At 46.2% G+C, this 50850-nt stretch overlaps 1 long non-coding RNA gene across 1 annotated transcript; it reads right to left on the reverse strand.

Moving 5' to 3' along the window:
- Nucleotides 1-567: 567 nt before the first annotated feature.
- On the reverse strand, nucleotides 568-45272 carry LOC141993489 (uncharacterized). The gene is made up of 3 exons (XR_012640872.1): nucleotides 45241-45272; nucleotides 2093-2169; nucleotides 568-690 (listed from the first exon to the last, which is right to left on the reverse strand). It is a non-coding gene; the product is annotated as an uncharacterized LOC141993489 (long non-coding RNA).
- Between the last annotated feature and the right edge of the window lie 5578 nt (nucleotides 45273-50850).

Below are 50850 nucleotides of genomic sequence, written 5' to 3' on the forward strand. Positions count from 1 at the left end.
GTGGTTTGTTTATATAATCAGCTGATCTGAGAGGACACGTTCATCACGGTCTAATCTTGTGCCATCAGAACCGATATATTTTTATTAATATTTATGAACATTTTTAACTCTTTAATATGACAACATCTATATCAGTTAACAAAAAAAAATATGTCTTTTACCAAATCACATTTCTTATTAGCTTAAATTTGCAGCTCTAAGCTGAGAGTGTGTCACATTTTGGTCCAATAGGGATGCTCATAAAAACAAGTTGCGAAACTTATCAAATGCCAAAAAATTAACAAGTGTCTAAATTTGAGGCCCCCTTTGAGCTTGAGGCCCAGGCCAAATGGCCCTCCTGGCCCCGTCTCTGATTGGCCCTGGAACTTCAGAAGGACCTAACAAAGCTTGGTGAAGGGACAACATGATGGCAGATGAAATTCAACATAAAAAAATGTATGATATGCTCAGTACTGCCAATCCAAAGCCCTCAAAAAGGATGAGTTGGGCCTCAAGAAATCATGAGATTGGCTTAAAAACTCATGAGAGTTTTAAAATAAAATAATAATAATAAACAATTTGGGGTTCTTTTTGGTCTTCTGGTTTCTCAGTCTGTAGGACACACTCAGGTCACATTTTCAGTCTCTTCTCCTCAACCATGAGAACTGGAATGGAAGCTGAGGGTCTCAGATAATCACATGACTCCAGGAGCTGGGGGGTTAAGATAAACAGCAAGTATCACAAAATTTGCAATACAATAGTGAGGGTTGACAACACTGTAAATTAAAAGGAACAATTTGAAATATTCATACACTTTGATAGGTTCTCAGTCAACTCAAACTATCTGTAACCATTTGGGAAAAAAGACCTAAACGTGAGTGTGAGCAATTTAATGAAGAAAAGCAAACAAAAACATATTAAGGGTTTAGAGAATCATACTGAAAATATGCCGTGCTCCATATTGCTGGTACCTCACTCTGAGTACTGAGTTCAGTTAATCTTAAAATTATCTAAATAGAAATAATGCAAAGTCCAGGGCGAAAAAAATCCAGCAGAAATGATCAGAGGCTTGAAGAGATTTCACCAGCTCAGAAATTCACAGTTGTCTCCCAGGTGGTGGCTCTAATATTTTGCATGGTTCATAGGCTAATGTTGTATTGATGCAATGAAGATGGGCCTTACTGCTTTTGCAGTCAAAGTGATGATGTCACGGCTGTATGAAGCTTCATAGCCCTTCTTGGTTGCTGAGGGAGCTGCAATGGGGCCTCCAGGCCATGAGATGGCAGCAGCAGCCACTGGAGGACCAGAGCCGTCTCAGAGCTACTTCTTTAGTAGGGAAAATGGATAGAGCTACTTTCAAGTACTCTCTCTCTCTCTCCCTGCATCACTGTAGCACCTTCCCCTGTCCCCTCCTCCGCCATGCTGCTCTGGATTTAAAGAGACAGTACACATATGATCATCCATGGATGGCCATCCAATGCTGCCCATTCCCCAGACTTTAAATAGTGCATAGCCCGTTCAATCTCTACGAGAAGCACTGGCTCCTCTAATCTAATTGCATCTTCCTCTGATAGAATTAGCATCTTTCCTTGCTTTAAAAGCCATTGTATCTACTCTGGAGGATTTGCGTAGAGTTATGTCTATATATTGGTACATAAACCCTGTAAATCAGATTGAATAGATGTAGGAACCCTGATCTAGAGCTGCTGGAAAGTTTTGGTTGAAATGTTTTTACAACAAAAAATGTACTTTTTCGTCAAAATGGTGATTTCTGAGAGAAAAACATTTTTTACTAATATTTTGGGGCTTCTGTAAAAAAAAATGAAAACCTGAAAAAACATTGGATTTGGGTTGTTTCTGGAGGGAAGAGAGGGGAAAGGAAAGTATGAAAACCAAAACAACTTCTGAAGAAAATTTTCAGTGAAAACAATGAAAACTTTTTTGTTTTCATCAAAATTTGTAATGGGAACTAAAAACATTTCTCAAACAACTCTACCCTTAATAGCCCCTTTCAGTTTTACTTTACATACAGTAAAAGGGACTGAGCTCCTTCTAATCTAGGAAGATAAGCCAGGGTATTATGGGTTTTGTTGCCCTCTTTACACATCTTCACCTTCATTTCCCACGCACATGTGCTGCCCTCCACAGTTATTCCTGATGCCATGTTTTCCATTCTGAAGTGCTGATGCCCTGTGAAAACAGTCATATATATTAGAATATACCACATTGCTGAGGAGCTCCAGTGATGGACTAGGACCCCATTGCACTAGGTACTGTGCAAACATAGAACAAAAGGTCAGTCCCTGTCCAAAAAGCTTTACAACCTAAGTACAAGACAAGTGACAACAGATGCATACAGACAAGACGGGGGAGTACAAGGAAACAATGACACATTCATCATCATGATAGGCAGTTGTCTCGGCACATCAGCATCTTCACCACTGCCAAGTTTTTTGGAGGCATCATGGCACAGCAGAGTTTTGATAGAGGATAACAAGGAAGCTTTGCATATGTTTCTGGGGAGTGCCTCCTGTGTGTGAGGGGCAGAGGGGAGAAAGCAGAAAGGAACTAGTTTGAAAATGTAACAAGTGAGCGATGGAGGTTGGCATCATGGACCAACTGGGAGTCGTTATCTTGATAGTGAATGAACGATGATAGGTGGGGTGAAGATAGTCCATGAAGGGCCTTGAAAGTGACAATAAGTGGTTTGTGTTTGACATGCAGGATGTAGGATGGAATTGGAGGAGAGGAACTTCAGACAGCGGTTGTAAACAGTATAATCAAAGAACCTAGAGATGAAAGAGAAGATGGGGAAATAGTTGGAGAGGTGAGTGGGGTTGAAGGGGTTTTGGGGGGTTTTTCAGATGGGAGAGACTGAAGTATGTTTGTACTGTGAGGGGAAAGAGCCAGAGGGGAGTGAGAGGTTAAGGAGAAGAGTAAGAGAGGGTTCAAGGGAAATCAGGAGATCCATGGGGGTCACCAGGGCAAGTGGAGAGATTAGAGGAGGAGCGCAGATGAGACTATAGAGGTGCTAACTCTAGCTAGAAGGAGAAGAGGAAGGGAAGTCAGAGAGGAAGTCAGACAAGAGATATATTAAATAGAAGGGAACCCAACAGTGGAAAGGAAGGTAGAGCCCTCATAAAAGGTAAAATATATGGGGGGTAGTGATGGAGTCCACAACAAGATGGTTGGCTGGTTAAAGGACTATGCTAGGCTGCAGAGGAGCAGGCTCAATTGCCAATTCCACTAAAGAACTGCTGTGAGTCTGTGGCCAACTCACATCATCTATAAATTGGGATGCTGCTTCCTTCCCCTACCTTGTCTGTCTTGTTCATTTAGACTGCAAGAAATTTGGAGCAGTGAGTGTCTCTCACGATAAGTTTGTACAGCACCTAGAACAATCAGATCCTGATCTCAGCTGGGCCCCCAGGTGCCACTAGAACAGGGATCTCAAACACACAGCCCAACATAGGTGCCAACTCCCCCCCAGCTGTTTGGCGGTGCTTAGGACTTTCCAGGAGGGAGCGGGGAGGAGCAGGGATGCGGCACACTCAGGGGAGGAGGCGGAGAAGAGGCAGGGATGGGGCAGGAATTCGGGGAAGAGGTTGGAATGGGGGTAGGGAAAGGGGTGGGGCTAGTACTGAAGTGTTGCTAGAGGCGAAGAAATCAGAGGGCAAGACAAGCCCAGGCTTCCCTCCCCCTCAGTCCCGGGGGCTTCCTCCTCTCCCTGCCCAGCTCCAGGCTGCCAACTCATGCCAAGCTGTGCAAGTGGAGTGGCGGGAGCATGGGGCAGCACGAGGCTGCTCCCCCCCCAGCCACACACAAACGCACGTGGGCTGCGGCGGGGTTAAGCGGACCACAGCGCTGTAGATCCACAAGCAGCAGAGGGGAGGGAGAGCAACAGGCTGGGCAAGGGACCCGCGGGGGCCGCTGAAGCTGTATTACCACGCTGGGCTGATGGGGTGGGGGTTGTGTTTTTTCTCAGCCAGCCCCTCGCTAGTTTCTCAGGACATCATAGAGTTTTCACAGTTGAAAAAGCCCCCAACTTCTCACTCCTCCCCTGGAAACAAGCATGATTTGCAAACCGGGCGGGGGTGTTTCCAAGCCACGCGCTTCCCTGCCCCTCTGCTTCCTTCTGCTCCCTCGTTACACAAGCCCTGTGCAGCTAGATACCTCTTGTGGCTATGGTACCTCTTATACCTCTTCGCGTGAACCGGTTGTTAAATTTTGAAGCCAGTTTAGAACCGGTTGTTAAAGGGGTTCAACAAATTCCGGCCATCGGGCCACATGCGACCCACGGGACCGTCCTGTCCATCCCGCCTAAGCTCTCGGCTGGGGAGGCTCCCCTGAGAATTTCTACTCACCCGGCGGCCCTGCAGTCCTTCGGCAGCACTTCGGCGACAGGTCCTTCAGTTGCTCCGGGTCTTCGGCGGCACTTCGGCAGCGGGCCCTTCAGTGACGCCAAAGACCCGGAGCGACTGAAGGACGTGCCGCTGAAGTGCCACCAAAGACCCAGAGAGACTGAAGGAACCGGTTCTTCAGCTTCTGGCAGCTCATCACTGGGTAACACCCCTCTTTTCATTAGGTGCCAACAATGTGCTTGGTAAGACCTCAAACAGCTTACAGTCTAGCAGAGATACACAGGAGCCAGGATGCACAGGAAGACCCAGATGGGGGATTAACTTGGAGCAGTCTGGGAGAGGGGGTTGTTTATCTGGGCATCTGTAGCATGATTTGAATCATCCCTGTCATTCCCCTTGACTTCAGGGCTTTGTTGCAATGCACGTGCTATCAGAGCCTGTTCTGAAAGGTGCTAAGCACCCTGAGATCCCGCTGGTCTCAGTGGGAGCAGAAGGCACCTCAGCTCTGCACAAAGAAAGTTCTAAGAGAGAGATGACCCAAGTGGGGGGATTCAAACCTGCGTCCCAGCCCCTTGCTGTTCTGGGCTGTGACCTAAGGCTGAAAGGTGCTGCCAGCTGCTTCGATGAGGTTCAGCACATGCTCATGGCCAATGGCTCTTAGCCCATGATTTTTGTATCGTTGTATGAAAAGGTTTCAGTGATGTGGCCCTCAGGCCAATGTGCTAGTCCTCATGTGGCTCTTGTGGTGATTTGAGTTTGAGATCCCTGCACTAGAAGAAGAATGTCTAAAAAGGCTCTATAAAGTGAGGATATGTGTAAGTTGAGTATATTTACATCCTAATCCTAGTTTTCTCTATTTCTCTCATTTTTCTTTTAATTGGTCCCATTCCCCCTCTCATAACTTTATCCTCATCCCAGCAAAGCAGGGCTATTGTGTAAATAAAACATGTAAAACACATTTTAATATGGAAACTATCTGTATTGGAATCAACATTTGCATTTTACAGCCCTTTAAATAACCACCACAAGGGAACAGCAAAGAGATACAACAGCTTTCAGGAGTTCAGCTCTGATTCTCTCATCTGCTTTTCCTTTGCCACAGACATCTACTGGGCGCACACAGCAGTTGATTTTCCAAGAGATCCAGGAATGACATTGCTTCCTCTAGATTATGGAAGAATTTAATTAGTCTTCTGTAAAGGACTTTGACTCTTACAGGAGATTATATTTTCCTTCAAATCTTCCCTTTTATAAACAACATTCTTCTTCTCTGAGTAGCTACACATGCATCAGAGAAGAACATTCTCCTTTTCACTTTGTTTCTTATTGAGTCCACTTCCCAGGCTAATATTAAGGCCTTTTCTTTGGGAATTTTAGAATCTCATTATCAATGCCCTTGATGGTTTATTAGCAAAAAGTTTTGGGAGAGAGCTATGAATCAAGTTTCAATTCCTCTATTGTGAAGATCTACTTTTGTCTGAAAGCATATCACGACTCTGCACTTAGCTTTATTCTTGCTCTGTCCTCCATATACTTCTATTTTTGCTGTTTCTGAGCAATCTCCTCTTGAGGTTTACTGATTTGAGTTTGAGTTGCAGACTCTCTGGCCCGATATACAGCTGGTGTAGGTTCCTGTTCCTCTACTGAAATGAATGAGGCTCCACTCAATTACGCCAATGGCAGATCTGACCATCAGTCTTTACTGTCCCCAGTCTAGCACTCTGCTTCTGAAATCCTCACTTGAAGCCCTCCACCTCAGTTCTGATCCCATTGGCTGATTTATACACAGAAGTCATTTGCAAGGAGAATTGTGCTTTTCTACGTAGCTTTTAGAATTTTTTCTCTTGCATCTTCCAGGTTTCCTGTGCAGACCTCTCCTCTCTCTGACTCTGACTTGAGGCAGATTACAAGAGACCAATTCCACAACCAAACAGTTGCTGAATCCTGATCAAAGTAATTCATTTGGCCTCGGTTTTTCCTTCAAGTTTGTTTGCCTAGGGCAGGAATCGGCAACCTTTGGCAGCGCCCCATCAGGGAAATCTGCTGGTGGGCCAGGACGGTTTGTTTACCTGCAGTGTCCACAGGTTCAGCCGATCGCAGCTCCCACTGGCTGCGGTTTGCCATTCCAGGCAAATAGGGGCTGCGGGAAGCAGCAGCCAGCACATCCCTCAGCCCACGCCGCTTCCCACAGCCCCCATTGGCCTGGAACAGCGAACCGCAGCCAGTAGGAGCTGCGATCAGCCAAACCTGAGGATGCTGCAGGTAAACAAACGGTCCTGGCCCACCAGCGGATTTCCCTGACGGGCTGCGTGCCAAATGTTGCTGATCCCTGACCTAGGGGATCCAGGACTGAATGGGATTTGGACCTCCCAACTCCTATTAGCACCTTTGAAAATCTCACCTTAAATCAATCTTGGCCACAGATTTCTGGTCCCAGCAAGCTGAGTTTGCTGCCGTTTTTGGGTCACATGACCTCAGCTAAAGTGCATTAATTGTGATTTGTAACACTGGATGCAGGACTTATCTCAGTTCTGGATCTATTCCAGCCATGCCAAGTTGTGTGGCTCTCTATAGTGAACAAATTTGGAGGAGACCACCAAACTAATTTCACAGGTGACATGCTCAGCATTAATTGAACCCAAACTACTGGCCGCAAAAAGCTCACTTATCCACTCTACACCCTAACACTCACACAAGAATTATGTCAAGATACAGGTGGGCTTCTCATGCTACACCGCTGAGGTTTACAATGGTGGGGGGCCTTCTGCAGGAACAGATAGGTGTCTCTCTTCCCCTGGGACAATTAGATCTTCGAGTTCTTCAGTGCAGCATCTTTCAAAAATGCTGCAAACCATGTGCTTTATGATTGCTCTCTCTTTACTTATGTGTTTGGTTGCTCAGTCTTGTACCAGTCCACAGGGGCCCCTTGTACTAACCCTCTTTGCTTGTTTAAAACACAGCAGCTTGAACTCAACCACACTTTGCCACCAGAGACCTGGAGTCCATGACTCATTAAAAAGCTCGATGCAATTAGAGCTAGCACGGACTGCCTCCCACCCTCCCATTCAGTGCCCATGTCTGAAGCGCTCTTTCCTTTGTGAGCTCTAATGCATGTTTAATGTGCATCTTAATTATTTGATTACAATGGCATAATTATATAATTGCAATGTATTGTGCAGGCTGGCTGGAAAGAGACTGGAGATGCTCACTGAGTGACGTTGGGTAAACGGAACAACAACCTCAAGAAAGAGAATAAATATAATGAGATGATAATTTGGGAATGTTTAAGGAAATGGGCACTTTGGAAAATGAAACTGGCTGGGTTCCCCCCACCCCCACCCCCTTTCTTACCATCAGTGTGAATTTTTCTCTTGTTGCCAGAATGAGAGAGAGGCTATCCTGTGCTAGATCATTTTGAGTAAAGATGGGTGACATGCAACCATTCTGGCACCTCAAACAGCATAACCAGGGTATGTGTTGGTAACAATACCTTCCATGTGCCTCAGTGCACTGACTATTGTCTCTGGAATTTAGACAAAGTACAGACTAATATGTTAGGATAAGTCATGAGGGACGAATGTCAGAGGTTAGTAGGGTGACCAGACAGCAAATGTGAAAAATCGGGACAGGGGGTGGGGGCCTATATAGGAAAAAGACCCAAAAATCAGGACTGTCCCTATAAAGTCGGGACATCTGGTCACCCTAGAGGTTAGTCACATTGCTTAATGCACGACCAGAAGGTGTTTAGATACTACAGTGATGAAGGCAGTATAAGAACCTATATAGGCTAGAATACCCAATGAAGTCAATGGAAGTCTGTGACTGAGAGAACCCCTGTATTCACACCCTACACGTTATTGTAATAATCTTTGTGCAAATGATGCCTTATGAGGTATCATTTAAAAACCAACGACATGCTGATCATCAATGTTCTTGTGTAAAGTATATATGAAATGCGTATTAAGCATTATGAACATAAGCTGAAATTACGACTACAATGTGTTTATCAGAAAAGTCTGAGGAATGGGTGAACCAGTTTCTTAAAGTCAAAGGTCAAGTGGACGCCTCTAGCCAGGTGTCATAGAAGTTGATGGGCAATCACCTGGCAAGTGGTCCTTCTTTGGCACCAAAGGGGGCAGGAACAGATCGAGCTGCACTTTAGCAAACAACAGCATGGAATCTCTTTCACCACAAGATGTCCTCACAGCTTGAAGGAACTTTATCTAAGGATAATCCTCAAAAATGCATTGTAAATGGTGATGGGACTGCAAAAGTGAGGGGCAAAAACACCCCAGGCTCTCTCTCCCTCTCTCTCTCTCTTTCACCTAAGAATAGAAAGGAAGCAGCCCATTGATTTTTTTTTTTGGCGGGGGGGACCCTGACCTGAGAGTTTGGTCAGCAATGTTGCTGAGAACCTGTGATGAGGATTTTACCTTGAACCAAGTCTAGCTTATTTCGTTTTAGCTACTAGAAGGCATTTTATCTTTATTTCTCTTGTAACCATTTCTGACTTTAATACTTGTACTCACTTAAAATCTCTCTCTTTGTAGTTAAATAAACTTGTTTTATTTTTAATCAAAACTAATCCAGTGCTGTGATTAAACTCAACTGTTTGGGTAACTCCAGTTAAAGTAGCAAACTGTTGCATATTGACCCCTTACAGGGGCAACAGACCTCTAATACCTGAACTGCCCAGGAGAGGGCTGGACAGGTCAGGACACAAATTTTGGGGGAAATTTGGGACTGGGAGTGTGCTACACTCTGCAGGTAGTAACCAAGGCCAGTGAAAGCCAAAGTGTGATTGGTGTGTTGCTGACTGGTGTGACTGGCATTGGCGCTGTCAGATCAGGGCTGTAGCTATACACTGACACTCAGGGTGAGACCTGCATGTTGTTTGGCTGTTTGTGAGCGGTCCAGTAAAGTATTGTGAGGCACCCAGTATTATGGGGCAAGTGGCGACACAATCTCTCACTGCTCTGGATCACACCCCGGAATGTGATAGTCTCTCTAACTTACTTCAAAGGGGTATGGATCAAATCAATAGCATCCAAAATAGGGATACACTCTTTCTGAGATTTAGCACCGGAGAAAAGGAGTTTGTATGCTAGACAAATGCAGGCTCTAATGCAACAGTAGCATGTAAATTCCCATAAGTGTGTGAAGTATTTATAAATTACACCTTTATACATAACTGTGGTGAACTTTCTGGCTTTTGTTTTCTTGAATTCTTCCTAAACTACTTTAGAAAATATTTGCTGAATTTTGCAGAAGTCTCAGTGAGAGTGTCTGACCCATTTTAATAGAGCCATGTAAACCCCCGATCTTTCAAAATATGAATGTCACAGCTGCTAATACTGTAGCTCCTCTAACACTAATAAACGGCACAAATGTAATTAAAAACTACTACATATCTGTCAACTACACTAATACAATTAGTCAAGGCGCAAGCTTGTAATGTGAAAGTGGACTCTTGGCTACAGAGCACCAGTAAAATCAGCCTTTCACAGCTCTGTTGCCCAAGCACAGTTCAGGCACTGTGCCTTGTTACGTTCATGTAAAAACTTGGTTTATCAATATTTGCATTCTCTCCAAACTGTAGCTCTGACCTGATTCTGACCTTAGGCGCCTGGTGCTGAATGCCCTGTGCTGTCTGTGGACATTTACATCAGCCTAGGTAACCTGTTTGGAAAAGTGAATTTTTGTCCCTCGGGAAATTCTGACACTTTGCAATTAGTTTCTATTCTGAACTGAAATGAAAAGTCAAAATATCAAAAAAATTTCATGGAATGAAAAATCCAAAGAGTTTCAGACTGGAAGTGATGCAATGAAATCTTCCAACATTTTCAGCTAGAAGGCAAAATCAGTGCAATGAATCCACATTTCCAAATCAAATGTTGTTTTTGTGTTGAAAAATGGCATCTTAAATCACAACGAAATGAAAACAGTCATTACATTTCTAAATGTCAATTCAAAATGAAAAATTGCTGCAGCAGACTTTGCTTGTCCAGTAGCACCATCTATGTCCAGGTGTGGACTGTAGGGGGCTCTTTCTCTCAGTTTTCCTAATGTGCCATCAACAATTTCAAACTTCAAGCAGGGGGTTGGACTAGATGACCTTCTGGGGTCCCTTCCAACCCTGATATTCTATGATTCTATGATTCTATGATTTCAACAAGGCTTTATGTACCCCACCATCCCTTCTAAGGGGTCTAGTTTATTAACCAAAGACCCAATGGGACTAAAGCAAGCCTTTACCCCAATGTCTTCGCTGGGAGACAGAGTCAGTCTTAGTTCCTCTGTTCCCACCTGCTTCCACTTCTCCCCTCCATCCAGATCCTTTACCAATAGGGTTCTTTTGACTTGGGTGCCTTCCCTGGAGTCTGGGGAGAAGTCTTCCCCAGCACCAAGAGTTCTCAAAGATCAGTCACTGGCAGTTCTTCTCCAGGGCAGTACATAGTTCCTGGCCAGCCAGGCTTCCTGCCACTGTTTGGAGAATCCCTGTGCTGGGACCAGGCCTTCCTGGAGGCCTGCCAACTGCAGCTCTCCCCTTAAGAATTGCTCCTTCCTAGAAGCACACATTCCAGGCTGCTTACTCTGATGAGCTCCCCTGTAGCCTGAGGGTATGTCTGCACTACAGTGTAAGTGCAAGTTTAATGGGACTCAAGTTTGAAACTCCAATGCTTGAGCATTGACACTCATTGGTGACCTTACGTTAAGAATGTCTGAGCCCAGGCCCCACACTGGGGCCCCAGTGCCCACAATAAAGTTTGCAAACCCCAGTCCAACCCACCCATATCCCAGACTTCCTTGCTCCTTCCCTCCAAGCCCTTTGTGTGGGAAGACTTGCCTGTCCGTTCTGCACGTTACAGGGAGTTGTCCCAGCCTGCCAATAAATCCTGCTTAGCCGTCATTTGAGAGTGCACACTACCAGCAACAGGAACCAGCAACATAGAGGAGTCACCATTTGAAGAACTTCTCTTGCTTGGGCTTTCGATCATGTTTCAGGAAATGGGCAGAGCTTCCGTGAGATGCTGGTGGACATTCTGTCAACATTTTTTGACCTACCAAAGGCACCGGATGGAGCTAATGACTGAGGAGGAGGAGGATGACGATACAGATGTAAAACACTCAAACTGGGTAGTGTTGCTTATGACTTTTGGTATAGCTGCCAATGCCCCCTACATAGACCAGCATTTCTGGAGCAGGGCCACAGGCACAGACTGGTGGGATCACATCATGATGGGGACCTGGGATGTCCAGCAATGGGTCTAGAACTTTTGCATGTAGAAAGCTACATTTCTGGAGCTTTGTGAGCAGCTTGCCCTGACCCTCCAGTGTCACGATACATGCATGAGGGTGGCCGTATCCATCTAGAACTGGGTTGCTATAACCATTTTGAAACTGGCTACCCCAGACTGCTAAAGGTCCATTGCTAACCAGTTTGGTGTTGGAAAGTCAACTATGGTAAAGTGGTGGTGGAGGTTTCTCAGGTGATAGGCATGTAATTTACTCAGAGGTGGTGGGAATAAACAATATTCCTGAAGTCACTGCTGGGTTTGAGAGAATGGAGTTTCCAAATTGTGCCAGGGCCATTGATGGGACTCATGTGCCCCTAGTTTTTCCTCCTCAGGGAGCAAAAGAGGACATAAACCACAAAGGGCACTACTCAATTATTATGTGGCCCTTTGTGGACCACGGGCTGCATTGGAAAGGTTCATGACGCAAGGTTTTTCTGCCAGTTGGGAATCTACTTTCATGGACAGACTGGAACACTATTCCCACCAAATGACACTGGAGTCACTCTCCCCTCTATTATCCTGGGGGATCCTGCCTTGGCTTATGAAACCAAATCCTGATCTCAGTGGGCAAGGCAAAAGAAGATTTAATTACACTTTCAGCAGGTGTCAAATGGTGGCTGAACGTGTGTTTGGCAGATTGAAATCCTGGCGCTGTCAACAGACCTGTTTGGATTCCCGTGTTGTCCATGTTGTCCAGATTATTGTGGCTTGCTGTATTCTTCATGGTCGTTGTGAAGCCAAAGCTAACCCATTTGCCCCTGAATGGACTTATAACAGTAAAGGATTGCAGAACCAGTACACTGAACCAAAAACTGCTTTGAAAGTTTTTGTACAGCAAGGTTTACAGTAAATGAGGTACTGTCCCGCCATGCAATGAAATGGGGGCAGGGGTACTGTCACTATACACAATGGCAGGTATCAAATGTCAGGAATTTTATTATGGATGACATGAGTGTTAATGTAATGGGCGGGAGGCAGGGAGACTGTGCATTTACATTATTGACTGGTGTACACAGATGTATTTGAGAAATTGTGTTTGGACACACTTTGCCCTTTGTGCCTTAACCTGTGTTTATTATTCAAAACACACATTATAAGATGTGATGCAGGGATATTAACAGACTTTCTTAATAAAATAAAAGCTTTTATTTGTATTGCAAAAATAACAATATTAAAGCATTGCCAGGGAGGCCAGCTGCCATTAGAATATGGAAGCAAGAATACATCAGCATCACAACCAGTAATAAAACTAAGTGCATAAACCAAACACTGAACAGTGCAAACACTGCCATAAAAAAAAATCCCCTAATTTTGCATCTCCCCTGGCACATTCTCCTTTCTCTTTCTTGTGTGCATTTAGCATGCACTTGTCACTACTGCATAGGTGTTGAGGGGGGAAACGGACTGCAAAGGGGAAGGGGTCTGTATGGAGATGGGTGCATGCAGTGGGGAAGGGATCAGCAAAGTGGGGAAGTATGCTGGGGGAAGGGGTCAGAGTGGAATGGAAGTGCACTTGGGGTAGATTTGCCCTGTCCAGCTGCAGTTAATCCTGGTGGCATGGACCACCCAAACATGGAATCATCCAAAGTGTTCCTGGTTTGCAGCACATGGTACCATACAGGGGACTAGGGCCATGGTGCAGGCACTCTCATGGCCATTAGTGAAAGCAGCCACTCAAGGAGGTCTTTCTGTCAGGCTCTTTCCTCCTCCCTCACTAGATATTCCTGTTCCAGGAACTGCAATGCAAGTGTCTGCTCCCACGCTGCAATTTTGGCCTCAAGCACTGCAGCCCACCCATGCCTTTCTGCGTACTTCTGCACTTGTTATGAATCCTTTGGTATTGGTATTGCACCTACCCGGAACATCAGCCAAAAGTTCACCATGGAAACGCTTCCTCTTGGACCAGTCTGTAAAAGTATGGAGACCCAGACTTCTGCTAGGGTGTGCGTGAGCTACAACGGCCAGCAGAGGTAGAAGCAGAGGCGATACGTGGGTGGGATATGTGAGTCACGTGCCCCCCCAGATTTTCTGCTTGGCTTGAACTGAGCATGCTCAGATGCTCAGTAAGATGCTCACATGGACTGAGCATGCTCAGTAAGACTGCTGAAGCCAGCTGCCCTTACTCTGCCTCCCCACTATCGGCAGGCACAGGTCATCTCCGGAGAGATGCCTGCAAGCAGCCATAAAACAGAACGGGATTGTCTCAATGACTCATAACTGGGTCAATGCATGAGCACAAAAAAAAATCCTTGTGGAATCTCAAGGACAAAAAAAATGATACTTTGTAAAACTGAACTACCATATATTGTGTAAGAAAGGCTACAGATCCCAGAAGTTCCGTGGACACAACCAGGTTAATTGCAGGATTCGTCTTTCGTATGGCAAAATAGGGGAATGGTGAAAGCAATGGTGTGCTTACATTTGGATCTGAAGGTCTCTTATCCAGTGCAGAGCAAAGGGGGTAGCCATGTGAATGGATGTGACACCCCCAAGATGAGCATGGATTGGGCAATCGTCCGTGATGTGTCCAACAGTTTGCACCACGCCACAGTCACAGTTCAGGGATTCCCTCAATTTCCATCTGTGGAGTAAATATGTGCATCTTCCCACCTCGGTGGAACTTTGGAATAGCCTTCCAAAGAAAGCAGTGGGGGCAAAAGACCTATCTGGCTTGAAGATTAAACTCAATAAGTTTATGGAGGAGATGGTATGATGGGATAACATGATTTTCGCAATTAATTGATCTTTAAATATTCATGGTAAATAGACCCAATGGCCTGTGATGGGATGTTAGATGGGGTGGGATCTGAGTTACTACAGAAAATTCTTTCCTGGGTATCTGGCTGGTGAATCTTGCCCATATGCTCAGGGTTTAGCTGATCGCCATATTTGGGGTCGGGAAGGAATTTTCCTCCAGAGCAGATTGGAAGAGGCCCTGGAGGTTTTTCGCCTTCCTCTGTAGCATGGGGCACGGATCACTTGCTGGAGGATTCTCTGCTCCTTGAAGTCTTTAAACCACGATTTGAGCACTTCAGTAGCTCAGCAATAGGTGAGAGGTTTTTCGCAGGAGTGGGTGTGTGAGATTCTGTTGCCTGCATTGTGCAGGAGGTCGGACTAGATGATCATAATGGTCCCTTCTGACCTAAATATCTATGAATCTATTAATCTGTGAACTTTCGGGAAGCAGTATGATCAAAATATATCACAGACAGAGAAATCTATGAAGTGGATCTCTCTGACCCCTGCCAAATATCATCACTTCATTAGCCTCCTAACACCAGCTGCCAAAACCAATATTCCCAGGGGATACTGAAAGTCTTTCACCCCTTGCTGGAGAGCGAAGAACTCCTTCAGCAGTATAAGGCAAATGGACAACTGGATATGGCAAAAGCCTTGCTCCATTCAATGGACTTGGTAAAAAGGCAAAGATGACATGACACTGTGGAGGCCCTTGATTTCACAAAGTCAAGCTGAAAGGCCTGGCGTCTCCTCCGTGCCGTTGGTGGAGCAGCGCCTGCAGCCTGCATTTGCAGGTGAGCCAAGATGCCATAGCTAGGCAACTAATTGCCAACTCAAAACTCCCAGTCAACAAAGTACCAGGTGCAAAGTCCATAAAGAACTCTATAATGCCCTCAACTATGCCAACCATTTTCCCAATTTTCTGTACCTACTCAGTGGAGTAGGTGGACAGAGGCATCACCTAAATACAACCTCAAAAAGTAGCAGGTCTTGATGGTGTATTCCCTGAGTTCCTAAAGCATTTGGGCCCAAGACAAAGAAAATGGCTAGCTGCTCTTTTTACCAACATCACCTCCTCAGGGAGAATACCAAAAGAACAGAAAGCAGCAAAAACGAAAGCCAATCTCAAACCAGGAAAAGAGGCAACCAACGTGAAAAGCTATCAACCTACAGTGCTTCCTAGTGGCTGCCATAAGCTATTGGGGTGGCTTCTACTTTACAGAATGATACCATTGCTGGAGGAACTGGTCCCCAAAGAACAAGCTGGCTTCAGAATAGGCAGAAACTGTTGTGATCTAGTCTTTGCATTGAATTTAAAATAGCAACAGCGTTTATCAATCTTAGTTGCGCATACGATACAGTGTGGCAGAAAGGACTTCTACTGAAACTTGCAATAGCCATGCCCTGTTGCCCTACACTTAGGCTCCTTGCTGAAATGCTGAGCAACCACAGAGTCACAACTAATTGCAGTGAAAAGAGTGCAAGGAGAGTGGTAATTAAAAAATCACAATTTTGTTTAAAAATTGCAGCCCACCTTGGGCTTTGGGGGAAGGGAGGTGGCTGTAGTGTACTGCATATGCATTCTCTGTCATTGTAGGCACTCCACATTTTGTAGGACATAAAAATTCTTGTAGTTTCTGAATGGCAAAGCAATTTTAATTCCAAGCTTCTGGTGGCAAGCCAGCCATGTGTGCCACTGAAGTATTCAAACTGATGGTGAATGAAGAGCATATCTGCAAGTGGAGTGGGCTAGTCCACTACCAAGGTGGCCCTGAAAAATACACCCTTCCTCTTAATGTGACTACCTATCCAGGAAAAATTTGCAGCTATCAGCACCTGGGATTGGGACCAAATTCATGGGTGTGCGGGAAATCAACAGAATGCTGTGTTCGTGTCCGCATGGATTACTGCCTCCCCACAGCTTCCGATCCAGCCTTTTACAACTGCATGCAAATGTACACATGCTGATACAGATTTGCAAAGTATTCCACAGCCACACCACAACTCCTGGCACATTTCTGGACTGCACACAAACCCCAAGCCGTATGTCGGACAAATGATTTTGTTATCCATGGATTACATTTGTAAATGGACTACATTTTAACCTTCCTCCCCAGACGGTTGACCGCTTACAGGCAGCTTGTTGCAGTGTTGGATTGGTGCGGCACAGCGTACCGATAGGAAAATATAACGTTCTTATTTTTAACACCCTGGCACATCTTAGCAAGAATGTGAAGGATTCTAGTAAAACTTCATTTTTAAATGCTGGTTTCACTGTTTGTGTTTCCTGGTCTCCATTTTGAATTCCATGGGATGTGTGTGTGCTGGAGCGGAAAGGATTGGGGGAGGCTGAGGTGCTGGTGTGTGGATACTCACTGCTGCCCACAGCTCATAACAACTTTTGCATTGGCTCATAATCCTTCCCGTTCCTATATTAATTAAAACAAACATGGAGCCAGAAACTTACTAGGCTCCAGGGCAAGTTCTGTCTCTTTTGTTTCTGCTGCCAGTTCTGTGGCAGGCTGCTCTTTGGGGGATGAGGGGAGAGGGAGACGGCATCAAAAAGCTTCTCTGACCAAGGACCCAGGATGTGCCACAGCTGTTTTGGTGGCAAAGCCTCCCTGGGGAGCAGTGGCAGCACCACAGTCATTTTGCTAGCTTGATCTGTCATCTACGGGGTCCCCTGCAGGCCTACACGGGATTCGGGGTCAGGAGGTCACAATTCCAGCTGACCAGGCCACTGTGACGCGCTAGTGGCTCCATGCTTGGTGCAGTACCCAGCACCCACTTAAACTCCTCGTAACAGGGCAGGATGACAGTAAATTCCCAGAGATGTGGTTCTCATCTCTGACTTTCCAGTTGTCAGTCTTGAGCCACTTAATCCACTTCTTGCCCTGGTCACCAGTCTGGTGAATCCCCAGGGCTGCCAGTTTCTTCGCTATCTCCTGGTACATGTGGTCATTCCTGGTTCTGACACTGAAATTGAACTTTTTGCTCACCTCAAAGAACAGATTTATCAAAATCTGGCTGTGCTTCTGAGACCAGGAAGCAGCCCTCATGGCAACAGACTACCACTGGCCAGTGGCCATCCAGAGAAATGCAAGAGAAGGTTCACTATGTTTGCAGCTCAGCACCCAGAATAAAATGAAAGGGTCCAATGCCAAGCTGCTGTATTTGAACAAGGAGGATGTTGCTTCCATTTCCTGGGAATCAATTGGATGCTCTTGGGATAGAGAGGACAAAGAATACCAGCCCATGGGATTGTGGGATAGTGGTGGCAAACTTTCATTGCCCAAGTCTAGGGGGCCCAGGCCCAAATTGCAAAATGATGGAGTTTGGGCCCAAGTCCCAGCAGGACCCGGGTGAGTAGATGGAAGACGGGTTTGCGTGCAAGCCTGAGTTTGAGCCTGGATTTCCACTGTAGTGCATACATATCCTGAAAGAGAACACCACCACCACCCACTGTAGCCTACACAGCTTCTACTCCCCTCTCACTCAGCTTCCTCTTCCTGTTTATGTAGCTCTTTGATTACACCCCAAGTTGCCCCAGCCATAGGCACCAGCCTGTACCTTAAAGGGGTAGTACACTCCTTCACAATTTCATGTTGACTTTTCCTGCTGGAAAAGCAAATTCTTCACCAGAATTGACATTTTCCCACCAAAATCTGTGGGTTTGATTAAAGTATTTTTCAGCAGGAAAACTTGCCACACTACAAATGCAACCCAGTTGTAATGACTGTGCAAAGGGCAATGCAGCTGCTCCCAGATTAATACAGACTCCCAAACATTTAACAAATGCATCTGAAGCACTAGCAGCAGCCGCCGCTCAAAAATATGTCTTATGCTGCTGCTGTCCTAACGGCACGCTAGTGAGACCATACGAATGTTATTTATTTGGAACTGGATGGCCTCAGCCCTATGCTCCCAGCAGCCCTTCTCCAGCACCCATGGGTACCACTTCTAATTTTATTTGTGTCTCAGCTATTAGCATGCAGATGTATTTGTGTTTGGGAGTTGTTTAGGACATTGTGCATAGGCTTTTCTAATTCTTCAGGGAGGCAGAGCAGATATGTACAGTCAATAGACATGCCATAAAAACAATGTAATGCCTTTTGCTCCCCTGTGACTGCACCACTTCTTGCTTGCCGAAGAGCAATATATTTTAATAATGTAAAAGTGACAATTTTGATTGTGATCAGATTCGCTGAGCTGTGGAGCGTGACATTCATTTCACCCCCATGTACCCCACACCACCACACTTTATGAGGGTGATGTACAGACGGATACAGGGAAGAAATCCAGCATCCCCAACCAAGTGGAAATGTGTTTCAGCTGCCCTGAAGTACTGTGCCAGGATGGAAGGGTGGTTGCTGTGGGGAAGCTGCACTGCTGGGTCTAAACATTACGGAGAGCCTTCCATACACTTTCCATGCGCAAATAATTTCACTCAGGAGATATTACCAGCAGTTGGCCAGGCCTCTGCAGCAAAACACAGCCATCTGCTGGCAAAGTTTGGAAGACGTTCTCCTATGGGTAACGCATCAGGAGAATCATCACTATGGCCTCAGAGGCTCAGCAGAGCTATGCTATCTTGTGTTCGACTGTGACAGATTTAGATTTAAAACCACATCACCATTACAGCATATAAACCTGGCCTGCTAACTGACTGGACCATTCTGTGAGTCAGACTGTCCTGGTAGGCACAGATATTTTCCCCCTCTAAATATAACCTTGCTAAGCAATCCTGAAGAATTGCTTGTCACTGGGAGAAGGGGAGTTCTCAGAGTCCATTTGCAGGGCTGCAGTAAGACAATTACTATAATCAAATCTCATGCTTCAAGGCTTTCAGGAGGGGTCACGAAATATTTTTTCACACCCCTGAGCCATGTAGCTAGGTCAATCTACATTTTAAGTTTCAGAGTAACAGCCATGTTAGTCTGTATTTGCAAAAAGAAAAGAAGTACTTGTGGCACCTTAGAGACTAACCAATTTATTTGAGCATAAGCTTTCGTGAGCTACAGCTCACTTCATCGGATGCATACTGTGGAAAGTATAGAGATCTTTTTATACACACAAAGCATGAAAAAATGGGTGTTTACCACTCAAAGCACCCATTTTTTCATGTTTTGTGTGTATAAAAAGATCTTCTATACTTTCCACAGTATGCATCCGATGAAGTGAGCTGTAGCTCACGAAAGCTTATGCTCAAATAAATTGGTTAGTCTCTAAGGTGCCACAAGTATTCCTTTTATTTTTACATTTTAAGTGTAGACCAAACCTTAGAAGAAAAACAGGAAAAACTCGAGACTGCAGGAAGCTTTTCCAAGAGAGGATAAAACCTGTATCAGCGGAACTTGGTTTGCCATCTCCTACAATGAACACCATGCTGTAGTCTCAATTATCCCAACCAACCTTTTCAGGCACCCTTCCCCTCGTTTGTATGGTAGGCCTTACTCTGTTAGAGGCCTGATACAAAGCCCATTGAATTCAACAGAAAGACTCCCACTGAGTTTAATGGCTTTAGATCAGGCACTAAAGGTTTTAAATATATGAGCTCCAGGAACTTGGTCAAGGGAGAATTAGACTGAAATCCTTCCCAACCAGGGGGGCAAAGAGGAGAGGCCCTGCTCCCTCTCTTCCACACCCTGCAATCAAGGGCAGGATTTGACGTATTCTGTCCCTTTAAATTAACTGCATTAGTTTGCAGCTCCTCTCCTGAATAGAAAGCTCTGACTGTAGGAAAACAGTAGCATTAGTTACATGGGAAGGTAAGCAGGAGGCTCTCTCTTCTACGAGATTCAAGGGTACAAGTGTTGTTGGGCCGGAGTGTTGTTTATGGGTGTGTGAGTAAGGTGGTGAAGTATGAAGGCTGAGATTTGATACGTTGGCCTTTAGCTTCACCCCATTTGTGCCTGGGGCTCTCAATATTCCACCTCTGAGAAGATTCTACATCACAGCCATCCAGTCTCTTAGGACAGTCACTTCTGTTCACCTCAGTCCTGAAACATGGACCAAGGGTAATTGATAAATGGATTTTAAGGCCAGAAAGGATCATTATGATCATCTAGCCTGACGTCCAGCATAACCTAGATCAGAGATCCTCACTCAGTAATTGCTGCATCAAGCCCATAACTTCTGGTTGAGTTCCAGCATCTCTTTCAGAAAGCCATCCAATTCTGATTTGAAGACTTCAAGTGCCGGAGAACTTATCACATCCCTTGGTAAGTTGTTCCCTCCTTACTGTTAAAAATATGCACATTATTTCCAGTTTGAAATTGCTTAACTTCTCCTTCCAGCCATTGCATCTTTGTCATGCCTTTATCTACTTGATCAGTGGTTTTCAACTTTTTTTCATTTGCAGCCCCCTAAAAAAATTTCGAATGGAGGTGTAGACCCCTCTGGAAATCTTAGACCTTGTGGTCTGCGGAACACAGGGTGAAAACCAGTGTTCTATGGTAACGGCAACCTTTTGCGGACCACTTAGACATAGTCTATGGACCCCCAGTGGAAAACCACAGTGCTAGATTAAAGAGCCCTGTCCTATCAGAAATCATCTCCCTATTTATGTGCCATGTTCAAGCCATCCCTTAACCATCTCCTGGATACAACTAATAGATGGATCTTCTTAAGAGACTTTCTTGGTAACAAACAGTCCACGCTTTGATCATTATCTCTCTCTTACCTATTGCCTCTGCCTCCTCTCGCTTTAATTGCAAGATGAATCTCTTAGCATCTGAAACCCAGTCAACCTACAGGTGAATAATTGAAAAAAAATCAATTTCCTATAGATGACTAGCTTTCCATGAAAGCATTAAATATCAATTATACGAGAAGCCACGTAGTGTTTTAATTATAGCCATGAAAAATTACCTCATAAATCAAGTTTCTAATCAGCTTTTTCCTTGTAATAAGGAGGTAACTGTTATTTTATTGATTAACTCTTAGCAAGCCACTGAGCTAAATCAATCTTATATTTTTCTGCATAATCATATTTTACAATGGAAGATTTTTCTCTAAGAAGACTCGCCTGATTGTGAAATCATTATCCCACTGTTGTTTTCTAACAATGATGCTGCTTCCTTTTTGGGCTTAATCATAGATACCTGAAAATGGGCATCCTCCCTTAAGTCACATGATCCCAAACTTAGGGTCTTGGCAAGAGGCCATTCCATTTTTCAAAGCAATGGTTTAGGATATCAGACCAGTTTCAGAGGGAGTTTTCTAGGATCCTCATCCTGGATACCTATGAAGCCAGTTATTTAGTTGTTGTTATCTCTAACTTCCTCCCCTAGTTCACCAGGACTCCACAAAAAAAAGGCATAATTAATGTTTCTACTTTTAATGTAACACCATGAAAAGCCTTACAATATTCTCAAGATAGGATTACAGAATGTACTTGGACCTGGATCCAAAACTGAAGGGCAGGTTTAGGGATCAGGAGTAAACATCTCACTCGAAGGAATGTGCAAGGGTCTTAGATGTTACGGTTTAGATTTTGCCCTCCTCTAATCTGAGCAAGCAGAACCTTTGTCAAAGAAGCCCAGGCCAGAATCAGAGCTACAACTTTACTAATAACTGCTAGGAGTTCCAGTTTGTGGTGTGTGATTATTATTATTAATTGTATAAATATAAAATTATTATTCTTAGTAATAGCCACAATTTTAACAATTCCTAAATCCATATTTGGGTGTATAATAAGCAGCCTGATTTCCAGCTCCTCACCCACCAGCAGCTCCCATTGAAGTCAAGTCCACCATGGCTTCTGAACCCCAACTTTATGTGCACCAGGGCCCTGACCTACAGCTGCTGTGACAAGTCATTCTGTCGTGAATCCAGCAGAGCAGGCCCCTCTCTTCCCTCTACTGTTGTGAGGGGTGAGTGTATGAGCACCCTGCTGCCTGGCTCGCATTGCACCATGTGGACCGTGTTGCCTCAGTTGTGAGTAGAACTGGATGGGAATTTTTCAACAAAATATTTTTTCATCAGAAAATGCCAATTTGTCATAAATTCCAAGGCCGGAAGAGACCACTGTGATCATCTAGTCTGACCTCTGTGTAATGCAGGCCAAAAATGTTTCAGAAAAACATCCAATCCTGATTTGAAAATGGTCAGAGATGGAGACTCCACTGTGACCCTTGGTAAATTGTTCCAATGGTTCATTACACTCACTGTTAATAAATTATGCCTTATTCTCAGTCTGAATTTGTCCAGCTTCAACTTCCAGCTATTGGTTCATGTTCTACCTTTCTCTGCTAGACTGAAGAGCCCATTATTAAATATTTGTTCCCCACACAGGTACTTATAAACTGCGATCCCTTAACCTTCTCTTTGTGACGCTAAATAGATTGAGCTCCTTGAGTCTATCACTATAAGGCAGGTTTCGTAATCATTTAATCATTCTCAGGGCTCTTCTCTGAGCCCTCTCCAATTTACCAATATGCTTCTTCAATTGTTGATACCCAGAACTGGACACACCATTCCAGCAGCAGTTACACCAATGCCAAATACAAAGGTAAAATAACCTGTCTACTCCTACTTGAGATTACCCTGTTTATGCCTCCCAGGATCACATTAGCCCTTTTGGCCACGGCGTCACACAGGGAGCTCATGTTTGACTGATTATCCACAATGACTTCCAAATCTTTTTAAGAGCCACTGCTTTCCAGGGTAAAGTTCCCCACCCATAAGTATGTCATACATTCTTTGTTCCTAGATGTACACATTTACATTTAGCTATATTAGAACACATATTGTTTGCTTGTGCCTAGTTTACCAAGCAATCCAGATCACTCTGTGTCAGTGACCTATCCTCCTCATTAACTTTTATCTCAATTGTTGTGTCATCTGCAAATTTTATCAGTGACAATTTTATGTTTTCTTCTAGGTCAATCCAGGGTTCTCATGTCAGGATGGAATTTATGGTCAAAACAAGAAAAGCCAATTATCCAGTGGGTAATAACTTGGAGTAAGGACTTGAACCCAGGTTGCCCATGACTCAGAGGAGTGGCCTAACCACCAGACTATGGGCTAATCAGGGATGGGTTACTCTCTCCTTCTCTCTTTTTCCTGGGTGGGTCCTGCAAGGGATCAGGAAGGCATTCCCCCCACACAATGTATTCTGGGATGGGGATTTTTATCTCCTTCTTCTGAAGCGTCTGGGATGGTCACAGCTGGAGATGGGACATAGGATGGGATGAGGCAGGGCTCTGAGATGGCACTGAGCATTTCTCTGTCTCTCAGGTGCTTGGCTGACTGGTTCTTGCTCAGATGCTCAGGGTCTAACTAATGGTCATATGTGGGGTCAGAAAGGAATTTTTCCCCAGGTCAGACTGGCAGGGACCTTGCGGGGCAGGGGGTTGCCTTCCTCTGCAGCATCTAAGTGTGGGTCATTTGCCAGGACTATCAAGGTCTCTCTCATTTAATCATTTGCCTGCCATTGCAGGAGCCTTCAGCACTGGTGAGCCTCGGTCCCTCCTATTCTCTGCCTTGGTACATAACAATCTACTCTCCTAGGAGCTGTGATATTTTGGTTTCATTTCGGTTATTGATAGAGGAGGCTCAGACCAGATGATCTGGTGGTCCCTTCTGATCTTAAATGCTATGGCTCATGGCACATGCAGGCATGATATTGCTAGAGGTGCCATCTTCCAGCTGAGATGTAGAACCGAGGTCCTGACCTCTCACTGTTAAAAATCCACTGACACTTTTTGGAAGAGCAGGATGTTAAATAGACTGGTTTCTGCAAACTTCCTACTGAGGTTGAGCTGGATAAACCTCACTGAACATTACTAATTAATTATGTGTACAGCAGCACGTAAATGTCCCACTCAGGGACCAGGGCTCCATCGCACTAGGCACAAGACATACCAAGACCTCAACCTTCTACCTCAAAGACCTGCCAGTCTACCTTTGGAATTGTCAACACTAGAAAATGTGGTTGCTTTAACTCGGAAAAAACCACAGGGTGGACACAATTGTTATGGTATAGTTAAAGCAACCAAACTTTCTAGTGTTAACATGCCCAAAGGTACACTGGAAGGTCTTTGAGGCAGATTCCTCTGGTTTGGGAAATGAATAAGGTATACTGGGATAAGGCACCTTTATATATAACATTAGTAAGAAATTACCCCCTTAGCTGGCATAGTTGCAAAGGAATATCTTTTCCAGCGTATACCAACCTTTGAGTTCATAATGAAGGAAGGAAGGTGGTGTGTTCCAATGATAGCAAAATGTTCAAAACCACATATTTACAGTTCCCCTCTGGATCATTTTACAGGTCAACTGTGTCAAGCCTTGTCACCTTTCTGGCAAAGTGGCCCACTTCCGTTTTGCATCAACACTCCTAAAAATGCAAATGGGAGCTTCAGCCACATGAAATTTGGAAGTCTGAAATTTGCAAAAAATGTACACTTTCACTTCAGAATCAAGTGGGTTCCCCTTGTCACTTACACACAGTTCTGGTTTTGAGCCAGAACCCACAAAATGCCACATTCATTTGAATGTCATTTGAAATAAAACATGACAATCTCACATAGCAAGGGTTCCAAATAATGTTGCAAATATTTGACATGGCCCTAAAAGTGGATTTTATCTGCCCCCCACTCTCCAGAATTGCTGTCCAGCCCCTGGCTGATGCTTACAAACATTCTTTACATGTGAGGCCTGGATCCTGGCTCAGGGGAGAGAATTAAGCGAAAATAAAGACTATAGCCGTGAGCTAAGGAGAAGAATGGTGGGGGGTAGGGTGGGGAGGGAAACACACACTGTAGTTGCAAACTCTGCCAAGCATCAATCAGAGCTGGATAAAGGGAAAGTAACAAGCTCACTTAAAGTGTCAGCTCAGTGAGAGCCAGTTGATTGATTCTCCACAAAGGCAATTATTTATTCATAAATTAAAAAAAAAGTGTGATTTTTCAAAGGTGTGTTGTGTGCAGAGAGAATAGTAGCAAGGAGCCCTCCCAGGAGGGCTGTCTGACACTCCCCCCTCATCGGCTCTTTTTTTCCCCCATAACCTCTAATTTAATTATTTTAAATGGGAAAAAAGGCAGCAGGAAGAGCAGAGCCTTTGTATTTTTGGTAGAAGGCCTTTTCTTGAGTTCAAGCAGCAATCCCAGACGCACCAACACCCACACACCCCCACACATAACCAAAAAAATGCATCCTCCATATCCAGGATGCACAGTCTCCGAAACTGGAATGGCCTGACATACTGTCTACAGTACATATTATAGTAGGAAGACGGCCTGAAACATAAGTCCTTGTATCAGAGGCCTGGTCTGAGGCCTGAGGCCTGGGCTAAAGTAGTGGTCAAAGCTTGGCTGACATAAAGCAAAGATGTTTTGATCGAATGAACAGGCAGTGGTGGATTAAAGATTCTGCCACCCCTAGGCCCTGAAATAACTGCCCCACCCCACCACCCCAGCTCACCTCCGCTCCACCTCCTCCCCTGAGCGCGCTACTGGGTCCTGCTTCTCCCTGCCAGTGTTTGTGCGCGAAACAGCTTCGCGAAGGAGGGGGGAAGAGGAGGGAACGCGGCGCGCTCAGGAGAGGAGGCAGGGCCGGGGTGGGGATTTGGGGAAGGGGACCAATAGGGACAGGGCGGGGAATGAGGGCGGGGAAGGGGTGGAGTTGGGGCGGGGCTGGGGGCGGAGGGCGCGAACCGGCGCCGGGAGAAGCAGCCTCTGGCTGCTATTATAAATTTGCCGCCCTTGCAAATTTGCCACCCTAGGCCGAGGCCTTGTCGGCCTAGGTGTTAATATGCTGCTGCCAACACGTACAAAGTAATGGGTGATAACTAGGGTTGCCAAGCCTCCAGGATTGGCCTGGATTCTCCAGGAATAAAAGATTAATCTTTAATTAAAGATGATGTCATGTGATGAAATCTCCAGGAATACATCCAACCAAAATTGGCAACCCTAGTGAGGGTGGCACCTAACCACATCAGAAGGTTCATACGTAATTTGTTTGTATTGGCGTATAAAGAGGTATCTCTAAGGGGGTGTCGGGGTCTGGCTGAGAGGATAGTGGAAAGTCCCACCATTAACTGAGCTGGTCCACTGTCATGAACATACATGTATTAGTGTACCTGTAACCATTGAGCCATTAGCACTGTGCTTCGTCAAAAATAAACTTGACCAAATTCCTTAGCTGAAAACCATGTCTGTAGATTTACTGGTCAGTATGATCAGCACCTGTGCAATCCCTCCCCTCATATGTGCTGGGTTAGCATGGGTGTATTTCAAATGGAGAATACCTAAAATACTAGAATAAAAGAGCACAATTAAAACAAACCACTAGCAAAGATTCAGATCAACTCCATTGAGAAATACATTCAGTCCCAGCCTTTGGAGGCCACAGAAGCAGCCTGCACAAGCCATGAAAAACTGAGGACAGATGTTCTGTATTGCTGACCCCAGGCAGTCAGAAATCATGAGTGAGACCCCCCAAAAAGTCAAGAAATTGGTTTTAAAATGATGATATTTTAAAAATAATGCATATGGGAAGCTTTTTATTAGCCTTCCGTCTTTTGCATCTTCATGGGTCACGTCTTCCAGCATTTCCATGCATCCAGGAAGGCTAGAAATGTACATTTAAAAAAGAAATGACAGCTGAATCCCGTGACTCCAAGGCCTAGGGCTCTAAGTAAACACCAAAATTTGCAAGACTCACAGTAAAATTGCAGGAGGTTGACAATGCTGGGCTCTCCTGGCCAGGGATCCTCTGACCAGGAGCCTTCATTTTCCCTAGCACATTTGAGACTGTTTATTGCAGCCACTCATACTGCTGCTTACAGGCTGGATTGCACCCTTAGGTGCAGCCCTGAGCAGCTGCACCAACCTAGGAGTAGCCCTGAGTAGCCCTTGTGCCTCAGAAATGTCCCTCTGAGTCCCAATGCCTTCCCTGAGGGAACTAAATTACTGCAGCCTTTGAAAGTTTACAGTTTAACCATGCCCACCTTGCTCCCTCCCCAACACCACTTGGCCAGCTGCTCCTGCTAGCAAGTACTGCAGAGGGGAGAGCCAAAGGTCCACCACCCCCTCCGCTTCACCTCCCACTTGTTGGCAGGGGACAGTGTCTGCAGAACAGGGGCTGTGTTCTACCTTGGACCTCAGAGTCAGGAAGGCCTTACTCCGGTGAGCTGGTGAGGGCTACTCTCCTGGTTGGCTGAGGAAGAAAAGGGCCCAGTGTAGGCCTCCCAGCCTGGGTGGGACGCATTCACATGCTGGAGGGTGAGCACCTGGTCCAACAGCCAAGCATACATCTTATAGGTTGCTTTGGGGTTGCCTATCACTGCACCACCAGTATGACCTCGGCCTAGGGTTGCCAACTTTCTACTCATACAAAACCAAACACCTTAGCCCCACCCTCTGCTCACTCCACCCCCCCCCCCCATCGCTCTCTCTCCCCACCCTCACTCACTCATTTTCAGTGGGCTGGCTCAGGGGGTTGCAGTGCAGGAGAGGGTGAGGGCTCAGGGGTGGGGCCAGAAATTAGGAATTCAGGGTGTGGGAGGGGGCTCTGGGCAGAGGCAGTGGGTTGGGATGCGGGAGGGGGTGTCGGCTCTGGCTGGGAGTGCGGGCTTTGGTTTGGGGCCAGGGATGAGTGGTTTGGGATGCAAGAGGGGGCTCTGGGCTTGGGGGTGGAGCTGAGGGATTCGGAGTATGGAAGGGGGCTCCAGGCTGAGGAGATTGGGGTGTGGGAGGCGCTACAGGCTCTGGGCTGGGGGAGTGGGGTTCCGCAGTGGGGCTGAGGATGAGGCATTTGGGGTGCGGAAGGGGGCTCCAGGCTGGGCCTGAGGGGTGCAGGCTCTGGGCAGCACTTATCTGAAGCAACTCCTGGGAGCAGCTGCATGTCCCTCCCTCCAGCTCCTATGTGGAGGCACAGCCAGGCAGCTCTGTGTGCTGCCCTGTCCGCAGGCTCTGCCTCCACAGCTCCCATTGGCAGCAGTTCCCAGCCAATGGGAGCTGCAGGGGCAATGCTTGGGACAGGGGCAGCGTGCAGAGCCCCTTAGCTGCCCCTATATGTTGGAGCTGGAGGGGGGACATGCTGCTGCTTCCAGGAGCCGCTTGGAGCCACGGCAGGCAGGGATCTTGCCTTGTCCCCACTGCACCTCTGACCGGACTTTTAAGAGCCTGGTCAGCAGTGGTGAACGGAGCCACCAGGATCCCTTTTTGACCTGGCGTTCCGGTCCAAAGCTGAACACCTGGCAACCCTACCTCAGGCAGACACATTATTGCTAAACTGAACTAAACCCTAATATACAGTAACCAGATTCACTATAAACTGGTCTCTCACATTTAAACTGACTTCACTTAACCACATCCTGAGCTCCCTGCCAGGTACTCAGCACTTTGTGCTTTCCCTTTCAGCTGCCTCGCCAGCAGGGACTTGCTAGAACAGGGCCCTAACGCTTCATTCATTTGAGAATACATCGGGGCCCGGGTCTCCCCGGTAACAATGAAGGGGTTAACCCACTGACTCTTGTTCATGTTCACCCCATATCCTGTGGCTATGTTGTGATTTATTGATGCTAACTCTGGGACTCCAGAGCCCGTCCTTACAAGGCTTTTGATTTCAAGATTTAACACGTTTAAATATTGAAGAGCGAATAAATAATAAATAGAATGAAAAATATTATGTATTGCTAAATGAAGACATCCCTTACAAGAATAGAAGTGGCAGGAGAAGCCAGGTTTCTGTGCTGTAAGGAACGACTGCCCGGAAGAGATATGCATTAACAGAGAAAATGTGTACGTTCTCACATCTGTTGCCTAGGACAGCACAATGGCCGTTCCCATTGGCATTCCCTATGCACAGACAGCTGCAGGCTAGGACCCAATTTACTCTGGGACTTGGGAGTTCTGTTGCCCTCTGCCACAAACAGACCCATTTCACTCATCCCTTTGTGATTTCTATTTAGGCTTGGCAGAATTAGAGTTTTATTATTATAATTTTTTTTTGGCAATTTGGACAGACAAAATAAAATGCTTAAAAAATTATACTGATTTACATTTTCACATGTGCAGAAAATTATGGGTGGGTCAGACAATAATTATTTAATGACAGTAGATGTTCAGATTTTAAAAGTTAAAGCTTGATAACTGTTAAAAAAAGAATTGTATATTGTGATGTGATGTTGACAAAGTAAAAATCCTTAAATCAAACTCCACTAAGTTCTCTAACAGCTTTTTTTGCCTAGCTGGAAATTTCAATCAGCTGTGATGGAAAAAAAATTTCATAGATTTCTGTGTACAGTGAAATCGACATTTATCGGTAAAAATCTGATCCTTCCAAGCCTATTTATATTGTAATAAGGAGTTCCATCTCCGCCACAACAAGAGGCAGGGGGATTGGCATAGAGATTGTTAGAGAGATGGACTGATTAGTCATTATTATTTGTATTGCTGTAGGGAGACCATGGGCAAGTCACATCACCACTCCAAGTCTCAGTTTTCCCATCTGTAACATGGGGATAATGGTACCAACCTCCTGTGTAAAGTGCTTTGAGATCTATGGATGAAAAGTGCTAGATAAGGGCTAGGTATGATTAATTAATTATTAGTGCCCAAACCGCAATAGGCACTGATGTAACCCATGCTGGCAGAATGTGGGTCTTTGTTCCCCTTGAGTTTCTGCTCCCCATATGCGGGACATGAGTTTGCTACAGCTGCCAGCTCTGGGACTTAGCTCTTTAGCACAAACATTAGGGATTCATGGATTTACCTCTGCAGATCTCATGGGTTCAAAGCTTGCTGGGGACACAAGTGGGGTCAGTCTCAAATGCAAAGGAGGACAGGCCGGTCCCTATAAAAAGGGCAGCAGGCTCTTTGAGTAGTGTTTCATGTAAACTACATCCTTTTCTTAAAGACTGCTCCCCTTGCCTCCCCATCCAGTGACAGAAGAGGAGAGAAGAGACTCTGCCAAGGTGGCACCAGCAGAGACCAAAGGAGCTCTCTGATAGGCAGGGCTCTGTCTGTGAAGAAGGCCACCTTGACACATGCTGTGCTGGCCTAGGATGGCTGGAAAAAAAAACTCTCTAAAATTGCACACTTGATGAGGCAGAGAGAGAATGGACTCAATTCACACGTTGTGTCAGGAGATTCAGCTCCCTCCAGGCCTTGCTCTCCCCACTCACCTTACTCTGAAGTCCCATTGTAATCAATGATTTTACACATGTTGTGATGTGGTGAGAAGCTAACCCAGGGTTTTTACTCAGCATGGCCCAGGAGATGCCTAGCTGGCAGATGAGGGCATGAAGCATTCAAACAACTCCCACTGGTGGAAGTCAGCAGATCAGGGCCAATTTATACCAGCTGAGGAATTGGCCCAATATTATTTGTGAAGAGAAATGGTCAGGGCAGGCATTATGTTATGGTCCTGTGACAGTACCTGCTCTCTTCAAGTCAGAGGCTGGGATTTTTAACAGAATCCAAGGGAATTAGGCCCCCATATTCCACTAAAGTCAATGGGAGAGAGTGCCTAATCCCCTTGAGCACATGAAATTAGGCTTAACCTTCAGTGCCTAATTGGTGCCTATAGCTTCTACCACCGTACCACTGCCGAGTAGCAACTCCCGCCTCCTGTGTGCCCACTGCCAGTACACAGCATGTCTCATGCTCCCTGTGTTATCTGCCTTTTCAAAAGGGAACAGAGAGAACGACCTCCTCGAAAACATCAGCCACTATTTTCCCCAGAGTAGCAGTCAAATAAAATGTAGATGCAATTTTAAAGTGCAGCAGAGAAAGGAAAGAATAAACTGTTTGGAACCGTAGTGCCTAGGAGGATCTCTCTGGAAACAACTCTAAATTATTTCACAAACTTTAGATACAGATTACTTGCACATTATCGCCGACAATTTCTCTGACAATTTAGGGGACTATACAAAGAGCAAAGCTGCTGGAATATTTATGTTGACATTTCCCCAAAATGCCTCCGTTCCCGATAAAGCTGTTGCCTTCTGAATACAGAAACTTTGCCCGGAGGCCTTGTGTAAGTGCAAAGTATTAGTATTATGAGGAGAGATGAAGCAATAGCGACACTTCTATTAAGATGGCCCAACACTTTTTATTATACACAGGACACATTATCAGTTTGTGTGGATACTGTTCATTAACATACGGCCTAAAAGGGCTTCGAAGACAGTGTTTGCTATGGTAGCTATAACTAGAGCGGGTCAGAAAACAAGCTAAAAGTCCAGCGGCACAGCAGGGCTAAGGCAGACTAAGGCAGGCTCCCTGCCTGCCCTGGCTCTGTGCCACTCCCGGAAGTGGACGGCATGTCCCTGCAGCCCCCGGCGGGAGGGAACCAAGGGGGGCTCTGCGCGCTGCCCCCACCCCCAGCACTGACTCCACAGCTCCCATTGGCCCCAACTCCCTGCTCCAGCCCTGAGCCCCCTCCAGCACCCAAACTCCCTCCCAGAGCCTACACTCCCTCCTGCACCCCAACCCCCTGCCCCAGCCCTGAGCCCCCTCCAGCACCCAAGCTCCCTACCAGAGCCTGCACCCTAACCCTCTCCCCAACTCTGAGCCCCCTCCAGCACCCAAGCTCCCTACCAGAGCCTGCACCCCAACCCTCTGCCCAGCCCTGAGCCCCCTCCAGCATGCAAACTCCCTACCAGAGAGTGCATCTCCTCCTGCACCCCAACCCTCTGCCCAGCCCTGAGCCCCCTCCAGCACCCAAACTCCCTCCCAGAGCCTGCACCCCACACTCCTTCCAGCACCCCAACCCTCTGCCCCAGCCCTGAGCCCCCTCCTGCACCCAAACTCCCTCCCAGAGCCCACACTCCCTCCTGCACCCCAACCCCCTGCCCCAGCCCTGATCCCCCTCCCTCCCAGAGCTTGCACCCCACACGCCCTCCTGCACCTCAACCCCCTGCCCCAGCCCAGTGAAAGTGAGTGAGGGTGGGGGAGAGCTAGTGACAGAGGAACGGAGGATGGAGTGAGCAGGGTGGGGCCTCAGAGAAGGGGCGAGGCAGGAGTGTTTGGGTTTGTGTGATTAGTTGCTAACTGTACCAGGGGGCTAGAGGAGGAACGATGTGTGTCCTCCCGTGTCTCTCTCACTCCTGCCCTCTATTCCCCCCCCCGCCCCACCCACCCCTGTCTCATCCCCTAACCTCAGTATAGCCCCTGGACTCCAGAGGGGCCTCCAGGGCTAGTAGAAGCATGCCACAGAGGTAGCTGACACCCCCTCCACCCCAGGAGAGATCGGGACACGCAGTGTGACTGGAACTAACGAATCTGCTGCGCTTCGAGTCATCAAGAAATTCAACATCTTTCCTTGGTGACAGTACCATCTGGATTAAGTCAGGTGTGGGTGGCACAGGAACCATCAAGGTAAAACTACTCCAGTTGGTGACAATAATCACCCTTTTACAAGACCAGGTTCTTTCAGAACAAATCAGATTGTTAATCCTGTACCAGTGCTGGATGAAAATTTTCCAGTGAGACTGATGAACTGCTGCCACAATGCCTCGTGGGAACTGTTTGGGTGCCTCATGCCCTCATCTGCCAGCCAGGCATCTCCCATGATGCACTGTGGCTGGGGACTCACCTGATGAACCACAGCGACTCAGAAAGAAGGGAAAACATGGTACATCAAGGGACAAGGAGCCCAACCTCTAGAAAAGAAAGGGGCATGAGGCACCTGCACTACAACTTCATGAGGCAGCATAGCAGCATTTCCAACTTGACCTTCTTTGATTTTTAGTTGAAATTTTTTGAAGTTTCGCCAAAAAAATATAGTTTCATTTTTCATCAAAAAGTGAACTTTTCTGTGGAAAAGCTCTCCATATTCTGAGCAGCTCTGTTCCCTGTTCTAAGCCTTAAAAGGGGAACCAGTGTCCATATTGCTGAAACAAGTTTCAGATGTAACCAGGATATCTAGGTCTCACAAATGAGCAGCAGACACTTGACTATAGAGGGCCCGATCTAACTCCAGTTGGAGTCAGGGCAAGAGACTCTTCCCTGGGAGTGGGAGTGTGTCCAAAAAGGGACCACTTAAGAAACTCCCTCCAGTGAAAGAGCCCCATACAAAATGGGTCTGTGCAGATCTAACACCTGAGATTAGCAGCTTAGTCATTAACACTGTAGACAGAGTTCACTAAGGAATAAGAAAGAGAAACATGGCAAAACAGTTAAATGCTGCAAAAATGAGCACCCTCTTTTCTGGATTCAATGCTATGGGTTTGGATGTAAGAAGAGTTGTGCAGAACAAAGATCTGAGGTGGAGAGTTAGATTTTTGGGATTTCTCCAAGGTCAAGATTTTCTAAAGTGATTTTGAGTGCCACAAGGCTTGGGAGCCCAACTTGAGAGCAGTTTTGAAAGGGTGGGGAGAAGGAGGTACTCAGCACTTTCTGAAAACCGGGTGCCTTTAAAGTGTCTAAGATGAGTAACCAAACTCACTAGTCACTCTGACAATCTTGGCCCAAACTTTCAGTAGGTTTGTATGTGCTTCTTATTCTTCTGGAGTGAAATCCTGTCCCCCACTGAGGTCAGTGGGACTTCAGGGTAAACCCTGGAGTTGGCTCCAGTTATAGATGGACATGGGTTTGTATTGCGGACAGTTCTAATCTTAAAAATACGTTGAGAATATTCATCCGGGCATCTTTGCTCAGCTTTTCAGACAAGCAGCCCAGCAATCAATTGTTCTTCTTCACTGCTGCTAGAGAGAACCTGATTCTGACAGATTTATATTTAGCCTCACTTTAGGGTTTTTTTCATAAAGGATTTCTGTTTAGTTTTTGGGTAGAACTCCAAATTCATCCAGGGAGGCAGTCACTGAACCATGGAAAACAATGAAAAGTAAAGGATATGCTAAGAAAATCCATGGTATCTGTAATACCTCAATTAAGAGAAGGTGGTTACTGAGGCTTTAAGTATCTTGAGACCCCAAGCCATCAATTCCAACAGCAGAAGGGGCTGCTAGTGGAGCTGCGAGGGAAACTTGGCTTTTTAGTTGACGAGACGTGAAACAGATCCACCCCAGACGAAAAACCTAATTTTGTTATTCTGAATTTTGTTGAAATCCACCAATTTGTTTTTGTCATTTCAATCCTGTTGTGTGACTTTTTTGCTGGCAAAACTTCCTTTCAAATGATCTCCCAAAGGTTTCGTTTTTAGCATCCCCCTCGCCACACCCCCCCAACATTGGTGGAAAGGTCAAAGCCATCTGTTTCACTTTCACGCGCAAAACGATTTGCACAGATCCGCATGCCCATAGCTGTAGCAACAAAGGGGGATGGGGCAGAGGTGTTGGAGCAGTTCTGAATTTCAGTGAGTGAGATAGAAAACGTCATTAGCAAGGCCACCCATCAACTGGAAAGTGCTTCCCCCTGAGGCTCCTGGAACACTCACTCTAGCTAGCTGGTGTGTGCTAATGGGGATTAGGTGGGATAATTGCAGCTGGGGGGGGGCATTCTGGCCTCATGTGCCCTTTAGCACTGGTTCTTTTCTCTTGAAGCAAAGAAACTAAATCAAAGGGCTGTACTGGAATTTGAAAGTTTTTTGTTTCAGGCCCCAGCCCTCTCCTGCACCAGTACCATCACAAGCACTTCCAGGTCACTGATTAATATCTCACATCCCTAGTGTGAACTGGCTTTTTAGAGAGACATGAAGCTGTGGGTAGGTGCTACTTTAATCTGTGAAACCTTGGAAAAGTGACCGTGATCCCCTAGGCTGTGTCACTCTGAAGAAGCAGCTAAAAGCACAGTTTTCTCCCTAGCCACCGCAATTAAAGTCCCTGTGATTTCATCCACAGACATGCAGCCGGGTTCATTTTTGCGGGTGGAGCAATGTGACATCTGAACACATCTCCCCAGGCTATCTGAGCATGGTCATTCTGAATGACTGGGTGGAGAAACCAGTGCACTCCCTCACCACCCTCAGCTTGCTCTGCGCATACAGGATCACAGTAGCCAGTGATGTAAGAGACCGATATCATCAAATCCCTTCTGCACCTCCCAATCAAGGGGACTGTTAAAACTGACTGTTTGGATACGATCAAGTGTTGGAGCAGAAGAAGACATATGTAGGGATGTCTCTGACCTGCCTAAACATCTGGCAGATGTTCACATCACACAGCTGGCAGAATCCACCAATGAATGCACAGCCCAGCTCTGTTCTTCCACAACGCAGGCTTGAATCAAGACTTTTCATCCTAAGGCAGCAAGTGAGCTAAAGGAAACACTCTCAGGGGCCAACCTGTGCCATGGCTCAGAAAAGGATTTTAAAACTAAATGGGGCAGGTCCTTCCATGGCAGGTCCCATTGGGCAGGAAATCTCAGCAAGGCTCCCACTATGCAGTGCCTCCTACCTGTAGGGCAATGGAGTTTGCTCCCTGTGGAGCAGGCCAAGTGAATACCCCAATTGTTACAGATCCTGGGCAGGTAGCAAGAGGCCAGGCTCAGCCATGCAGAGACATTATCCCAGCTGGAAGTGTTCGACACCCGCAGCTTGTGTCTCCTGTCCATCTGTCAGCAGCAGGAGGGATGCTTTAAAAGGACCAGCCAGGAAATTGTTATGATCTGTTGAAAAAATCTTTTGGATCCTAAAGGGCCAGATCCTCAGCTCATGTGACTCACTGCGCGCCACTGACAACAAGGTTGCACCAGCTGAGGACCTGGCCCTAATGATCCCCTTTAAAAATCTTCCTCACTGTCTGAGAAACGTGAACAAAATGCAGGCAGAGATTGTAACCAAACAAACAGCAGGTATTTACATCAACATGCATTCCTCCAGCCAATGGGAGGGGGGAGGCGTGGAGTTCCACTCCCCTGCCCCAGCTACCAGAGAGCAGCTGTTATACATTTCCTGGTTTGCCTGGGCTTTCTTTATTGTTCCTCCCTCATTTAGGAGATATCAAAGCAAGGAGCCAACTCCCTGCCTGCTACAATTCAACAGGGGCCGTCGCATCCTGACACTGCATGCCACAACTTTGCATGTTCCTTCTAATGGCCCTTTCAGCACTTCCCGGGCTGTGCTGGCATCCATCAGCTCCAGCTGAGCCAATGCAGAGCCAGACTGAGCCCCCCTTTTCTCCCATGGCATAGTCCCCTTCGCCAAGAGAAGTCCCACTGAAACCAATGGATTTCCAAGCGGAGTAATGCGCTGCTCCACCTGAATGAGCAGGAGAGAACCCAGTCCTCAGTCACACAATCCATCATGCTTAACGATCAGAGGTGTAGGACTAACTCAAGGAATCCTACACAGCCTCATTGCACAATCTGTTGATGACAACACCCAGGGCTGAGCTGTTGGACACAGAGCTGACTACGGAAGGTAAATTGAAACAGGACTCTCTTCCACATTTCTTCCTTCTCATTCTCTCCCTTTCTTCCACTCTTATCCCCCTTGTGACTCCACATGGAAGGGCCAGACAGCTCTGCTGAAAGGTGTCATCCAAGTATTAATTCACTAGCTTTTCAGAATGGATGCTTGGCCTTTCAACTAGTCCCTTCCAAAGGCCAATACAATTAACAGCAGTGCATTCACTTCCTCCCACTCCCGCAGCTGTCAGCTGTTTGCCTGGTCATTACAGAGGGCCTCGGTCCCTTTGAACTCACCACCTTATTAATAGTGCATTAATGGTCCACACTGCTTTCCTGTTGGCAGCACTCTTTAGTGGTTATTACACTAAGTACAGCACATCTACAATTAAATTAGGTGCTTAGAGAACAGACATCTTTGAATCGCCTGCCCTGCTGCAGTGACTGGGCTTCAGGCCAGCTTATATGCAAGTTTTGTTTTCCCAAAGCACTAGAGAGGAAGACTGTGGACAGAGGGAGTTTCTTAAGGTGCTCACCACCTCTCAAGGAGTTTTTCAGCAATCCTCATCTCCCATCCATCTCCCTCCCTCTCTGACTCCTAGCTAACAGCTGTTCACACCTGGCTGCTCCGCTTTTTGAAGTAGGTGACAGGTTTCAGAGTGGTATCCATGTTAGTCTGTATCAGCAAAAAGAAACGAGGAGTACTTGTGGCACCTTAGAGACTAACAAATTTATCTGGGCATAAGCTTTCATGGGCTAAAACCCTCTTCATTGGATGCATCTGATGAAGTGGATGTTAGCCCATGAAAGCTTATGCCCAAATAAATTTGTTAGTCTCTAAGGTGCCACAAGTACTCCTCGTTTCTTTTTCTTTGAAGTAGCTGACCCATTGATTTAAACAAAGCCATACTGGCAGTTCAGGTCAGGCCAGGACTTCTTTCCAGCACTCTGTCAAATTACCCACGAATGTAACAGTGGACTTGGTTTTATATTTCCTAGGATGCCTTGATCACAATAGTCTCAGATATGCGTGCCAGTTGAAAGGCCTGGTTTCCACTAGTAATCTCAGCTGCTTTCTAACTCTGAGTCTGATCCCTGGATGAGTAGTAACCTTCTGCAGGACAAGAAATGTCTCTGCAGGGAGGCACTCTAGCACACACTTGGAAACACCACAAGAGGGGCATTTCCAGAACACACAATCCAACTCAGCCCCTTAAAAGGGTTTACCCAGGATGCTTCTGGATCCTGAAGCCACAGAAATGACAGTGGGGAAAACCTTCTATTTGAGTGTATTCTGGGTAGTGACAGTACTTGATTTCCACTATGAACTGTAGTCTGCTGGGACAACAAGAAAACCAAAAGACAGTTTTCCTAGGATAGCACAAAGCAGACATCACTATGAATGATCACTGCCTCCCAAATCATCACATTCCCTCAACAAAGGAGGCTATGACCCACTGCAGAAAATACAGGGATTAAAGTAAATTCACAACTAGACACTGGCGCAAACCAAAACCTCAACTTCCAAATCCCTTAGGCTTGGGGGAAATTCAGATCTGGATCCAGTTCTGAACTGTGTGGCTGACCCCCAGCCTCTACAATGGGCCACACAAAACCCAGTGCTAGAAAAATCCCCCTCACCCACGGCAGCTTTTAAAGGGGTCCACTCACCTCTCATGAGTGCCCCCACCTCAAAGCATATGCCGGCACACTCTCTCAGTCTGTGGTGGGTCTTTGGTGACTCAGCCCTCCGGCCAAGTCACACCCAGTCTATATGTGAAATAAAAAACCTTCCAGGGAAACAGTCCAACGGGGGGCCTATCCGATTACCCCTCGGTTGGCCTTTCTCTCAAATTGTCCCTACTCTTCAAGTAATCCCAGCCTTGGTGTGGGGCCTTGTCCCCAAGGGCTCCCTCCCTGGAGACTCTTTGCCTTTCTGAGCCTTTCTGACCCCCGCTCTTCAGCTGGGCCGCTAAAAGAGTTCAGTGCTCCTTCTTGGGTGTACCAGAGTCCAGACCACTTTCCCAACAGCTGGTGGGTGAGGGGGAGAACCCGGGTCCACCCGCTACTCCAGGTAAGTGCCCAGAGACACTATAGATAGCAGCCATCAACCATGTCCCTTTAACTAAGCTATGGCACTGCTACAATTCCCTGGGCCACTTCCCCATGGCCCCAGCCCAATCTTCACCCTAAACTCAGGGCCTGGGCCTGGTTGAATCCCAGTCTGGAGTGCCTTCACGTTCCCCTGGGCCTCTGCCAGCACTGCTCTGTCCGAGGTCCTGTAGTTCCCACGACAAGCCAGGAGTATCATCCACACTCCTCCAACTCTTCTTATAGTAGCCTGCTGGGCCCATATTGCCTGCTTCCCACACAGCCATTCTAGGCAGCCTGGAGAACGTCTCTCCTGCCCTTTTCTGGGGCAGGGTGTGGCAGGGCCATGAGGCCTTCAGCAGGGAACCTCAGGGCCTGGTCCACCCCATCACACAGATTAACACATGGGCCCATGGGCCGCAGCCAATTTGGGGGCCCCAGATGTGTAGAAGTGGGGAGGACCACCAGCCCCAGAACCATGGCCCTGCCCCTGCTCCTCCTCTTTCCTCCAGGGCACTGCCACCCGTGTCCCTGCCCCCCAGTGCGCACTGCCCAGGGCAGGTGGAGAGTCCGGGGCTCCCCACAGTGGCCAAGGCTCCCTGGGAGGCTCTTAGGGGCCTCAGGGGGAAAGGAAGAGTAGGGGGTGGGGCCTTGTGGTGAGGGGGCGCTCAGGCCCACCTCAGTCCCCCATTGGGAAGAGGCTGGCGCTGCTAGCAGGGGTCACCTTATCAGCCCTTGCTGCAAAGCACAGCCCCTGCTCCTGCTGCCACTCCACACCCACCCGAGGCTACACCCATGTGTGAGGGGGCCATGCCCCACCCATTACTGTGCCCCTGGGCCTCCTGGGTATGGGGACCCAAATGTTCTTTTTGCCCAGGACCCCAATAAATCTTAACCTGCCTCTGCCCCTCGCAGCTGAACCCTGGAAAAGAGCTAGCTGCAAACGTGAGCCTGAATGTATAAAAGGAGTTTGGCACCTAAGCAGAGGCGACAGAGGCATGCAGGGTCACATGACCCCCAGATTTGCTTCTTGGCTTATGCTGAGCATGCTCACACAGACTGGGCATGCTCAGTAACACTGCTGAAGCTGGATGCCCTCACTTTGCCCTCCCTCCCTTCTATCGGCTGGCATGGAACATCTCTGCACCTAAGTTCCTGTTTTAGCCAACTGCGTCCCTCCGATGCACACAACTCTTGTTGAACCTTGTAGGTGCCTAAACACACCCAGCAGCTAGGTTTTTGCAGTAGAAGTTCCCTAAGTGCTTATGTTTCTGCCTCTGGACATGCGTTCTGATGCTTCCCTCTAGGCACCCAGTTCCCACCTAAATCCCAGAGATTCTCACAAACCAGGGGCAGACAGGTGTTTATCCACATAAGGCATGTATGGGGCCTCGTGTGGTAGGCGTGCTCAGAGGGCGCCTACCAGATCGGGCCCCTTCAGATGAGTTCACATAAAACAGTTGCAAGGGAGCCCATCCCTTGGTTAGAGGACTCCCCTGTGATGTGTGAGCCCCCACCCCTTGATCTGAGGGGGAGAAGAAGTTTGAACTGAGATCTGCCACCTCTCTGGTGAGTCCTTCAACCTGGGATCAGCTGCCATGGGGTGTCCTCAGTCTCCTCTGTTGAAGCTGCCGCAGACCAGATAAATAATTAAAGCATGATTGGAGCAAGGGGATTGGATTCTGGCCTTCCGCCTCCTGGGCAAGGGTGCTAATCATCAAACACTTGTACCTTCTCTCTCTCGCTCTGGTCCAAATGAGGAGCACAAGAGAGATTACACAAGCAAGAGAATGACTCTAGCCTGCCGATTCAAGCATTCACCCAGGTAAGTACCCTAAGCACTGGGCTACAGTGAGGGAGGAGGTTGTCCTCTTTCTTCCCTCCCCCTACCTTGCCCTCCAGCTTCTTGCTAAAATGACACCTACGGCCAAGAGAGGGTTCACAGCTAAGATTCACTAGCAGAGACAGGTGCCTATCCCACTGGCTAGCATAGGCTGCCACCTGCCTAACTAACAGAGCACCATCAGTGTCTCCGTCCAGGAGTCTGAGTCCTAAGAGAAGAAGGATGGGCCACTGGTTAGGGCAAACTCAAAAGAGCCAGGATCAGTTCCCTGCTCTGCCACAAACTTCCTGTGGGGCCTTGGGAAAGTCAATTAGCCTCTCTGTGCCTTGGTTCCCCACCTAGAGATTGGGGCGAGCAGTACTTCCCTATGTCAATGGGGTGTTATGAGAATAAATATATTAAAGATTGTGAGGGTCTCAGATACTATGCTGGTTCAGGCCAGAGAAGTACCTAAAATAGATCTGAGTTTCACTCAAATTGCTCCTAGGAAAACACATTAACAACAAAGGAGACATCACCATGGGCATTCGTTGATAGCAACGGATTATTTTTTTTCAATCTCAACATCACGTGACAATACTAATTAAATGCATTTCTGACCTGCTGGGCTTCTTTAAATATTTGCAGTTCTCCACAGCGCTGTTTGGTTAATGAAATGAAATTAATGAGCTCATTAGATTGTGCCTTAATCTTTCAGATGTAAGCCTGGCAGTCAGGATCACTATTCTAGTCGCCGCTCTTGCAGTTTAACTCAATGCATTCTGCACCAGGAAGCAAGGGAAGATCATTGAGATTATCAGTTATCAGGGCAGCTAGACAAGAAGGGAAATCTGGGGACAACCTTTTCCAACTTGTGTAGTGTCCCGGGGGCAGCTTGCCCTTTAAGGACATTCTGGGTTCAGCCTCACCTGTGACCAGTGTAACCCTTCTGCCAGGCGTTGTCAGCAGCAACAAGGGCCGGGTTCAAATGTCTAAGGGGCCCCTCCTAAAATTAACCAAATCCCACCAATGCAAACTCCCACCCAGAATTTCTGGGGTCACTGAAACATTTTTTCTGGGTGCCCTTAATAGACAATACTCCCCAACTGTCAAGCACCATGTCTGTGTATGAAATAAAGAAAACTGTATTTGGGGAAAAAGGAACATAGCATTAGCTTGGGAAAACACAGCAACAGTCTGTCTATGTGAATGATAAATAACTTCAGCAGCCATCCAAGTCCATTAACTCATTTCCCCACCCACTGGTGTGAACGTTCCATAGGAAAAATGTCCCTTTACCATGTCATTTACTGCATCCCCCTTCACTGCACCCCAAACGCAGGAACCAGATCTGCTGGAGGAGATATCAGGGCAGCCTGAATTCAGTCATGGGTGAGATTCAAATGGTTAGGAGGGCTGTGAGGTGCTCCACAAAGAGAGGTCGGGGTAGAGACGATTTTCCAATATTCTCAGAGAGCCTGGGAGAAAGGGTATGCCAAAATAATCACTTGGTATATGGAATAAGTGAAATAAATATTGATTTATTTCAGAGTAGCAGCCGTGTTAGTCTGTATTCGCAAAAAGAAAAGGAGTACTTGTGGCACCTTAGAGACTAACCAATTTATCTGAGCATAAGCTTTCGTGAGCTACAGCTCACTTCATCAGATGCATTCAGTGGAAAATACAGTGAGGAGATTTATATACACACAGAACATGAAAAAATGGGTGTTATCATATACACTGTAAGGAGAGTGATCACTTAAGATGAGCTATTACCAGCAAGAGGGCCGGGGCGGGGGGGAGGAAACCTTTTGTAGTGATAATCAAGGTGGGCCATTTCCAGCAGTTAACAGGAACATCTGAGGAACAATGGGGGGGATGGGGGGTGGGGAATAAACAGAGGAAATAGTTTTACTTCGTCCACTCCCAGTCTCTATTCAAGCCTAAGTTAATTGTATCCAGTTTGCAAATTAATTCCAATTCAGCAGTCTCTAATAAGCGATGGTCACATAAACACCACCCTATACCAGAAACCTACTGACCGCTATTCCTACCTACATGCCTCCAGCTTTCACCCAGACCACACCACACGATCCATCGTCTACAGCTAAGCTCTACGATACAACCGCATTTGCTCCAACCCATCAGACAGAGACAAACACCTACAAGCTCTCTATCAAATATTCTTACAACTACAATACCCACCTGCTGAAGTGAAGAAACAAATTGACAGAGCCAGAAGAGTACCCAGAAGTCACCTACTACAGGACAGGCCCTACAAAGAAAATAACAGAACGCCACTAGCCATCACCTTCAGCCCCCAACTAAAACCTCTCCAATGCATCATCAAGGATCTACAACCTAACCTGAAGGACGACCCATCACTCTCACAAATCTTGGGAGACAGGCCAGTCCTTGCCTACAGACAGCCTCCCAACCTGAAGCAAATACTCACCAGCAACCACACACCACACAACAGAACCACTAACCCAGGAACCTATCCTTGCAACAAAGCCCGTTGCCAACTGTGTCCACATATCTATTCAGGGGACACCATCATATGGCTTAATCACATCAGCCACACTATCAGAGGCTCGTTCACCTGCACATCTACCAATGTGATATATGCCATCATGTGCCAGCAATGCCCCTCTGCCATGTACATTGGTCAAACTGGACAATCTCTACGTAAAAGAATAAATGGACACAAATCAGATGTCAAGAATTATTACATTCATAAACCAGTCGGAGAACACTTCAATCTCTCTGATCACTCGATTACAGACCTAAAGGTTGCAATATTACAAGAAAAAGACTTCAAAAACAGACTCCAAAAAGAGACTGCTGAATTGGAATTAATTTGAAAACTGGATACAATTAATTTAGGCGTGAATAGAAACTGGTAGTGGATGGGTCATTACACAAAGTAAAACTATTTCCCCATGTTTATTTCCCCCCCACACCCCCCACTGTTCCTCAGACATTCCTGTTAACTGCTGGAAATGGCCCACCTTGATCATCACTACAAAAGGTTTTCTTCCCTCCCCGGCCCGCTCTCCTGCTGGTAATAGCTCATCTTAAGTGATCACTCTCCTTACAGCGTGTATGATAACACCCATTTTTTCATGTTCTGTGTATATATAAATCTCCTCACTGTATTTTCCACTGAATGCATCTGATGAAGTGAACTGTACCTCACGAAAGCTTATGCTCAAATAAATTGGTTAGTCTCTAAGGTGCCACAAGTACTCCTTTTCTTATTGTTTTATTTGTAGATGGATGGAGGAAGCAAAGTAAAGTATTATGAGATTAAGTTGCAAGGACCATGCTGCATGGCCCACAAAATACTAAGAATCTGCTTAGATTAAATCTAAAACCCTTAAATGCCTCCAGGGAGAAGGAGCTAAAAACTTGACACTCTTCATTCCCTTGTATGAAGGGTCAGCTGGCCTTTGTTGGATATGTGGTTTGCCTTGGAGACAAAGTCCCTGCATATTGAGTTCTGAAGATCAGATTTGAGGTGAGGAGGTACCACTGCCGAGCCATGGACTGACGGCGATACATATGGTCACCCACAATTACCCTGGCTGCACCAGATCAGTAATAATGCTGTGAAGCTCCTAGATACCTGGAATAAAGACGTACAGCGGGGCTGAGATATTCAGTGCTACCAATCTCCGCTAAGTGCAGTTGCTGCTGATATTCTTGGATTTGTCTGAAGACTCCTACATGTTAACTAAAAAAACCCCCACTAGCTACTTCCCACTAACTCTGTGAATTGGTATCAAAATAGACAGAGCTGCAAGGCAAGCACTAAAATACTCACCTAGATCTTCTTCATACCCATAAATGCATGGTTCAAGTATTGGGCACCTGAATTCATTAGGGGTGATCTTACACTGTAGCAACCTCATTGTCTTCAGTGACTGAAGATCAATGGATGAATTGCATTGGTGCAAAGCAGAAGGGAATAAGTCCCATTATTCAGACATGAGTTAGAGGGGATACAATTTGTGTTGCCTGATCAGCAGTTTGCAGCATGGCCAGAGAGAGTAGAAGAAGCAGGAAGGGAAACTATTATCTTCATCACAGTAGAGCCTCAATTGCCCAGTCCGGATCAGGTGCTGGACCCTTAACATCAGCAAAGGTAGACACAGAATCTGTGATACCGTTTGAAACAAAGAGCAACATGGGAGTGGGATAACAGAGGGAAGAGGAGGAAGAAGAAAAGGTGGTCACATTGATTAATGAATGCACACAGTGGTGTTACCTGGCATGCCATGTACCTATCCATGGCCATCTGGTTTTTTTGGATGCATCACCGCAGAGTTGGGTTTGAGGAGGGATTTGAAGGAGGAGCACAGCAGACTTATCAATCAATTCATGGAGGGTGTTCCATGCATAAGGGCAGCGTGGAAGAGGATGCAGACATTTGTGTGGGAAGCAGACAAGTGGGTGTTCAAGGCATTGGTGGTGGGTGACACAATTACATTTCTTAATGTAATGACAAAATTCTTGATCTCCGGTGAGACCCACTTCTACATTGGCTGTAAATCAAACTGACACGTGGCATGCTCAGCCGATAGCACACGTGGGACAGGTGACCACGTCCCTGGCACATGGGCATTAGAGTTTGTATTTGACAAGAAAGAGGCTGGGTTTGAGAGGGAATGCACAGATGCAATTACCTGTTTCAAAGGAAGGACCTCCTATTCGTGTGCAATGGTAGTGTTTATAACAAGGACCCTCCATTAACTGAGCGAGAACTCTGCGGTTTCACATCTTCATTTCCTCTCCTAGTTCTGTATAATCGTCAGATTTTTCATCTTCCTCCTATTGAGAGTAACAGAAAGTTCAGTGCTGGAATTAGGAAAGCTTATGCTATGCCCTATGGTGCAAATCTGGTTTGCTATATAACATATTTTGGTCTCGACAGCAATTTAATTGCATGCATATATGTTAACTCACATATGAGCCAACTCCTCAGCTGGTGTAAATCAGAATATTTTCAATGGAGCTAAATTAATTTACAGCAGCTGAGAATCTGACCCACAGGTGTCTAAAGTGCATGAGTTTGTGACATGCAGACTTTTGTGTGTAGGAGTTAAATGTGTGTGGATGTGTACATGTGATCACATGCATGTTTCAGTGTATGTGAGTATCCCTATCAGCAGTCATTGATATGGGTGTGCACTGCAAACCACTTTTAATCCACACATGCAGCATTTACACAGATAATATGAATGAATCTGCTGTATAAGCACAAAAAATCCTGTATATCTGTCTGCAGGCAACTCCAAACATACACATAAACATGCTCCTGAATGAATGTATGTTTAGGTGTCTTCTTGTGCAGGGGTGTGTGTGTGTGTATGTTTGTAGGTATCTCCCAAGATGGGTGTTTGTGCTAGTGCAAAAGATGCATTCATATTTGTTGTAAAAAAAAGCTGAATGCCAAAGGCTGATTGTGAATGGCTCAGAATATGTTCTTATAAACGCTGCTGAGTTTTCAAAGTACATTTATATCTTATCTATGCTGTTTGCCAATATGTTCAATAAATCATTATTCTTTATCTGATATGCTGCTTGCTCTGCATTCTAAGTGAAGCTTACAGTTAGCAGGGAATGGTACAGGAGGGGAATACTAATGGAATAATAAATAGAGCAGCTGTGTCTAGCGAGACTGCTGTTCTGCCATGGGATTCTCGTGACATCACAAACCAGGAGCAAAGCTCAGATCACTGGGGGGACCCCTACGCTGGAGAGAACAGGCTAGTGTTATGTTGCCTCTTCTTTTGTTAATTACATCATCCTTAACCAGTAGACAAGGGGCTGAGACATTACGAAACAAATCATGCAGCCACTCCTGCGCTGGCTTCCCCCCTAAATCCCCACCAATCCACAGACCAGGGGTGCCCCCAGAAATTTTTCACAGGGGATGCACCACTGAAGCACTCTCACTTTACCGTAGCAGGGTGTCTACCTAGACGCATTTTTTATCTCGCATTTAGCGGCAAAACAGGTAATTAAAAAACTAAAAGGTCAATGAGTGGTGCTGCAACCCCCAAATACCACTCATCCTGGGGCCCTCTCAAAGGGAAGGGCAAACTTCCCCTTTCCCCACACACATACACCCCAGGTCGCCCTGGACTCTCCCCGGCCGAGTTGCATCCCTGCCAACTGCATGCGCTGTGCATAATGTGCATCTGATTGTGGGCATCGCTGCCACAGGCTGTACCATCCTGTGCTCTTCCATCTCCACTGGGTCTTAGCCAGGGCCTAACTATCTGTGCCTCGAAATGGGGAGGCAAAAGTTTTGGCCTCTCTGGGCTGGCATTTGCCCTGATTCCAGCTGGTGGCCTAGCCACACTGGGGCAAACCCCTCATATAAACCTTTAAAGGTAAAGGTGCTATTTGGACAAGTACAACTTTGTGCTGCAGACAACCCAGGATAAGCCATGACAATGAAAATCTCTGGCTATGTCTACAGTACCATGTATGGCGGTATAATTTAAGTTGCAAAGGGGTGTGAAGATGGCACCCCTCCGAGCAATGTAAGTACACCACCAATCTAAGCACCGGTGTTCACAGCGCTATGACGGCGGGACAGCTCCTCCTGCCAACATAGCTGCCGCTGCTCTTTGGGGGTGGATTAATTAAATTGATGGGATTGCTCTCTCCCATCGTCTTAGAGTGGCTACACTAGAGAGTTTACATTGATGCAGCTGTGCCGTTGTAAGCTCTCTGGTGTAGCCATAGTCTCTGTTTCTAGCAACTCCCCTGACTGTATTAAATTTATGCCCTGGGTCTAGCTATACCAGTAAGTGGCCCCAAGCCACTTGGGGTGTAGGCCCCAAGACAAATCCCCAGCACAGACAAGTCCTTAGTGTGAGAGCAGGCAGCCCTTTGGGAACTGTACTGTATGTTAAAGATTTCTAAGAATAAGAGTCTGTCTGCACTGTAATTTAGACATTCCCGGCTGGCCTGTGCCAGCTGACTCGGGCTCTCGGGGCTCAGGTTAAGGGGCTGTTTAACTGCAGTATAGATGTCGGGACTCAGGCCACAGCCTAAGCACTGGGACCCTCCTACCTCAGAGTGTCTTAGAGCCCGGGCTCCAGCCCTAGCCTGAACGTCTACACTGCAATTAAACAGCCGCTTAGCCTGAGCCCAAGTCAACTGGCATGGGCCAGACACAGGTGTCTAATTGTAGTGTAAACATACCCTACATGAGTTGGTTGAGTGGTATCCCCAAGGATTGTTGGCTCATTCCATTTCTGTGACCAATGTCTTTCCCTGTAGAGTGACAGCATAATCTAGTGTCTAGGGCACTGAACTGGCACCCATTCTTGGCTCTGCCACTAACCTACAGTGTGACTTTGGGCAAGTGACTGTTTTCTCTCCCATCTGGTGACTGTCTTCTCTGCTTAGACTGTAAGATCTCCAGGTGAGAGACTGTCTTTTTAACAAGTGTGTTTACAGTGCCTAGCACAACTGGGACCTGATCTTGTTTGAAGCCTTAACACATGAATTAAAATGATCTGAAAGCCAATTTGACAGCGTCAGCTCACCCCTGTTCAAACTAGGAATCAAGCAGCAAAGAGATCCAGTAGAAAAGCTCATGTCTTTCATCTCCACTCTCTGGCACCCCAAGGTACCAGGAATGAAATCCTGGCCCCACTGAAGTCAATGGGAGTTGTGACACCGATTTCAGTGGATTTCACCCCAAGACTCTGTCTGCATGCTGAAGGCTTAGCAGCACTGGGTGGATATTTTTTGGCCGGGGGAAGGGGTTGGGGGAGAGAGTAGGGATCAAGCCACGTGAAAATGAGCTACCGCACGTCTTAAAGCAGGCTACAAGGAAGTGTGACATCCAATTTCTTGGGAAGAGGAGGCAGAACGGTAATTAAATTTTCTGATCTTGTTAGCCAATTTCTGCAATCACTGCCCCTGAACTGGAGAACGGGAAAGGAGAGGGGACACACTTGCGTCAGCAACGCTTGTGAGGGAAATTAGGTTTTCACGGATTATTGGGTTAGTTCCACTTCTCCCACTTTTTAATTTATTTGTCTGCATGTTTCGTGGAGCTGAAAGGCCGAGAATTTTCTCCCCTCTTTTTCTAATTAAATCTCTAGTTTTGGAAGATGAAAACTTGGGGAGGTAGAAGGGGGAGGTGTTGCAATCAGAGGATGACTGCCAAACTCCAGTTTTATTTCCTGACTTTCCTAACTTTCTTGTTGTATCCTCTTCAAAACAGAAAGATTCTAACATAATTTCTGGTTTGAACTCTTACTAAATAGCCTTTGGACATTTTTACTAAGAAATACCCACTCACTTGTTTTAAATAAAAAAAGAACAGAATTTACTTACAGATTGCTGTCTCTTCCTCTTTTTTTTAATTAAATTTCCTTTTATAGTTCAAAAGAAATCAAACCAAGAATTAACATTGTGGGCCCTCCAGGGTCTAGCTCAACGGGCAGTAATAGCCACTCTTTCGGATTTCCTTTGAAATACAAAACAATGACCAAAGCGAGCATAACCACACCTTACAGGTAAATTGTCTGCATGATTACTTATAGACTAACCAGTGAGTGTTTTCTCAGGAGCAATGTCCTGGGGCTGTTTTGTTGAAGACCTCTGAATTTCAGATAGAAAAAGAACCTGACTGAAAGAAGTGCCTGGAATGATGGATTTTTTTATGAAAATCTTGGAAAGTAGGGGTGTTTTTTTGTATTAAATTAGTTGTAGGGCGACCAATGGGCAAAGGCCTCTGGAAACCTAACAAAATATGATCAGAAACATACTTTAGGAAAAACAAAAAGCAACATTGTTCATGAATAAAAGAGCAGTAGTAGGAACGCTATTGTCCCACTCAACCATGCACTCTAAAATATACCATAGCTCCATAACAGAGGTGAGGGAAATTGTTCAAGTGACAGAACACTCACTGTATACAAGAGAAGTAGCCAGACTAAAGCCCACATTCTCCAGGCTGCTCTCTTGGGGAGTGGACACTTCCTAACAAAGGGATGTAGCAAGTTCTCCCTTGAAAAGACAAAGGCAGGAATCAAGGGTTATTGCTAGATTACATTTGGGCCCCTTTGCTCTCAATTTAAACCAGCTGGTGATCTGGCTGTGGTACTGGACTAATCACTTTCAGATTCACCTCAAAGACAGGAGTCAACCTAAGTCACCTTTTCTGAACAAACCAAACAGGCTATAGTAAACAAGACTCCACTTTCACATGGCAGCTGAAATCTCTCAGAAGATTGGACCTTCTATAATGGAGCAGAGGAATTACAAAATAACTGTGGTTATTTCAGTTCTTTGCCCCAGAAGGCAGGTTACAGAACAATACCTATGAAAACCATGAAGTGTCATTTAATCTCCAGAAGCTGGTAATTACTATGCAATTTCTATTATTGTACAGGAGGAACCTGTAAAATGGTTAACCTTGTTGCACAAAAATGTGCTTCCTTAAATAGCTCGCGGAGAGTTCTGCTGTTTTGACATGCATTTTGGTTCACTGTACAGGAAGTATCGTTATTTAAAAGATCTACTGTTTTAGCAGATAAGGGTTTATAGTTGCATTTTCTCTTCTGATGAAATAGAAGGTTTTTATTCATAGGCTTTTCTCTGATCCTCATTGCTGCACAACTTGAATGCCTCCAAAATGTAATGAGAATTAAGTCTCACAACTCCCAGTGAGGTAGGGAAGTAATATTATCCCCATTTCACAAAGGGAAAAACTAAGGCATGCAGAGGTTAAGAGACTCAGAGTGGCCCAAGCTCGCACAGGAGGTCTGTGTCAGAGCCAGGAACAGAACCAGATGTCCTGGCTGTACCAGCAGATGCCCTAAGTTATGGAGGACATTGCAGAGAAGGTAAAGTCTTCAAAGCACTGCCCTCCTCTTATCAGCATCACCTCAGTCTTCCTCCTGCAGCTTCAGCCAGCTGCTCTTCCTCCAGGTGCTAGGCACTGAAACAGCTGGAGATGAAGTTTGCCAGAGAGGATATGCCAAACTGAGTGTTGTGCTCCTGCTTCCAGCACTTCAGTCCACCTCCAGGGGAACTGCACGGAGGATGATAGCACCATTTAGTGAAGGATTTCAAGATTTCAACATCTGGCTTTGCTCTGAATCACAGCAAACCCTGAAAATTTGAAATTCTCCAGGCAAGAAAATTACCCCCCACATTTCATTTTGAATTGAGGGAACCATTTAGTTTCAAGAAAATCATGTTATTTCACTTTGTTCTCTATTTTGTATCATATTATAATGTATCATATATATTTATTAAAA

The sequence above is a fragment of the Natator depressus genome, chromosome 9 (genome assembly GCF_965152275.1).
Source record: "Natator depressus isolate rNatDep1 chromosome 9, rNatDep2.hap1, whole genome shotgun sequence".
Lineage (NCBI taxonomy): Eukaryota > Metazoa > Chordata > Testudines > Cheloniidae > Natator > Natator depressus.